General features: G+C 43.6%; 2 protein-coding genes across 3 annotated transcripts; one reads left to right on the forward strand and one right to left on the reverse strand.

Moving 5' to 3' along the window:
- Positions 1-3,540: 3,540 nt before the first annotated feature.
- On the forward strand, positions 3,541-41,329 carry LOC106586627 (vang-like protein 1). 2 transcript variants are annotated; one of them, XM_014174115.2, is made up of 10 exons: positions 3,541-3,677; positions 16,783-16,812; positions 16,892-17,032; positions 19,062-19,233; positions 28,144-28,578; positions 28,709-28,884; positions 33,202-33,335; positions 36,308-36,473; positions 38,246-38,480; positions 38,846-41,329. In XM_014174115.2, the coding sequence occupies exons 3-10, from the start codon at positions 16,971-16,973 to the stop codon at positions 39,104-39,106; spliced, it is 1,641 nt and encodes a 546-aa protein (XP_014029590.1). In that variant the 5' UTR covers positions 3,541-3,677; positions 16,783-16,812; positions 16,892-16,970; the 3' UTR covers positions 39,107-41,329. The 2 variants fall into 2 exon arrangements, with proteins under 2 accessions (XP_014029590.1, XP_014029589.1); XM_014174114.2 differs by having other exon boundaries at positions 16,783-17,032.
- Positions 40,412-52,540, reverse strand: LOC106586628 (calsequestrin-2). The gene is made up of 11 exons (XM_014174116.1): positions 51,986-52,540; positions 47,443-47,527; positions 47,185-47,285; positions 46,981-47,092; positions 46,172-46,245; positions 45,196-45,326; positions 45,041-45,086; positions 44,834-44,888; positions 43,007-43,107; positions 42,829-42,903; positions 40,412-42,697 (listed from the first exon to the last, which is right to left on the reverse strand). The coding sequence occupies exons 1-11, from the start codon at positions 52,226-52,228 to the stop codon at positions 42,434-42,436; spliced, it is 1,287 nt and encodes a 428-aa protein (XP_014029591.1). The 5' UTR covers positions 52,229-52,540; the 3' UTR covers positions 40,412-42,433.
- Between the last annotated feature and the right edge of the window lie 19,549 nt (positions 52,541-72,089).

Below are 72,089 nucleotides of genomic sequence, written 5' to 3' on the forward strand. Positions count from 1 at the left end.
AGAAATAATAATTACAATAATTGTAGGCTATAGGCCTAACAATAATTATATAGCCTACCGTTAATTATTTGAATATTGGAAAGCCCATTGATAAATAATTCGACCTAAAAGCATCATGAAAAACATAAAATATTTATAAACAAACAAGATTTTTGACATGGAAATTCACGTCAGTTTTGTGAATGCAGAAGAAGCATGTTGTAGTTCTAATTCGTAAGACAACAAAAACAATTGAAACAGACTGCTACTTTGTTCCAGGTAATTCATTACAACTAAACAATACAAATATATATAGGCTATAGGCTACATCTAGTAAAGCCGGATAGCTAGAGAGCTTGCATTAACTAAATGCCAGAAGAGAATCAAATGGAATATCACATAGCCTACATATATGAAAGGGAAGTGAAATGGGACAGCTTATCAGTTCCACAACTGAATGCATTCAACTGAAATGTGTTTACCGCATTTAGCCCAACCTCTCTGAATCAGAGTCAAGTAATACATTGTTTCCTATATGAAGTCCTTTTCATCTAGAGTCAAACAATAGCATTTATTTACATTTTCCACAGACCACAAAATGTTAATTACACATATCATAAAGGGATTCTATCCTTTCTTCTTTTTATTTTCTTTTCATTCCATTTCACATTCTTGTCATTTATCCATTGTAACCAATATCTGTTTGTGCTCTCTCTCTCTCTCTCTCTCTGTCTCTCTACATCTCTCTGTCTGTCTCTCTCTCGCTCTCTCTCTCTGTCTCTCTATGTCTCTCTGTCTGTCTCTCTCTCTCTGTCTCTGTCTCTGTCTCTGTCTCTGTCTCTCTGTCTGTCTGTCTGTCTGTCTGTCTGTCTGTCTGTCTGTCTGTCTGTCTGTCTGTCTGTCTGTCTGTCTGTCTGTCTGTCTGTCTGTCTGTCTGTCTGTCTGTCTGTCTGTCTCTCTCTCTCTCTCTCTCTCTCTCTCTCTCTCTCTCTCTCTCTCTCTCTCTCTGGCAAATTTATACCAAAAAATGTACGGAAATATCACATTTACATCAGAATTCAGACCCTTTACTCAGTACTTTGTTGAAGCACCTTTGACGCTACAAGCTTGGCACACCTGTATTGGGGAGTTTCTCCCATTTTTCTCTGCAGATCTTCTCCAACTCTGCCAGGTTGGATGGAGAGCGTTGCTGCACAGCTATTTCCAGGTCTTTCCAGAGATGTTCGATCAGGTTCAAGTCCGTGCAATGGCTGGGCCACTCAAGGACATTCAGAGACTTGTCCCAAAGCCACTACTGCGTTTCTTGGCAGTGTGCTTGGAGTCGTTGTCCTGTTGGAAGGTGAACCTTTGCCCCACTCTCAGATCCTGAGTGCTCTGGAGCAGGTTTTCATCAAGGATCTCTCTGTACTTTGCTCTGTTCATCTTTCCCTCAATACTGACTAGTCTCCCACAGCATGATGCTTCAACCACCATGCTTCATCGTAGGGATGGTGCCAGGTTTCCTCCAGATGTGACGCTTGGCATTCAGGCCAAAAAGTTAAATCTTGGTTTCATTAGACCAGAGAATCGTGCCTTTTGGCAAACTCCAAGCAGGCTGTCATGTGCCTTTTACTAAGGAGTGGCTTCCGTCTGGCCACTCTACCATAAAGGCCTACCATAAAGGCCATCTCCACAGAGGAACTGGAGCTCTGTCAGAGTGACCGTCAGGTTCTTGGTCACTTTCCTGATCAAGGCCCTTCTTCCCTAATTGCTCAGGAAGAGTCTTGGTGATTTCAAACTTCTTCCATTTAAGAATAATGGAGGCCACTGTTATTGAGGACCTTCAATGCTGCAGAAATGTTTTTGTACCCTTCCCCAGATCTCTGCCTCAACACAATCCTGTCTTGGCTTGGTTTTTGCTTTGACAAGCACTGTCAACTGTGGGACCTTATATAGACAGGTGTGTGCCTTTCCAAATCATGTCCAATGAATTGAATTTACCACAGGTGGACTCCAATCAAGTTGTAGAAACATCTCAAGGATGATCAATGGAAACAGGATGCACCTAGCTCAATTTCGAGTCCCATAACAAAGGGTCTGAATACTTATGTAAATAAGATATTTACATTTTTTATGTTTAATACATTTGCAAAAATGTCTAAAAACCCGTTTTCATTTTGTCATTATGGGGTATGTGTGTAGATTGATAAGGGAAAAAAGTAATTGTATCAATTTTAGAAAAAGACTAATGTAACAAAATGTGGAAAAAGTCAAAGGGAATACTTTCCGAATGCACTGTATAAGGAGCCCATCTCTCCCCCTCTATCCTTGCCCCTCCCCCATCACTGGTCATTTTTGTGAGAACCCTGACAGCTGGACGTCTGACATGTTTATCTTTCTAACAATGGAATTGCGGAGACTATCAATGGCCGTCAGTCACAATTGAAAAGTTTTAATTTCTTCCCTTATTCAAGATGTTTATTACTAATATTGATTTATTTAAAGCAAGGGATGATAGAGAGAGATAGAGAGAGAGAATAATTGCAAAATGGTGAGTTTTGTGGTGCAAGGCTGCCCTCTGTTGGTCTATAGAACGACATGTTCAGCCAGCACCAGCAGGTCAATGATCAAATGCAATTGTATTGGTCATATACACGTATTTAGCAGATGTTATTGTGGATGTATCGAAATGCATGTGTTTCTAGCTCCAACAGTGCATTAATATCTAACAAGTAATATCTAACAATTTCACAACAATACACACAATACACACACATCTAAAGTAAAGGAATGGAATTAAGAATATATAAATACTTGGACGAGCAATGTCGGAGCAGCATAGACTAAGAGACAGTAGAATAGAATTCAATAGAATACAGTATATAAATATGAGATGAGTAATGCAAAATATGTAAACATTATTAAAGTGACCAGTGTTCCCTGTACTTGACCTCGCCTTCTGGATGATAGCGGGGTGAACAGGCCGTGGCTCGGGTGGTTGTTGTCCTTGATGATCAGCAGCTCTTTACATGTGAGTGCATTTTTTAAAGAAGGGAACATACACAAACAAACTGACTAAGGAGAGTCTGGCAAATGCCCAATGCAAATCTCTAGCCACAACTACCCCTTCAATATTGACAGATCTGAGAGAATTGTTAAGGTGAAAGCAGGCTGCGGCAGATGTTATGTGGGTGCTGTCATCATATAATGCATTCAGTCCTTCACATCTGCTAAGCCCGTAAGGACTTTGTCTAATTAGATGAAGTGGTTAATGACAGAAATGGAACAACGCTTATGTGGTTCCTAATTTATTGTATAGCAAAGTATAGCCAAGGCTACAGTGTCATGGATTAAGGTTGTCACAGCTGCCTGCCTTTGACCCGTTCACTGTGTGTGTGTGTTCCTATGTTACTGCGCTCATAATTCTACATACTTTCGGAAAGACTACATTTCATCACTTAACGAATTGCTAATAAAGTAATTAATATATTCTACATTTGGGTGATGATGATAACTGCCTACACAGCGATGCCCCCTAGCGTATACCTATCATCGCCCCAATCTCCCCCAGAATCCCTTCACTGTCTGTCCACAACTGTACTACTCCCATGGAGGAGCAGCAGCACCGTCTGTGGATCAGTTAGTTTTGCAGCCTAGGTGTATAGCAGGCTGTATTTCACGCCCAAACGCAGGTGAAGGAATGTCGCCACCGTGAAAAGGTGAGTTATGTGCGCATTGTAAATATATTGTAGTCAATTTATCTGTGATACATATCGTAATTCAGCCCGATTCGGTGGCTCAACAACTGGAGCTCGAAGCAGGAGACCAGGATCAGAGTGAAGTTCAGTGCTGCCGCGAATCGATTGACGGTCCGTCGGCGTCGCATTACATTGACTTAGTTGATTATTCTCACGGCTATATGTTTTGATGTTTATCATATTTGTTGCAATACAACTGCATAACGTTTTAAATGAGACTATTCAGCTGGCATCTCGTTCATGATCCACTAGAAAACAGATAGGCTACAGTCATAGCCGCGGGAAGTATGGGTGCTGAGCGTCCTCTGAAAAATCTGAATAAAAAACTAAACAATAATAGGAATATAATTTATGTTGCAATGTTGTTTTTCTTCACAAAAGTAGTGCACTGGGCCTTTACTAGTCCTGTATTAGCACAGGGTTCACAGAGTGACCGGTGCACGTTTGGGTTTTTGCCATCGCACAACACAGTTGATTCAAATAACCAACTCATCGTCAAGCTTTGATCATTTGAATCAGCTGTTTAGTTAGTGCCTTGGGGAGGGGACGAACCCCTGTATTAGCAGACAGATATAGCCCACTGTAGCGCAGCAGGCTACATCATAAAAAGGCTGCATGTGGTCTCTAATTTCTGCTTCACCAAATTTTGCGTAGGCAAAAATAGTTGGGTAGGTGCACAGCGGACAGCAGTGGTCCGGAGCACACCGAGCTTCACTCGGCCATTTCTCACAATGGTGCTCGTTTAGTAAAGTTAAATCAAAGCTGAATCAATGTTTTGGAAGATCATATCATTATTAATTAGTATTCTACATAACCAAATATAATAGCATAGCATAACGTTACTGTTACACCAAAAACACCACCTTTATTTATTATGAGATTTTAGGAGACTTAGCTGAATAGTCAAAAAGAATACCCCAAACATCTTCCCACGGCTATGGCTACAGTGCGTTAGCCATCCGGTGTAATAGCCGTTTTATAGCTTTCTTAGGTCTTTAACCGGGGTCACTATATCTCAAAGATCGGCTCCTTAGTTTGAACTCGTAGATGGATCGATCAGATGCGATGTTCACTGGGCTAGGTTCACTGTTATTAAGCACCATTCTAGTACGTTACCTCAGTGCACACCTGGAATTGCCTGCTATAGAGCCTTTGAATGCAGGATATGGGTGTTTTGTAGGCGCCTGTCAGCTGCCAAGCACTCTCCTATGGATATATCAGTGGAACCACTACAGTGGTTCTCAACAAGGGGTACTAGGACCCCTGGGGGTACTTGGTCTATCCACTCGTGAGACCATAGACCTACTAGTAAAATGCACATGAGGGGGTACTTCAGGTGTACTCCGGGCAGAGCAAAATTCAGTTGGTGGTACAGTAACCAAAACATGTTGGGAATAACTGGTTTTCTACCCCTATGTGCTGTTTTAGGAGGCAGGTGGCATACAGTTGAAGTCGGGAGTTTACATACACTTAGGTGGAGACATTAAAACTCGTTTTTCAACCACTCCACACATTTCTTGTTAACAAACTCCAGTTTGGCAAGTCGGTTAGGACATTTACTTTCTCCATGACACAAGTAATTTTTCCAACAATTATTTACAGACAGATTTTCACTGAAAATTAATTTACTGTATTCCGGTGGGTCAGAAGTTTACATACACTAAGTTGACTGTGCCTTTAAACAGCTTGGAAAATTCCAGCAAATGATGTCATGGCTTTAGAAGCTTCTGATAGGCTAATTGTTCTCATTTGAGTCAATCGTAGGTGTACCTGTGGATGTATTTCAAGGCCTACCTTCAAACTCAGTGCCTCTTTGCTTGACATCATGGGAAAATCAAAAGAAATCAGCCAAGACATCAGGAAAAAAATTGTAGACCTCCACAAGTCTGGTTCATCCTTGGGAGCAATTTCCAAACGCCTGAAGGTACCACGTTCATCTGTACAAACAATAGAATACAAGTATAAACACCATGGGACCACGCAGCCGTCATACCGCTCAGGAAGGAGACGCGTTCTGTCTCCTAGAGATGAACGTACTTTGGTGCGAAAAGTGCAAATCAATCCCAGAACAACAGCAAAGGACCTTGTGAAGATGCTGGTGGAAACGGGTACAAAAGTATCTATATCCACAGTAAAACGAGTCCTATATCGACATAAACTGAAAGGCCGCTCATTAACGAAGAAGCTACTGATCCAAAACCGCCATAAATAAGCCAGACTATGGTTTGCAACTGCACATGGGGACAAAGATCATACTTTTTGGAGAAATGTCCTCTGGTCTGATGAAACAAAAATGTAACTGTTTGGCCATAATGACCATCGTTATGTTTGGAGGAAAAAGGGGGATGCTTGCAAGCTGAAGAACACCATCCCAACCGTGAAGCACGGGGGTGGCAGCATCATGTTGTGGGGGTGCTTTGCTGCAGGAGGGACTGGTGCACTTCATAAAATAGATGGCATCATGAGGAGGAAAATATGTGGATATATTGAAGCAACATCTCAAGACATCAGTCAGGAAGTTTAAAGCTTGGTCGCAAATGGGTCTTCCAAATGGACAATGACCCCAAGCATACTACCAAAGTTGTGGCAAAATGGCTTAAGGACAAATGGGTCAAGGTATTGGAGTGGCCATCACATAGCCCTGACCTTAATCCCATAGAAAATTAGTGGGCAGAACTGAAAGTGTGTGCGAGCAAGGAGGCCTACAAACCTGACTCGGTTACACCAGCTCTGTCAGGAGGAATGGGCCAAAATTCACCCAACTTTTTGTGGGAAGCTTGTGGAAGGCTACCCGATACGTTTGACCCAAGTTAAACAATTTAAAGGCAATGCTACCAAATACAAATTGAGTGTATGTAAACTTCTGACCCACTGGCAATGTGATGAGAGAATGATTTATTTCAGCTTTTATTTCTTTCTACTATTATTCTGACATTTCACATTCTTAAAATGAAGTGGCGATCCTACCTGACCTAAAACAGGGAATTTTTACTAAGATTAAATGTCAGGAATTGTGAAACTGAGTTTAAATGTATTCGGCTAAGGTGCATGTAAACTTACGACTTCAACTGTATGTCTGCGCAACAGTAATACCCATTATAGTAGGCACATACCAAGCCTTTTACCCTGTTAGTGCTCAAGCCTTCTTCCTTCTCTCTCCTGCCGGCATATCCTGAATCATGATCACTGTACTTGGGCTACTATTTCATTCACATGAATGGGTTTGGAACCAGGGAGGTTGGATTGCATACCAGTGACTGTCAGCTCGCTTCTCTTTTTTTTCCTTTTTTTTTTTCTTTTACTCAAGTGTGAGTGTTTGTGACCATTGAACTCTCTCTTTTCTTGTGTGTGGTAGAACCCTGTGTGTTTTTTTTCTCCCACTAGCTGATCTTGGATGATGATATCTTATGTGAATGTTTGTTTGTACTTGAACACACATACACCCCCCCCCCCCCCTTAAAAATAACCCTTTTGTGCACTAACACTCATACTTGACTCTTTTCCTCCCTTACTAGCTCTGACTTTTCTACTTTATTGAGGAAACTTACTATGGCTGAGATATGTGGTAGTCCCACCTTCAGAAAGTATTCATACCCATAGACTTATTCCACATTTTGTTGTTACAGCCTGAACTCAAAATTGATTAAATTTAGCTCAATTTGGAGTGTCATAGCAAATGGTGTAAATACTTACAGTACCAGTCAAAGTTTTCTACATTGCAGAATAATAGTGAATACATCAAAAGTATGAAATAACACATATGGAATCATGTAGTAAGCAAAAAAGGGTTAAACAGATCAAATATGTTTTTGATTCTTCAAAGTAGCCACCCTTTGGCTTGATGACAGCTTTGCACACTCTTGGCATTCTCTCAAACAGCTTCCCCTGGAATGCTTTTCCAACAGTCTTGAAGGAGTTCCCACATATGCTGAGCTCTTGGCTGCTTTTCTGTCACTCTGTGGTCCAACTCATCCCAAACCATCTCAATTGGGTTGAGGCCAGGTCATCTGATGCAGCACTCCATCACTCTCCTTGGTCAAATCGCCCTTACACAGCCTGGAGTTGTGTTTTGGGTCATTGTCCTGTTGAAAAACAAATGATAGTCCTACTAAACGCAAACCAGATGGGATGGTGTATCACTACAGAATGCTGTGGTAGCCATGCTGGTTTGGTGTGCCTTGAATTCTAAATAAATCACTAACAATGTCACCAGCGAAGCACCATCACACCACCACCTCCGTGCTTCACAGTGGGAACCACACATGCGGAGATCATCCGTTCACCTACTCTGCATCTCACAAAGATACGGCGGTTGGAACCAAAAATCTCAGATTTGGACTCATCAGACCAAAGGACAGATTTCTGTTACTTGAACTCTGAAGCATTTATTTTGTCTGCAATCTGAGTTGCAGTTAAGTCTAATGAACTTACTCTGCAGCAGAGGTAACTCTGGGTCTTCCTTTCCTGTGGAGGTCCTCATGAGAGCCAGTTTCATCATAGCGCTTGATGGTTTTTGCGACTGCGCTTGAAGAAACTGAAAGTTCTTGACATTTTCCAGATTGACTGAACTTCATGTCTTAAAGTAATGATGGACTGTCATTTCTCTTTGCTTGTTTGAGCTGTTCTTGCCATAATATGGACTTATGTCTTTTATCAAAAAGGGCTATCTTCTGTATACCACCCCTACCTTGTCACAACACAACTGATTGTTTCAAACGCATTAAGAAGGAAAGAAATTCCACAAATTAACTTTTAACAAGGCACACCTGTTAATTGAAATGCATTCCAGGTGACTCTCATGAAGCTGGTTGAGAGAATACCAAGAGTGTGCAAAGCTGTCAAGGCCAAGGGTGGCTACTTTGATGAATCTAAAATCTATTTTCATTTGTTTAACACATTCTTGCTTACATGATTCCATATGTGTTATTTCATAGTGTTGATGTCTTCCCTATTATTCTGCAATGTAGAAAATAGTAAAAATAAAGAAAAATCCTGAAATGAGTAGGTGTGTCCCAACTTTTGACTGGTCTGTGTGTAATTGAGATTTCTGTATTTTATTTGAAATACATTTGCAAAAAAGATCTAAACATGTTTTCACTTTCGTTATGGGGTATTGTGTGTAGATGGGTGAGAAAATACATCTATTTAATCCGTTTTGAATTCAGGCTGATACACAGAAAAATGTGGAATAAGTCAAGGGATATGAGAACTTTCTAAATGCACTGCTGTCTTAAAGGGATAATCCACCCCAAACCACAAATTCTTCTGATTAACAGTTAAATAGCACTATGTGAAAAATGTTGAACAAATGTTTCCTTTTGCCGTTATAACAAGGTTGGTACAAACATGTGAAAATCGTTTATGGAAAACTGTTGCAGCTCAAGTCTAATTATTATTTCATTTTTTTTAAACCATGCAATGCCCTCCCTCTCTGGGCTGGCTGGCTGGCTGGCTAGCTAGGTAGAAAACAAAGCTATACACAATAATACCAAAGTCAATATCAGTATGTGAAGTAGCTAGCTGTAAAATTGCCTTAACAAACTGAATCAATTTGGGAGTCTTTCTCACCGAGTTCAACTTGCAGTCCGTCTCTGCCCAGAGCAAGAGCAGGGAAACATTGCTTTCCCACAGAGATACTTTTGAGGAGATGGGGAAACTCCATTAGAATCGTATTAACGCCCATTGTGTACGTTGCCCATAAGTCATGCATTCTGGGACAAGGAGAGCTCTCCAATGAATGAATGGGAGTCAATTGTACAATGTTGCAAATATTTTCCAAGATGGGAGATAATGTTGTATAGCTTTGGAATTGTGACAATACGTACGTTCAAGGAAAATAAACAGGCTTCTCAAGTCTTCCTTTGAGAAGGGATTGTGTGACGCTTAGCATCCGCGTGATGCAGCATGACAACGTGAACAGTCAGTTGGGTCCGGTGTTTCTCCAATCATTGTCCAATGGGATTCCTTTCTCCTCCTCTCTGTTTCCCACAGACACAGGGCACATTTCAACATGGTACTTGAAGCAGAAACGGAGTTCAATAATTTGGTACACTGTTTAGATTGAGCACATCTAAGCGAAATATATAATTTTAGAAAAAAAGCAGGAGGAAGGGAAGTGCTGCTAAGGTACACAGTAGTAGATTTTGGTTGACAGAAGGTGCTCTTTGGTAAAAGGGGTAAATTGGTCATCAAAAAGAAAGAAATCTACCTTTCTGATGCTTCGAGCCTTGAGTTGTATTTTTAAATACATATCTACAGTATTTCACTTTTGAATGTGTATAGTATTGCTTACTTGGTGTTGTCCAATGAATTCTGTAACCACTCCCTCTTCAAATCAGGATTTATTGGAAAAAGCTGTTCAAAAGAGGACATTGTATTATCATATCTTTGTATTATCATATCTGTATGACGAAGGCCATACAGCTGAAACCCGTCTGAGTTTTAAACTTTATTTCCATTGAACATGACATACAAATAAAGGCATTTTAATGAATTATATGAGGAGTGCCTTGGTCAATGCAAATAGTCTGGGTAGCAATTTGATTATGTGTTCAGGAGTCTTATGGCTTAGGGGTAGAAGCTCTTTAGAAGCCTCTTGGACCTAGACATGGTGCACTGGTACCGCTTGCCGTGCAGTAGCAGATAGAACAGTCTATGACTAGGGTGGCTGGAGTCTTTGACAATTTTTAGGGCCTTCCTCTGACACCGCCTAGTATAGAGGTCCTGGATGGCAGGAAGCTTGGCACCAGTGATGTACTGGGCTGTTCAGTTGCCATAACAGGACGACCTTGCGGTCGGAGGCCGAGCAGTTGCCCAGTGATGCAACCTGTCAGGATGCTCTCGATGGTGCAGATATAGAACCTTTTTGAGGATCTGAGGACCCATGCCAAATCTTTTCAGTCTCCTGAGGGGAATAGGTTTTGTCGTGCCCTCTTCACAACTGTCTTGTGTGCTTGGCCCATGATAGTTTGTTGGTGATGTCAACACTAAGGAACTTGAAGCTCTCAACCTGATCCACTGCAGCCCCGTCGATGATAATGGGGGCATGCTCGGTCCTCTCTTTCCTGTAGTCCACAATCATCTCCTTTGTTTTTTTAAAACCTTTATTTAACTAGGTAAGTCAGTTAAGAACAAATTCTTATTTTCAATGATGGCCTAGGAACAGTGGGTTAACTGCCTTGTTCAGGGGCAGAACGACAGATTTTTACCATGTCAACTCAGGGATTCGATCTTGCAACCTTTCGGTTACTAGTCCAATGCTCTAACCCCTAGGCTACCTGCCGCCCTGTCCTGATCACGTTGAAGGAGAGGTTGTTGTCCTGGCACCACACTGCCAGGTCTCTGACCTCCTCCCTATGGGCTGTCTTGTCGTTGTCGGTGATCAGGCCTACCACTATTGTGTCATCAGCAAACTTAATGATGGTGTTGGAGTCGTGCCTGGCCATGCAGTCATGGGTGAACAGGGAGTACAGGAGGGGACTGAGCACGCACCCCTGAGGGGCCCCTGTGTTGAGGATCAGCGTGGCAGATGTGTTGTTACCTACCCTTACCACCTGGGGGCGGCCCGTCAGAAAGTCCAGAATCCAGTTGCGAGGGAGGTGTTTAGTCCCAGGGCCCTTAGCTTATTGATGAGCTTCGAGGGCACTATGATGTTGAACGCCAAGCTGTAGTCAATGAACAGCATTCTCACATAGGTGTTCCTTTTGTTCAGGTGGGAAAGGGCAGTGTGGAGTGCAATAGAGATTGCATCATCTGTGGATCTGTTGGGGCGGTATCCAAATTCGAGTGGGTCAAGTGTTTCTAGGATAGTGATGTTGATGTGAGCCATGACCAGCCTTTCAAAGCACTTCATGGCTAGATACGTGTGTGCCATGGGTCGGTAGTCATTTAGACAGGTTATCTTAGTGTTCTTGGGCACAGGCACTATGGTGGTCTGCTTAAAACATGTTGGTATTACAGACTCGGACAGGGAGAGGTTGAAATATCAGTGAAGACATTTGCCAGTTGGTCACAGTACACGTCCTGGTTATCCTTGTGAATGTTGACCTCTTTAAAGGTCTTACTCACATCAGCTGCGTTGGGCATGATCACACAGTCTTCCAGAACAGCTGGTGCTCTCATGCATGTTTCAGTGTTATTTCCCTCAAAGCAAGCTTTGAAGTAGTTTAGTTTGTCTGGTACGCTCATGTCACTGGGCTACTCTCGGCTGTGCTTCCCTTTTGTAGTCTGTAATGGTTTGCAAGCCCCGCCACATCCAACGAGGGTCAGAGAGTAGTACGATTCGATCTTAGTCCTGTATTGACGCTTTGCCTGTTTGATGGTTCGTCAGAGGGCATAGCGGGATTTCTTATAAGCATCCGGGATAGAGTCCCGCTCCTTGAAAGCGGCAGCTCTAGCCTAAAGGCTCAGTGCGGTTAAGTTGAATGCTCTGGATAAGATGACTAAAGTGTAATGATTTATGAGTCATCATGCATTATGGGATCTTAACCAGATCATTGAATGGCTCAATACTTATTGTAGGAACACAAACACACACCATACACATGTCACATATTACCATTTACAGTCTCAGCTGTACAGCCTCTATCTAAGCTGTATATGTGTAAACGCTTGTGTTCTGCCCTGATTGGATTTATTTGACTCCTGCTGTTAATTAACCCACACTGTCAGACATGTCTGGCTTTACCAGGCAGTGTTCACAACACAAGCTGCAGGGTCACCTCATAAATAATGTGAACTCTTACGGGTTCCCCATACCGCCCAAAGGCCCCCCTGTGTGTGTGTGTGCATACATGCGATGTGTGTGGGTGCGCTTCAGTATTGTGTTAATCAACAGCTGTTCTAGGGTTATCTCTTGTCAATGGACAGATTGCTCTCTTTATAAAGCACTGCTGAGGTTCTGTCACCATTTTATTTAATTTCCAACAGACTTAAACAGACTTACTTGGCACATTTTATCTACAGTATTTGTGTGTGTGTGCATTCAGTTTGTGTTCCTGTATCTGGCTCATCTTTGTCTGTCTGTGTTATTTGTTGTTAATAACTGTGTCTTTATGTTTACGTCGTCTTTCATCACATACGCTGTTTGTCGCCCATGTGAATACAGTACATATCTTTGTGTTTGGTGGTGAGTAGGCATATGTGTGTTAAACTGCTAAACAAACATACCATAACACATGCTAAATCCCTGGCATAGCATGGCATTTTGCGACCATTAGGGCATTCTGAAGGAGAGGAGGGGGGGCTAATAGGGTGGGTGAGGGAGGGCACAGTGTGGATGCCATGGTAACCAGGGATCCCTGCAGGCTAGGTTAATCTGTGCCACACAGGATGTTGGCAGGCTGCATACAACTGAATGTGTTGGCCTTGCTGATCACACAACGCCCTTCCCCTCTGCCCTGTTTATGGTCCAAATGACTCTACAGCTGGGTCAAAGGAGTACAAAGAGACATACAGTATACACACACATGTTTTAGGCGACACAGGCACACACACACACATACACACACACACACACACACACATGTTTTAGGCGACACAGGCACACACACACACATACACACACACACACACACACATGTTTTAGGCGACACATACACACACACACACACACACATGTTTTAGGCGACACAGGCACACACACACACACATGTTTTAGGCGACACAGGCGCACACACACACACATGTTTTAGGCGACACAGGCACACACACACACACATGTTTTAGGCGACACAGGCACACACACACACATGTTTTAGGCGACACAGGCACACACACACACACATGTTTTAGGCGACACAGGCACACACACACACATACACACACACACACACACATGTTTTAGGCGACACAGGCACACACACACACATGTTTTAGGCGACACAGGCACACACACACACATGTTTTAGGCGACACAGGCACACACACACACATGTTTTAGGCGACACAGGCACACACACACACATGTTTTAGGCGACACAGGCACACACACACACATGTTTTAGGCGACACAGGCACACACACACACACACACATGTTTTAGGCGACACAGGCACACACACACACATGTTTTAGGCGACACAGGCACACACACACACACATGTTTTAGGCGACACAGGCACACACACACACACACATGTTTTAGGCGACACATACACACACACACACACACACATGTTTTAGGCGACAAATACACACACACACACACACATGTTTTAGGCGACACAGGCACACACACACACACATGTTTTAGGCGACACATACACACACACACACACACATGTTTTAGGCGACACATACACACACACACACACACATGTTTTAGGCGACACATACACACACACACACACACATGTTTTAGGCGACACATACACACACACACACATGTTTTAGGCGACACAGGCACACACACACACACATGTTTTAGGCGACACAGGCACACACACACACAGCACATCATTCTTTGGCTGTGTAACTGATGGCATGAGATGAGAGTGATCTGTAGGGAAAAGTTTATACTGAGTGGCCTAACTGACCTTTCATACTGTCTGTCTCTCTCATGACTGTAATTCTTCCATCGACTTCTCTTTAAGACAAAGTAATGTTATTAGTATGGAAGTATGCATCTCTGAGGATGCTATAATAAGCATGCCTATACTTCTGGCTTGACTGGCTCCCTGACCTGAATCTCAGTTCACATCCTAGATAAACAGCCTAATGAGTGTTTATGTAACATTAGTTTCACTTTCTGATCTCATGACTCTCTCCCCATTCCACTAAACCACAACGGCATACAGAAATGTCATTATAGAGAATATATTTATCCATATATGGTGTATTTCACACATATATGTACTTCCAGTGTATGCCCTACATACATTTTAAGACGCGTTACTGAATTCTAAGGATGCGTATAAAGGCAGACAGCTGTCACAGTCATTGCTATTTCAGTAGGCTGTCTTGATGTTCAGTGTTTAACACGTTGGTTTGTAACTGATAGTTTGTCTTGCTTGTAGGCTATGGTTTTCCACATGACCCGGTTGGCTCTTTATGTTGACTCTCGGATGACTGGCTGACTTTTCTAAGGGAGATTGCTGCCCCACATACCACTGTGTGCACACACACACGTGGAGACATCAGCCCTCCAGGGGTTAAAGCCTTGTATTTGGTGTGTGTGTGTGTGTGTGTGTGTGTGTGTGTGTGTGTGTGTGTGTGTGTGTGTGTGTGTGTGTGTGTGTGTGTGTGTGTGTGTGTGTGTGTGTGTGTGTGTGTGTGTGTGTGTGTGTGTGTGTGTGTGTGTGTGTGTGTGTGTGTGTGTGTGTGTGTGTGTGACAGAGAGAGAAAGGGAACTATGTGAGAGTGATGGATATGAGAAGGGAGTGCTCAGGTACTCTAAGCCTATGATTCACTCACAGTTCCAACGTGCCTTCTTCTGCTCTCTCACTCTCTCTCTCATTATTATTATTATTATTATTATTATTATTATTATTGCAATCCACAGGGAGCCTTATGCTTCTGTTGTTACCAAGGCAACAGTAGACCCTTTAATTCTGGTTGCTCTTTCTTCCTCTCACCGGGGTTAGAATTTGATACTGAAGTAATGTTAGCCCTAGAAGGTGTTTGTCGTGTATTTTCCAGAGAATTCCTGGTTTGCTTGTGTTTTTATTTAGAAACCCTCACGTTTCTTGGGTTACAGACACAATGCAGATGCTTTCAGCTGCAGTCATTGTATCATATATCTGGAGTCCTTACATTCCTCAGCTAGCCTCATGCTAAAAACATACAGGTAACACTAAATCCTTCAATTTATTGAGCTGGACAGTGGGCTTGGCATTGCAACCCATACAGTAGTCATCATAATATAATGATCACTGTTCTACTCAATGAACCAAGAGCAGATATTCACACATATACCATAACACTGGATTTGCATGCACATTTGCTTAGTGTGGTACTTGGGTGTTTGTGTCCCATTGGTCAGGCAGATAATTTATAAGTGTAGTTATATTTGCATAATCCTGAGATGAGGGAGTGGTGATTGGCAGGGGGCCATTGGGGCAACTGGATCCAGTAACTAAATGAAGTCAGGCATGACGGGGTGTAGCGAGCCCTGTCTGGAGCATGGATCACACCAGAGTCAGGCATGACGGGGTGGAACGAGCCCTGTCTGGAGCATGGATCACACCAGAGTCAGGCATGACGGGGTGGAACGAGCCCTGTCTGGAGCATGGATCACACCAGAGTCAGGCATGATGGGGTGGAACGAGCCCTGTCTGGAGCATGGATCGCACCAGAGTCAGGCATGACGGGGTGGAGCGAGCCCTGTCTGGAGCATGGATCACACCAGAGTCAGGCATGACGGGGTGGAACGAGCCCTGTCTGGAGCATGGATCACACCAGAGTCAGGCATGACGGGGTGGAGCGAGCCCTGTCTGGAGCATGGATCACACTAGAGCTGGGGGTTGGAGGGTTACAGTATGTGGCTGGCTGGCTGCTGCCTCCAGTTTTGGGGGGTGAGAATAAGGGGCAATGTATTTTTGTCGGGGTTGATACGTTTTTCGTAAGGGAAAATCAAGTCTGAAATTACAAACTTCAGAAGCCTTTTTTAAACCTTGTGAAAGTTATCCTGCAACAGGGTGATCAAATGAAGATCCTATATATGTATGTGTGTGTGTGTGAGACTGTGTGTTTCATCACAGGGGATCAAGCTGTCTGGTCTATGATGTGAGGATCTGATGTACCTTCCTTGATGATGGGATTGGGCTTCAGATCATCTCTGTCACCCTTTACCGTAATCCTCAGATCACCTACTGTAGCTTTTAGAATAATGAAATGGAGAATAATTCACTTAATGTTCTGTCTCCCTGGCAGTCTATCACTGTAACACAGTCGCCTCTAAGTCCCAACCGGTATGGGCTGGCACATAACTCTTTAGTTTGCCTTGCTTTTAGCTTTACCTGCGGTGTACTCTGTGAATAGGCCTCTGGTAGCAAGCGCAGAACTGATCTGTATATTTAATTGATAACAGACCTGTCTGTCTCTCTTTCTGTCTCTCTGTTTCTCACAGGTCAATATGTCTACTAAAGGACATCTACAGGTTTGTCAACGTAGATCCCTGATGTTTTCATTCTGCTGCCAGTCTGTTTAGTTAGTTAACCCATCTCTTCCTGGATCAGACCACCATCACCCTGCTGCACGACACCCTGAGACCCCCCTCAGACACCTGGCCAATCGCTGGCTCTGAACAGAGTTGCCATGGACACTGAGTCTATCCAGTCTGGCTACTCCAGCCACTCCAACAGATCCAACAGACATGGGTAAGACATGATTTCGCCACTCACACTCTATTACACACACACACACACACACACACACTCCCCATCAGGGAGAGGCTTATGTCTCAATCTGCTGCAGAGCAACTGACTAGCTAAATGTCGGTTGTTGGAAAACAAATAACAGGAATTTTTCTGCCATTGTAATCCTTGGGCAGGTCGCCTAAGCGGTTATTTTAGGGTCGCCTAAGTCAAAACAGTGTAAAAAAAATACATATATGTGTAGTACACTGAACAAACATATAAACACAACATGTAAAGTGTAGGTCCCATGTTTCATGAGCTGAAATATGCCAAAATAATCTATCCACCTGTCAGGTGTGGCATATCAAGAAGCTGATTAAACAGCATGATCATTACATTTTTATGAACATTTTAACATCTTGACCATGTTCTGTTATAATATCCACCCTGCACAGCCAGAAGAGGACTGGCCACCCCTCATAGCCTGGTTCCTCTCTAGGTTTCTTCCTAGGTTTTTGGCCTTTCTAGGGAGTTTTTCCTAGGGAGTTTTTCCTAGCCACCGTGCTTCTTTCACATGCTTTGCTTGCTGTTTGGGGTTTTAGGCTGGGTTTCTGTACAGCACTTTGAGATATCAGCTGATGTACGAAGGGCTATATAAATAAATTTGATTTGATTTGATTTGACATAGGTGCACCTTGTGCTGGGGACAATAAAAGGCCACTTTAAAATGTGCAGTTTTGTCACACAATGCCACAGATGTCTCAAGTTTAGTTTAGAGGGAGCATGCAATTGGCATGCTGACTGCAGGAATGTCCACCAGAGCTGTTGCTAGAGAATCCAATGTTCATTTCTATCGTCATTTTAAAGAATTTGGCAATACGTCCAACCGGCCTCACAAACGCAGACCACGTTCTTCACGTGTGGGGTGGGGGAGAGGGGGGGTGTTGAGGAGTATTTCGGTCTCTAATAAAGCCCTTATGTGGGGTAAAACCCCAGTGGGTGGGCATGCCTGCCAAGTGGGTGGTCCTATGCCCACCCATGGCTGCACCCCTGCCCAGTCATGTGAAATCCATAGATTAGGGCCTAATTTATTTATTTAAATTGACTAATTTCATTATATGAACTGTAACTTAGTAAAATCTTTGAAATTGTTGCACGTTGTGCAAAGCTGTCAAGGCAAAGGGTGGCTACTTTGAAGAATCAAAAAAGATATATATTTTGATTTGTTTAACACTTTTTTTGGTTGCTATATGACTCCATATGTGTTATTTCATAGTTTTAATGTCTTCACTAATATTCTACAATGTATAAAATAGTAAAAATAAAGAAAAACCCTTGAATGAGTAGGTGTGTCCAAACTTTTGACTGGTACTGTGCATGCATGTATCCATACATATTCATTTTCAGGATGGAAAAAATGCTTTAAGTGTAAACTTAAACGACTAAATCCAAATTCTAAAGTATGTAGAAAAGATAATGGAACTATATCATCTTTGAGAAGTAGCTAACAATCACGAAAATAAAAGCTAGACAGTCAGGGAGAATAAAAAATTCACAAAACTATGAATTTAGCATGATTTATTATGTTTGAGCAAAAAAGCACAGCATTATCTATGGCAAATTGCAAGAAACTAGCTTCAAACAAATGTTTTCTCTCAGCTCCATGCCATAATATTGTATGTAGAATCTCAGGAAATGTGCTTTAAAGCTGCAAACTTCTCTCTCAACTGCATGGAAAAATGCGTAGAATTGCAGGAAATTGACTTCTAAAATGTAGCCGTGCCGATGGCCAATCGTGATCATTGCCACTCCCACCAACTAAGCCCCTTTTTGATCCCAAAGGAAACCCTGAAATAAAGGCGGGAGAGAGGTTCAGCTAGTGGATTATTGTCCTCACAGCCTTCAACCTATTTCTCTGATTCACTCTGACTTGTTCTGTAAATGAGAGAGGGAGTGTGAGAGACTAAGAGGAATTCAGCTTTCTTCTCTTTCATCCCAACCCTCATCCGCTTGTCAGTTTCCGTATTCTTAGTGTGTGTGTTCTCTGTAGGGAGCAGAGTCGGCGTGAGCATCGTAAGCTTAGCAGTAAGGACAGTAGCCGGTCGGAGAGGTCTGTCATCAACACCCCCGACGGGCCCACTCAGGCCTCCCCCACCCACAACAACGAGCCCCTGCTGAAAGAGCCCACCTCCGTGACTGGAGACGAGGCTCCGAGCCTCCAGGTAAGCTCCAACACACCATGGTTGAGAGATTCAGAAAGCCCTGCACAGCTACAGTATACTGTACAAAACAGAACCTGCTTACAGTAACCCTGTACACAAGCAATCATCAGCCAACCAATCTCATTCTCTCAGAGTCAAACAGAACCTTTACAGGGACCCAGCTGGCAGTATGTCACATTATGCAGGACTGAGGCTTTTGGAAGTAGTGGAAGGCGATGGGAATGTCTTTGCTCTTTTGTCCTTTTGTCCCCTGTGACACATACACATGCTGTACACATTTCAGAAAACCTGTAGCCATACCAGTGAGGTTCCAGTGAATGGCATTGCTCTTTTTTCTAGTATTCCCATGTGACACACGCACACAGATGTCAGAATGACCTTCAATCATCCCAGTGAGGCTCCTTTGTGTGTTGGGTTAGTAGATTACTGTATGTGTCTGAGCAAAGCCTGTTAGTCAGTCCGTGTTAGTGTGTGGTGTTGTGCTTTGTTATAGTGTGTAACGGGACTAACCAGGGCTCTGAATAATCTATATTCACCCTCTGCCAGAAGAGAGGGCTGACAAGCAGGTATCAAACACCACCCACCTCTCCCTTTCTCTCTGTCTCTTTCTCTCTCTCTCTCTCAAATTCAAATTGTTCAGGGTGAATTTATATTTGTGTTTCTGACAAATGAATTTTTTTTTTTTTTTAAATCATGATTTTTGTTTGATTTTTTACTGCCAGGGCCCAATTATGGAAAAATTGCTCTAGAATATTAAGGTTCTGTTGAAGACCTTCTTTGGTTGGTGATATAAGTACCAAGTCATCAGCATATAGCAGGTATTTCACCTCTGTGCCAAATAGTGTGAGTCTTTGTGCTGCAGAATGGTCCAACATGTCTGCTAATTCATTTATATAAATGATGAAAAGGTTTGGACTCAAACTGCAGTCTTGTCTCTGACCTCAACGTTGTGAAAATAATGTTCTTTGGTTTTAGATTTTTATTGCACACTTGTTTTCTGTGTACATACATTTTATTAAGTTATACACCTTACCAGCAAGCCCACTTTGGAGAATTTTGTAGAATAGCCCTTCGTGCCAAATAGAGTCGAATGCTTTTTTAAAGTCAATAAAGCAAGCAAAGATTTTGCCCTCTTTTTTTGGGGGGGGTGGATGTGTTTATTAACGTGTGTGTGTGTGTGTGTGTGTGTGTGTGTGTGTGTGTGTGTGTGTGTGTGTGTGTGTGTGTGTGTGTGTGTGTGTGTGTGTGTGTGTGTGTGTGTGTATGGTGAGTACTGCGATGGTTGGGGAGAAAGAAGTAAATGTCAAATTGGCTGTCTCTGTCTGCCTGTCGGTCTCGCTGTCTCTCTGTCTGCCTGTCTGTCTCTGCCTGTCGGTCTCTCTGTGTCTGTCTGCCTGTGTCTCTGTCTGTCTGTCTGTCTGTCTGTCTGTCTGTCTGTCTGTCTGTCTGTCTGTCTGTCTGTCGGTCTCTCTCTCTGTCTGCCTGTCTCTCTCTCTCTCTCTCTCTCTGTCTGTCTGCCTGTCGGTCTCTCTCTCTGTCTGTCTGCCTGTCGGTCTCTCTCTCTGTCTGTCTGCCTGTCGGTCTCTCTCTCTCTCTGTCTGCCTGTCGGTCTCTCTCTCTCTCTCTGTCTGCCTGTCGGTCTCTCTCTCTCTCTCTGTCTGCCTGTCGGTGTCTCTCTCTCTCTCTCTGTCTGCCTGTCGGTGTCTCTCTCTCTCTCTCTGTCTGCCTGTCGGTGTCTCTCTCTCTCTCTCTGTCTGCCTGTCGGTCTCTCTCTCTCTCTGTCGGTCTCTCTCTCTGTCTGTCTGCCTGTCGGTCTGTCTGTCTGCCTGTCGGTCTGTCTGTCTGTCTGCCTGTCGGTCTGTCTGTCTGTCTGCCTGTCGGTCTCTCTCTCTGTCTGCCTGTCAGTCTCTCTCTCTCTCTCTCTCTCTCTGTCTGCCTGTCGGTCTCTCTCTCTCTGTCTCTGTCTGCCTGTCAGTCTCTGTCTGCCTGCCTGTCAGTCTCTCTCTCTCTCTCTCTCTCTCTCTCGCTCTGTCTGCCTGTCTGTCTCTCGCTCTGTCTGCCTGTTGGTCTCTCTCTCTCTCTGTCGGTCTCTCTCTCTCTCTCTCTCTCTCTCTCTCTCTCTCTCTCTCTCTGTCTGCCTGTCTGTCTCTCGCTCTCTCTGTCGGTCTCTCACTCTCTCTCTCTCTCTCTCTCTCTCTCGCTCTGTCTGCCTGTCTGTCTCTCGCTCTGTCTGCCTGTCGGTCTCTCTCTCTCTCTGTCGGTCTCTCTCTCTCTCTGTCGGTCTCTCTCTCTCTCTCTCTGTCGGTCTCTCTCTCTCTCTGTCGGTCTCTCTCTCTCTCTGTCTGCCTGTCGGGCTCTCTCTCTCGCTCTCTCTCTGTCTGTTTCGCTCTCTCTCTCTCTCTGTCTGTCTGCCTGTCGGTCTCTCTCTCTCTCTCTCTCTCTGCCTGTCGGTCTCTTTCTCTCTCTGTCTGTCTGCCTGCCTGTCGGTCTCTCTCTCTCTCTCTCTGTCTGCCTGCCTGCCGGTCGGTCTCTCTCTCTCTCTCTCTCTCTCTCTCTCTCTCTCTCTCTGCCTGTCAGTCTCTCTTTCTCTGTCTGCCTGTCTCTCCCTCTCTCTGTCGGTCTCTGTGTCTCTGTCTGTGTGTGCTCTCTCTGTGTGTGTCTCTCTCTCTGTCTGTGTCGGTCTGTCTGTCTTTCTCTCTCTGTATGCGTCTCTCTGTCTGTGTCTTTGTCGGTCTGTCTTTCTGTCTGTCTGTCTTTCTCTCTCTGTATGTGTTTCTGTGTCTCTGTCTGTCTCTCTCTGTATGTGTCTCTGTCTGTCTGTGTCTCTGTCTGTCTGTGTCTCTGTCTGTGTCTCTGTCTGTGTGTCTCTGTCTCTCTGTGTCTCTGTCTGTCTCTGTCGGTCTGTCTGTGTCTGTCTGTCGGTCTGTCTGTGTCTCTGTCTGTCGGTCTGTCTGTGTCTCTGTCTGTCTGTGTCTCTGTCTGTCGGTATGTCTGTGTCTCTGTCTGTCGGTATGTCTGTGTCTCTGTCTGTCGGTATGTCGGTATGTCTGTCTGTGTCTCTGTCTGTGTGTCTCTCTCTGTGTGTCTCTCTCTTTCTGTGTGTCTGTCTGTGTCTCTTTCTGTCTCTCTGTTTGTCTGTGTCTTTGTCTCTCTGTCTCTGTGTGTCTGTGTCTGTCTCTGTGTGTCTGTGTCTGTCTCTGTGTGTCTGTGTCTGTCTCTGTCTGTGTGTCTCTGTCTGTGTGTCTCTGTCTGTGTGTCTCTGTCTGTGTCTCTCTCTTTGTCTGTCTGTGTCTCTGTCTGTGTGTCTCTCTCTGTCTGTCTGTGTGTCTCTCTCTGTCTGTCTGTGTGTCTCTGTCTGTCTGTGTCTCTCTCTCTGTCTGTCTGTGTCTCTCTCTCTCTGTCTGTCTGTGTCTCTCTCTCTCTGTCTGTCTGTGTCTCTCTCTGTCTGTCTGTCTGTGTCTCTCTCTCTGTCTGTCTGTCTGTGTCTCTCTCTCTGTCTGTCTGTGTCTCTCTCTCTGCCTGTCTGTGTCTCTGTCTGTGTCTGTCTGTGTCTCTGTCTGTGTCTCTCTCTGTCTGTCTGTGTCTCTGTCTGTGTCTCTCTCTCTGTCTGTCTGTGTCTCTGTCTGTGTGTCTCTCTCTCTCTCTGTGTGTCTGTGTCTCTGTCTCTCTCTCTCTGTCTGTCTGTGTCTCTGTCTCTCTCTCTCTCTGTCTGTCTGTGTCTCTCTGTCTGTCTGTGTCTCTCTCTCTGTCTGTCTGTGTCTCTGTCTGTGTCTCTTTCTCTGTCTGTCTGTGTCTCTGTCTCTCTGTCTCTCGCGCTCTCTCTGTCTCTCGCGCTCTCTCGGTCAGTCTCTCGCTCTCTCTCGCTCTCTGTCTGTCTGTGTCTCTCTCTCTGTCTGTCTGTGTCTCTGTCTGTGTCTCTCTCTCTGTCTGTCTGTGTCTCTGTCTGTGTCTCTCTCTCTGTCTGTCTGTGTCTCTGTCTGTGTCTCTCTCTCTATCTGTCTGTGTCTCTGTCTGTGTCTCTCTCTCTGTCTGTCTGTGTCTCTGTCTGTGTCTCTCTCTCTGTCTGTCTGTCTGTGTCTCTGTCTGTGTGTCTCTCTCTCTGTCTCTGTGTGTCTGTGTCTCTGTCTCTCTCTCTCTCTCTCTCTCTGTGTGTCTGTGTCTCTGTCTCTCTCTCTCTCTCTGTGTGTCTGTGTCTCTGTCTCTCTCTCTCTCTCTGTCTGTCTGTGTCTCTGTCTCTCTCTCTCTCTCTGTCTGTCTGTGTCTCTCTGTCTGTCTGTGTCTCTCTCTCTGTCTCTGTGTGTCTGTGTCTCTGTCTCTCTCTCTCTCTCTCTCTCTCTGTCTGTCTGTGTCTCTGTCTCTCTGTCTCTCGCGCTCTCTCGGTCAGTCTCTCGCTCTCTCTCGCGCTCTCTCGGTCAGTCTCTCGCTCTCTCTCGCTCTCAGTCTGTCTGTGTCTCTCTCTCTGTCTGTCTGTGTCTCTGTCTGTGTCTCTCTCTCTGTCTGTCTGTGTCTCTGTCTGTGTCTCTCTCTCTGTCTGTCTGTGTCTCTGTCTGTGTGTCTCTGTCTCTCTCTCTGTCTGTGTGTCTCTCTCTCTCTCTCTCTCTCTGTCTGTCTGTGTCTCTGTCTGTGTCTCTCTCTCTGTCTGTCTGTGTGTCTCTGTCTGTGTGTCTCTGTCACTGTGTGTCTCTGTCTCTCTCTCTCTCTCTGTCAGTGTCTCTCTCTCTCTGTCTGTCTGTGTCTTTCTGTCTCTCTGTCTCTCGCGCTCTCTCGGTCTGTCTCTGTCTCTCTCGGTCAGTCTCTCGCTCTCGGTCAGTCTCTCGCTCTCTCTCGCTCTTGGTCAGTCTCTCGCTCTCGCTCTCGGTCAGTCTCTCGCTCTCGGTCAGTCTCTCGCTCTCGCTCTCGGTCAGTCTCTCATTCTCGCTCGCTCTCGGTCAGTCTCTCACTCTCGCTCGCTCTCGGTCAGTCTCTCACTCTCGCTCGCTCTCGGTCAGTGTCTCGCTCTCGCTCGCTCTCAGTCAGTCTCTCGCTCTCGGTCAGTCTCTCGCTCGCTCTCGGTCAGTGTCTCGCTCTCGCTCGCTCTCGGTCAGTCTCTCGCTCTCGGTCAGTCTCTCGCTCGCTCTCGGTCAGTCTCTCGCTCTCGGTCAGTCTCTCGCTCTCGCTCGCTCTCGGTCAGTCTCTCGCTCTCGGTCAGTCTCTCGCTCTCGCTCGCTCTCGGTCAGTCTCTCGCTCTCTCTCTCTCGCTCTCGGTCAGTCTCTCGCTCTCGGTCAGTCTCTCTCTCTCGCTCTCGGTCACTCTCGCTCTCGGTCAGTCTCTCGCTCTCGGTCAGTCTCTCGCTCTCGGTCAGTCTCTCGCTCTCTCTCTCGCTCTCGGTCAGTCTCTCGCTCTCGGTCAGTCTCTCGCTCTCTCTCTCGCTCTCGGTCAGTCTCTCTCTCGCTCTCGGTCAGTCTCTCGCTCTCTCTCTCGCTCTCGGTCAGTCTCTCTCTCGCTCTCGGTCAGTCTCTCGCTCTCGGTCAGTCTCTCGCTCTCTCTCTCGCTCTCGGTCAGTCTCTCTCTCGCTCTCGGTCAGTCTCTCGCTCTCGGTCAGTCTCTCGCTCTCGCTCGCTCTCGGTCAGTCTCTCGCTTTCGCTCGCTCTCGGTCAGTCTCTCGCTCTCGGTCAGTCTCTCGCTCTCTCTCTCGCTCTCGGTCAGTCTCTCTCTCGCTCTCGGTCAGTCTCTCGCTCTCTCTCTCGCTCTCGGTCAGTCTCTCTCTCGCTCTCGGTCAGTCTCTCGCTCTCGGTCAGTCTCTCGCTCTCTCTCTCGCTCTCGGTCAGTCTCTCTCTCGCTCTCGGTCAGTCTCTCGCTCTCGGTCAGTCTCTCGCTCTCTCTCTCGCTCTCGGTCAGTCTCTCTCTCGCTCTCGGTCAGTCTCTCGCTCTCGGTCAGTCTCTCGCTCTCGCTCGCTCTCGGTCAGTCTCTCGCTCTCGCTCGCTCTCGGTCAGTCTCTCGCTTTCGCTCGCTCTCGGTCAGTCTCTGTCTCTGCTGTATTCCTTCTCTGTGGAGTCTATTCATAGATGCCAAGGGAAGCCAGGCTTCCCAAAAAAATTGACTACAGAATTAGGCACGGCATTAAGGTCCTGTCATGCCAAATTGTGTCCCCCTGCCAAAAAGTGTGTCCCTGTGTCACAATGGGATTCACTAACCTATTAGCATCGTGGATATACAAAAGTATCTATATCCACAGTAAAAGGAGTCCTATATCGACATAACCGGAAAGGCCGCTCAGCAAGGAAGAAGCCACTGCTCCAAACCCACCTTAAAAAAGCCAGACTACGGGTTTGCAACTGCACATGGGGACATTGATCGTACTTTTGGAGAAATGTCCTCTGGTCTGATGAAACAAAAATAGAACTGTTTGGCCATAATGACCATTGTTATGTTTGGAGGAAAAAGCGGTAGGCTTGCAAGCCGAAAAACACCATCCCAACCGTGAAGCACGGGGGTGGCAGCATCATGTTGTGGGGGTGCTTTGCTGCAGGAGGGACTGGTGCACTTCACAAAATAGATGGCATCATGAGGCAGGAAAATTATGTGGATATATTGAAGCAACATCTCAAGACATCAGTCAGGAAGTTAAAGCTTGGTCACAAATGGGTCTTCCAAATGGACAATGACCCCAAGCATACTTCCAAAGTTGTGGCAAAATGGCTTAAGGACAACAAAGTCAAGGTATTGTGGCCATCACAAAGCCCTGACCTCCACCCCATAGAATTTTTGTGGACAGAACTGAAAAAGTGTGTGCGAGCGAGGAGGCCTACAAATCTTACTCCGTTACACCAGCTCTGTCAGGAGGAATGGGCCAGAATTCAGGCTACCCTAAACGTTTCACCCAAGTTAAACAATTTAAAGGCAATGCTACCAAATACTAATTGAGTGTATGTAAACTTCTGACCCACTGGGAATGTGATGAAATAAATAAAAGCTGAAATAAATCATTCTCTACTATTATTCTGACATTTCACATTCTTAAAATAAAGTGGTGATCCTAACTGACCTAAGACAGGGAAAGTTTACCAGGATTAAATGTCAGGAATTGTGAAAAACTGAGTTTAAATGTATTTGGCTAAGGTGTATGTAAACTTCCGACTTCAACTGTATATTATGTGTGTGTGTGTGTGTGTGTGTACCTAATGTAGGTAATAGGATATAATAATGAATAATGTTGAACTAACATACCATCAAGGGAGACTTTAAAATCTACAACAATGAACACCTTTTGAAACAGCTGTGAATACCAAGCTGGCAATATTTAATAATTTAAATATATAAACTTTTGATATTTTGGTGGTACAGGTGTGATTAATTTATTTTCACAGATTTTTTTGTACACTTACATGGCAATCATATACTGAATCATGGTGTGTGGAATAGAGAGGAGGTGGGTGCTATGTGGGTGGGATGTTCTGCCTGCCAGCCAGTCTCGGAAGGGGGGCGTGAAGGAGACTGAAGCCCAGGCACTGAAGCTCTCTTTCTTCTGAGTGTTTGCAGGGCCGTCGATGTGTCTGCTTGGGGGGGGATATACACGACTGTGATTATAATCGAAGAGAATTCTCTTGGTAGATAATGTGGTCGGCATTTGATTGTAAGGAATTCTAGGTCAGGTGAACAAAGGGACTTGAGTTCCTGTATGTTGTTATGATCTCACCACGACTCGTTAATCATAAGGCATACATCTCCGCCCTTCTTCTTACCAGAGAGATGTTTGTTTCTGTCAGCGCGATGCGTGAAGAAACCAGGTGGCTGTACCGACTCTGAAAACGTATCCCGAGTGAGCCATGTTTCTGTGAAACAGAGAATGTTACAATCTCTGATGTCTCTCTGGAAGGCAACCCTTGCTCGAATTTCGTCTACCTTGTTGTCAAGAAACTGGTCTTTAGCGAGTAGCATACTCGGGAGCGGTGGGCGATGTGCAGCTTTATAACCCCCCATAGAGGGTTATAAAGCTGCTTTTACTCAGCAATCACAATGAAAATTTCTCTCTCCCCCCCATTTCTCTCCCTCTCTCTCCCAGTGTAATTTCCTAATGGCATGTCAGGTGGTGTCTCCGTCTGGCAAGGGGTGAAGTTTTAGGGGTGTCGTGTGGGTTAGTGTTTGCTAATTAAATGTGTGCATGCTTGTGTGTGTGCTAACACAAGAAGAGGGGCTGCGGTATTCAAATCCACACACACACTCTGTTCCCAGCTCCTTACCTGACAGACATTGAGAGAACAAAGCTCTATGCAGCAGGCACAGAAAGAGAAAGAGTGAGAAAGGGAGAAAATTAACAGAGAAATATATAGCTGAATAATTGACAGAGAAATGCTCTCTTCAGCAGACAGGTATTTTAATCAGTGTCTCACTGTGTTCTTTCCTCCTCGGGCACATTTATTATAAACTGCATCCTGAGCTGGGAGACGAGATTTGACTCTAATTTGCAATGATAGGCCTGAATAACATCAGCCGTGTGCGTGTCATCCTACCTGGTCATTATGAGCAGTCTGACTGTGTACTGTCAAAGGCATCCTATGTGGATCAGTGGGGAGCTGAAAGCCTGTCACAGTAACACAGAACTCCAGGAAACTAAAGGCCTCTTTTAATAGAATGATGGATGGGATGTTTGCAATAAACCTCAAAGGATTTAGTCAGAGACTGGAATCACACCAGAATTTCTACCAGTGTGTGTTTGTCACTTTGGCTTGTCTCTCACATACCATCCCTCCACAGAGTATTTCTGTCCTTTTCTATCTTATCTATCAGTCAGAGATGATCAACCATATGCTACATTTTAATATCTTTTCATCTCTTCTCTCCTCTCTCTCTTCTTTCTTTCTTTCTTTCTTTCTTTCTTTCTTTCTTTCTTTCTTTCTTTCTTTCTTTCTTTCTTCCCCCCCTCTCTCAGGATGATAACTGGGGGGAGACCACCACCACGGCGGTGACCGGCACCTCAGAGCTCAGTCTATCCCAGGAGGAGGTGGTTGGTCTGTGGAAGGTACCGGACGACGGCCAAAGGCAGGGCTGTCGGCTCTACACTCCCCTGGTTCTGGGCTTCTGTGTGGGGCTACTGGTCCTTGCCACCCCCCTGGCCTTCCTGGTCCTCCCGGCAGTGCTGTGGCCAGCCAGGCTGCAGGCCTGTGGCTCTGCCTGTGAGGGCCTCTTCCTCTCTGTGTCCTGTAAACTCCTCATTCTCCTGCTGGCTGTTTGGGCTATCTTCCTGCGCCAGGCCAGTGCCAGCCTGCCCAGAGTGTGTGTATATCGAGCCCTCCTGGCCACGCTCACGCTGCTGCTCACACTCTCCTACTGGCTGTTCTATGGGGTCCGCATCCTTGACTCACAGGTGTGTATGCTTCATAATTGTGTGTGTGTGTGTGTGTGTGTGTGTGTGTGTGTGTGTGTGTGTGTGTGTGTGTGTGTGTGTGTGTGTGTGTGTGTGTGTGTGTGTTGATCCTGTGTTGTGTATTCTCCAGGATGAGGACTACCAGGGTATCGTCCAGTTTGCTGTGTCTCTGGTGGACTCTCTGCTGTTTGTCCACTACCTGGCCATCGTACTACTGGAGATCAGACATCTCCAGCCCTGCTACAGCCTGTGTGTTATACGCTCCACTGATGGGGAGACAAGTTGCTACAACCTGGGACAGCTCAGGTAATACACACAACAATCTCTTGCTAAAATGTTGCTGTTGACCGTAGTGACGTCATTCTTCTACCAGCAATATGAAGATGAAGATCACTTTATTCACATTAAGGTCAGACCAAAATGTTCATTCTGCTTGAACTCAGTCTGTATACAACAAGGAGGGAACTGAATGGTGTGGCCCAGATGAATTGAGAAACCATGTTGTGTCCACTGATGCCACTAAAAAGAAGCCAGTCAGCTGATCACTCAGATAGCAGAAACGTTTACAGAAAATCAGACTATTAGAGAATTCCTTTAGAATTCCCCAACCCCAACGCACACACCCACACCCGACTGCCCTGTTGAACTGTGGGTAATTGGAGTCTCGTGTTCAGGGGGAAGCGTGGCAGTAATTTAGTTTCTAAATCACCCCGAATGCTCCAGTCCAGTCCTTTTGCTCTAGGGTGCTATTCTGGTAATTAGGTGGGCTGGGCCTGAGAAAGAGGGACTTTGATGCAGTATGATGAATTTACCTTCCAGATACTGATCTACAGTCGGATTTGGCATTTTCTTCATAACTGTTCAGGCTAGGATTTATGGCTAGTAAACTGATCGTAGATCTGTGCCTTAGGAGAACTTCAACCCAGAGCTGTCTCTCTTATCAAAAGCGTATGGTTTAAAGGCCCAGCGCAATCAAAAACATGATTTTTCTGTGTTTATGTACAGTACCAATCAAAAGTTTGGACACACCTTTTTTTTGTGACTATTTTCTGCATTGTAGAATAATAGTAAAGACATCAAAACTATGAAATAACATATATGTATATTCTGTATTTTATACAATCTATTGCATCTTGCCTATGCCGCTCTGTCATTACTCATCCATATATTCATATGTACACTACCGTTCAAAAGTTAGGGTCACTTAGAAATGTCCATGTTTTTTTTGCCCATTTAAAATAACATCAAGTTGATCAGAAATACAGTGTAGACATTTTTAATGTTGTAGATGACTATTGTAGCTGGAAACGGCTGCTTTTTAATGGAATATCTACATAGGCGTACAGAGGCCCATTATCAGCAACCATCACTCCTGTGTTCCAATGGCACGTTGTGTAAGCTCAAGTTTATCATTTTAAAAGGCTAATTGATCATTAGAAAACCCTTTTGCAATTATGTTAGCACAGCTGAAAACTGTTGTTCTGATTAAAGAAGCAATAAAACTGGCCTTATTTAGACTAGTTGAGTATCTGGAGCATCAGCATTTGTGGGTTCGATTACAGGCTCAAAATGGCAAGAAACAAAGAACTTTCTTCTGAAACTCCTTAGTCTATTCTTGTTCCGAGAAATGAAGGCTATTCCATGCGAGAAATTGCCAAGAAACTGAAGATCTCGTACAACGCTGTGTACTACTCCCTTCACAGAACAGCACAAACTGGCTCTAACCAGAATAGAAAGAGGAGTGGGAGGCCCCATTGCACAACTGAGCAAGAGGACAAGTACGTTAGAGTACCTAGTTTGAGAAACAGACGCCTCACAAGTCCTCAACTGGCAGCTTCATTAAATAGTACCCACAAAACACCAGTCTCAATGTCAACAGTGAAGAGGTGACTCAGGGATGCTGGCCTTCTAAGCAGATTTGCAAAGAAAAAGCCATATATCGGAAATATAAGCACAAGCATTTTGCTACACTCGCAATAACATCTGCTAACCATGTGTATGTGACAAATAAAATTGTATTTTTTTTTATATGGAATCATGTAGTAACTATTTTTTTTAACATATCAAAATATATTTGATGTTTGAGATTCTTCAAAGTAGCCACCATTTGCCTTGATGACAGCTTTGCACACTCTCAACCAGCTTCAGGAGGAATGCTTTTCCAATATCCAATACAAAGGTTCCCACATATGCTGAGCACTCCTTCACTCTGTGGTCCAACTCATTCCAATCCATCTCAATTGGGTTGAGGTTGGGTAATTGTGGAGGCCAGGTCATCTGATGCAGCACTCCATCACTCTCCTTGGTCAAATAGCCCTCCTTTGTCAAATAGCCCTTCACAGCCTGGAGGTGTGTTTTGGGTCATTGTCCTGTTAAAAAGCTAATTATAGTCCCACTAAGCGCAATCCCGATGGGATGGTGTATCACTGTAGAATGCTGTGGTAGCCATGCTGGTTAAGTGTGCCTTGAATTCTAAATAAATCATTGACAGTGTCACCAGCAAAGCACCATCACACCTCTTCCTCCATGCTTCACGGTGGGAACCACACATGCGGAGATCATCCGTTCACCTACTCTGCGTCTCACAAAGACACGGCGGTTGGAAACAAAAATCTTATTTGGACTCATCAGACCAAAGGACATATTTCCACCAGTCTAATGTCCATTGCTCTTGTTTCTTGGCCCAAGCAAGTCTCTTCTTCTTATTGGTGTCCTTTAGTAGTGGGTTTCTTTGCAGCAATTTGACCATGAAGGCCTGATTCACTTAGTCTCCTCTGAACAGTTGATGTTGAGATGTGTCTGTTACTTGATCTCTGTGAAGCATTTATTTGGGCTGCAATTTATGAGGCTGGTAACTCTAATGAACTTATCCTCTGCCGCATAGGTAACTCTGGGTCTTCCTTTCCTGTGGCAATCCTCATGAGAGCCAGTTTCATCATAGTACTTGATGGTTTTTATGACTACACTTGAAGAAACTTTAAACATTCTTGATATTTTCCAGATTGTCTGACCTTCATGTCTTAAAGTAATGATGGACTGTTGTTTCTCTTTGCTTCTTTGAGCTGTTCTTGCCATAATATGGACTTAGTCTTTTACCAAATAGGGCTTCTAGATACCACCCTTACCTTGTCACAGCACAATTGATTGGCTGAAATGCATTAAGAAGAAAAGAAGTTGTACAAATTAACTTTTAACAAGGCACACCTGTTAATTGAAATGCATTCCAGGTGACTCCTCATGAAGCTGGTTGAGAGAATGCCAAGAGTGTGCAAAGCTGTCATCAAGGCAAAGGATGGCTACTTTGAAGAATCTAAAATATAAAATACATTTTGATTTGTTTAACACTTTCTTGGTAACGACATGATTCCATATGTGTTATTTCATAGTATTGATATCTTCATTATTATTTTACAATGTAGAAAATAGTAAACATAAAGGTAAACCCTGGAATGAGTAGGTGTCCAAACTTTTGACTGGTACTGTATATTTCCACACTATGGAGAAAAAAAAATATCACTATTAGAATGGTATCATACATTTTTGTTGGATATTAAAAAAGCAGACGGAGTGAGCGACACCAAGGCAACTCTGCTCCAGCCAAGACTAGCTAACTTGTAGCAGCCACAACGTTATTTATCATCCCATATAACAGTGTCTGTCTTGACTGGAGGGCCCTAGAGAAGCTTTTAAGCTAAGCTAGCCAACTACAGCTAGCCAGGCTAATTGAGGCCACATGCTACGCTTCTCCCCAACCCCATTCAGATAAAACAGCCTACCTGTTGGTTGCTCATTGTAGCCTACTCCTTCTCATTTCGCTAATTTTAATTCCGTAATTTTATTCCATCTTGCATTGCATTAGTGAACTCTCACTCCACTTGCTACACATTGAGCCTCTCTGACGCTTTGATTTGCCAACATAAACAAAAAGCTACAGACGTGAAGGCTACTGGTCGGCTACCGGTTCTTTTTACGGGGGCGCACTGTACACCTTGTTTTATTAAATGAATCATTTGAAATGTCATTGTATATCCTTGTATGTAACAATGTCACATGGATATTTACATTTAATTTAGTAAAGACCTTTTCATTGTTAAAGTAGGCCTGTAATTTTTTATGCTCACAAGAATTAATACTTACACAAGTATTTGAATACTAACTTCCATTCAGATATTTCAATAACCGTGCTGATCCCTAGCAGAAAGGTTAGCTAAGTGTACGTAGACTTGACATTGGTACAGTATATGCGTGGTTCTGTCTCTCTATGCTGCCTCACCTCTAGCCTCTCTGTCTGATACTGACTGATCTCCTTTAGAAAGGCCTGAGGCTGGAGGACAGTTTAAAGCAGGGAACCCTGTATAACGTGGCCCTGGTCTGCAGTAGTCTGGTCAGGGGGAGTAGTATAGATATGAGGCATGCTGCTCAGTAAGAGCTATTTTATCAGGTGAATCAAATCAGCAGGGACAATAATGGACTTCATTCCCGACCTTATTTTATAATACATCTATCTGTTTTCTCTACCTCCGACTACTTTATGGCCTTTTTTCTTACCCTATCTCTCTCTCTCCCATCTTTCTCTCCCTCCCTCTGCCCCTCTCTCTCTCCCTCTGTCTCTGTCTGTGTCAGTATTCAGAGGGCAGCTCTGTCTCTGCTAGAGTTCTACTACAGAGACTTTCCTCTTCATAACCCCGCCCTTCTCTCCGCCTCCAAGCACCGTGCCGCCAAGCACCTGGCTGGCCTCAAGGTCTACACCGTGGATGGTTAGTATAGCTACAGATTCAGTGGTTCTTCAATGGTTACATTGGATTTGTGTCCCTGTATGTGTCGTCCACCTTCCAATCATCTCTTTTCCTCTTTGTAACTGCATCATAAAGTGAAACTCTTTCTCTTTCTCGCTCTACCTGTCTCTCCATCTGTCAGCTGTCTGTCCACCATATCTGTCAATGTATGTGCTTCGTTGTGATGGTGTCTCTCCATATACTTTCCCATGCCACCTTAAGCAACATTTAAAGCTAAACTGAGAGCTTACCTTTTGGACAATGACAGTAAGTAAAGCTGGGTAATAATCTCTTCTGTGTGTGTACTCTACTAACCTAGTGTACATTACTAACCTCACTCATCACTTCCCTTCCCTCACCCACGTTTTCTCTGCTTCTACGCATTCACACACAGATACATACCAATCTAACCACCCCTTTCATTCACCAGATATTCTACACAGACATACAGGCACCGACTGTCCCTGGAGTACTTGGGCCTTCCCAACTCAGTGCAGATTTTATGGGTTTTCTCTATGGTCTTTGTAGTGGAGTTTGGTAGAGGAGTATGCTGGTACGGTGTCCTCACAGAACCCTCCCACCCTCCCCTTGTCAAAGTATGAAATGGGAGGGAGGGCTTCAGAGGCTTTGGCATTTCTGCCTTTCAATAATTCATCACAGTAGCTTTCAGCCTTACACACACACATACACATGCGTGCGCACACACACACACACACACACAGACACACACACGCACACACACACACACACACACACACACACACAAACACACACAGTGAGGGGAAAAAGTATTTGATCCACTGCTGATTTTGTATGTTTGCCCACTGACAAGGAAATGATCAGTCTATACTTTTAATGGTAGGTTTATTTGAACAGTGAGAGACAGGATAACAACAAAACAATCCAGAAAAACGCATGTCAAAAATTGTATAAAATGATTTGCATTTTAATGAGGGAAATAAGTATTTGACCCCTCTGCAAAACATGACTTAGTACTTGGTGGCAAAACCCTTGTTGGCAATCACAGAGGTCAGACGCTTCTTGTAGTTGGCCACCAGGTTTGCACACTTCTCAGGAGGGATTTTGTCCCACTCCTCTTTGCAGATCTTCTCCAAGTCATTAAGGTTTCGAGGCTGACGTTTGGCAACTCGAACCTTCAGCTCCCTCCACAGATTTTCTATGGGATTAAGGTCTGGAGACTGGCTAGGCCACTCCAGGACCTTAATGTGCTTCTTCTTGAGCCACTCCTTTGTTGCCTTGGCCGTGTGTTTTGGGTCATTGTCATACTGGAATACCCATCCACGACCCATTTTCAATGCCCTGGCTGAGGGAAGGAGGTTCTCACCCAAGATTTGAGGGTACATGGCCCCGTCCATCGTCCCTTTGATGCGGTGAAGTTGTCCTGCCCCCTTAGCAGAAAAACACCCCCAAAGCATAATGTTTCCACCTCCATGTTTGACGGTGGAGATGGTGTTCTTGGGGTCATAGGCAGCATTCCTCCTCCTCCAAACACGGCGAGTTGAGTTGATGCCAAAGAGCTCCATTTTGGTCTCATCTGACCCCAACACTTTCACCCAGTTGTCCTCCGAATCATTCAGATGTTTATTGGCAAACTTCAGACGGGCATGTATATGTGATTTCTTGAGCAGGGGGACCTTGCGGGCACTGCAGGATTTCAGTCCTTCACGGCATAGTGTGTTACCAATTGTTTTCTTGGTGACTATGGTCCCAGCTGCCTTGAGATCATTGACAAGATCCTCCCATGTAGTTCTGGGCTGATTCCTCACCGTTCTCATGATCATTGCAACTCCACGAGGTGAGATCTTGCATGGAGCCCCAGGCCGAGGGAGATTGACAGTTCTTTTGTGTTTCTTCCATTTGCGAATAATCGCACCAACTGTTGTCACCTTCTCACCAAGCTGCTTGGCGATGGTCTTGTAGCCCATTCCAGCCTTGTGTAGGTCTACAATCTTGTCCCTGACATCCTTGGAGAGCTCTTTGGTCTTGGCCATGGTGGAGAGTTTGGAATCTGATTGATTGAGTAGGTCTACAATCTTGTCCCTGACATCCTTGGAGAGCTCTTTGGTCTTGGCCATGGTGGAGAGTTTGGAATCTGATTGATTGATTGCTTCTGTGGACAGGTGTCTTTTATACAGGTAACAAGCTGAGATTAGGAGCACTCCCTTTAAGAGTGTGCTCCTAATCTCAGCTCGTTACCTGTATAAAAGACACCTGGGAGCCAGAAATCTTTCTGATTGAGAGGGGGTCAAATACTTATTTCCCTCATTAAAATGCAAATCAATTTATAACATTTTTGACATGCGTTTTTCTGGATTTTTTTGTTGTTATTCTGTCGCTCACTGTTCAAATAAACCTACCATTAAAATGATAGACTGATCATTTCTTTGTCAGTGGGCAAACGTACGAAATCAGCAGGGGATCAAATACTTTTTTCCCTCACTGTACATACATACATACAGTACACACCTTGGTGTTAATGATTCATTGATTCATCTCTCCTGATCTGTATCTCCCGGGGTTACTGTACTGATCTCCCCTCATACCCACATATCCCTCATGAATATGGACCAGATTCCACTACTCCATATTCATATCCCCCAGGAACCATTATTTATGCTTTTACTACTTCTGGGTGAGTTATTGGTATTCACCATAGAGAGATGTGAATTATATGATCAAACTGGTATTGTCTTTTATTTGAGGAATATTTACTAGCCTGGTAGCCAGATGTTAGTTTCAACTTTGGCAAACTCTGTTGTCATTTGGCAGATGGCTAAACCAGCTGTAACTATCAGGCTGAATATTTCATCAGTCTCATCAGATTTTTAGATTTAGAATCCTCACTGAGATCTGTGTTTTCCCCGGGTTGCTGTTGATTTGCTGATTGGGCCACAGTGACCTTCCCATCATGCCTCTGTGATTCCTGTTCATAGGCCCAGGCAACCCGGCGGGGCCGGCAGAGGGGTCGGGGGGACTGAAGGTGGGGGGCAAGTCTCGGACCATGATCTCTGCAGCAGCCAGGCACAAAAACACCACTCATAACGAGCTTTACTACGAAGAGGCAGACTATGACAGACGGGTCTGCAAACGCAGAGCCAGGTGAGTGAGTGAGTGAGTGAGTGAGTGAGTGAGTGAGTGAGTGAGTGAGTGAGTGAGTGAGTGAGTGAGTGAGTGAGTGAGTGAGTGAGTGAGTGAGTGAGTGAGTGAGTGAGTGAGTGAGTGAGTGAGTGAGTGAGTGAGTGAGTGAGTGAGTGAGTGAGTGAGTGAGAGAGAACACCCTGAGTGAATAGGAAGGTGAATATTTGGGTTAAAAGGAAAGACATTTGTGAAGAAAGAAGGATGAAAGATACATAGGTACAGTGCCTTCAGAAAGTATTCATACCCCTAGACTTATTCCACATTTTGTTGTTACCTGAATTCAAAATTAATTAAATATATTTTCTCACCCATCTACACAATACCCCATAACAACAAGGTGAAAGCATGTTTTTAGGAATCTTAGCAAATGTATTGAAAATGGTCACGCCCTGACCTACTCTACCATAGAAAATAACCTCTTACTATGGTCAGGACGTGACATGAAGAGAGGCTCTCGGAAACATGTTCTGTTGGATTTTCCCCAAACAACGCTTTGTATTTAGGACATAAAGTTTTTTGCAGTTTTACTTTAGTAGTTGTTGCAAACAGGATGCATTTTTATTCTGTACAGGCTTCCTTCTTTTCACTCTGTCATTTAGGTTAGAATTGAGGAGTAACTACAATGTTGTTGATCCGTCCTCAGTTTTCTCCTATCACAGCTATTAAACTCTGTGCAGTATCTGTTTTATAGTCACCATTGGCCTCATGTTGAAATCCCTGAGTGATTTCCTTCCTCTCCGACAACTGAGTTAGGAAGGACGCCTGTATCTTTGTAGTGACTGGGTGTATTGATACACCATCCAAAGTGTAATTAATAACTTCAACATGCTCAAAGGGATATTAAATGTCTTCTTTTTTTGCTTTTTTTTTATTTTTACCCATCTACCAATAGGTGCCCTCTTTGTGAGGCATTGGAAAATCTCCCTGGTCTTTGTGGTTGAATTTTACTGCTCGACTGACAGACCTTACAGATAATTGTGTGTTGGGTACAGAGATGAGGTAGTCACTCAAAACGTATTGCACACAGTAAGTCCATGCAACTTATTATGTGATGTGACTTATTTAGGCTTTCCATAACAAATGGTTTGAATATTTGACTCAAGATATTTCAGCTTTTCATTTAATTCATTTGTTAAAGAAATTCTAAAAACATAATTCCACTTTGACATTATGGGATGTTGTCTGTTGGCCAGTGACACAAAATCTCAATTTAATCAATTATACATTTGGTCTGTAAGACAATAAAATGTGAAAAAAGTCAAGGGCTGTGTATTCTTTCTCTAGGCACTGTATGATGCTTAATGCAAGGATTTAAAATATAGATGAGGATTTACATAGATGGACTTAAGAATAGATACAGTAGGGTACATTGTCTTGTGTTTTTATAACTTGTAGGATGTAAGAACAGATGTAACAACAATGTACAGTAGTATACTGAATGTTGTGTGTACATTGCTGTAATCGATGTTTTATTGCCACACACCGGATAGGTGCAGAGAAATGCCTTGTTTTACAGGGTCAGGCCAAGTAGTACGGCGCCCCTAGAGCAAATTAGGCTAAGTGCCTTGCTCAAGGTCACATCGATAGATTTTTCACCTTGTCGGCTCAGATATTCGAACCAACGACCTTTCGGTTACTGGCCCAACGTTAGGATAGTAACTTTAGGGTGTAAGAAAAGATGAATGTACAGTATACTGAATGTTGTGTCTGTGTGTACATTACTTTAACGTTAGGCTAGTGGTGGCTGTGGAGGAGGCCTTCATGCATGTGAGGCGGATGCAGCAGGAGGAGCAGAAAGTGTCCCCCGGGGATGTGATGGATGTACGGGAGGCAGCCTCGGCCATCTTCCCCTCCATGGCCCGCGCCCTGCAGAAATACCTCCGAACCACCAGGAGGCAGCACTGCCACAGCATGGACAGCATCCAGAGACACCTGGCCTTCTGCCTCACACACAACATGAGCCCCAAGGTAAGTAAGAATGAACCCATTAGCCCTACTCTAGTGCCAAGTCAGTCCCCGTGCCCTAACACAATACTCTTTATGATGACCCCTCAGTTGAGCTTCCTAAAATAAATAAATGGATAGGGATTGATTTAGACTGGGCAAGTATGACCAGGGTTGGAGGCATGTCCACAAGCTACTTACGATTATGTCCTTACGATAGTGTGTCAGCAATTCTGAAATGTGTTGTGTCTGTCTGTCTGTCTGTCTGTCTGTCTGTGTGTGTGTGTGTGTGTGTGTGTGTGTGTGTGTGTGTGTGTGTGTGTGTGTGTGTGTGTGTGTGTGTGTGTGTGTGTGTGTGTGTGTGTGTGTGTGTGTGTGTGTGTGTTCAGGCATTCCTTGAGGCCTACCTGTCCCCTGGTCCTACGCTGCAGTACGGTCAAGAGCGCTGGATGGCTGATCGGTGGACTCTGGTCAGCGAGGCTGCGGTCACCAGCAGTCTAAAGGAGGGCATGGTCTTCTCCCTTAGGTGTCTAGACTTCAGCCTAGTGGTCAGGGTCAAGTCCATCCCCTACATTCGAATGACCGAGGAGTATGTTGACCCCAAGTCACACAAGTTTACCCTGTGTCTTCAATCTGAAACATCAGTCTAACAGACACGAAAGACTGTGGCTATTCTAGAATTACAGTATCATACAATTTTTGTATGTTTTTTTGTGTTATGTTTCTTAAACCCTTTTTTACTTTGATATGCTCTTATTGTGGTATTTTGTGTCTCTTAAATTATTTATATTACTGTTTTTTATAAAGATTGTTTTGGCTGCTTTGCAATTTATTTTATTTTATTGTATGTATTTTTTATGAACAGATGCATATGGAATATTGCAAGATGAAGTGTTAGCATAGTTAATAAACCCTATGGATCCCCAGCCTATAGCTTCTTTGCAGTGAAGATGAGAGAGATAGCGAGAGATAGGCAATATGCTCTGGTTTCTATTGTCCTGAGGCAAACTGGAACACTGAATTATGTCAAGGTTTTTTCTATGCACTGTAGATGACCCCTGCAGCATTTTTGTTCTCCCTCTCTGTGTGTGTGTGCGTGTGTGCGTGTGTGTGTGTGTGTGCGTGTGTGTGTGTGTGTGTGTGTGTGTGTGTGTGTGTGTGTGTGTGTGTGTGTGTGTGTGTGTGTGTGTGTGTGTGTGTGTGTGTGTGTGTGTACACAAACTGTATCTACACACAATCTGGCTCTACATGTACCTGTCTCTGGATCCTCCCTAGGGTTGCTATAGCAACAGTGAGTATTTTCATATCTTTCGCCCTACTAATATGAATGAAATACTACCTAATCACCAACAGTTCAGGTTCAGTTGTCTCAAACTAAAGACTGCTTGTCTTTACCGCCAATGGATTGTACATGTGTTTGTATTTATTTAAACGTGTGGGTTCTTTCCATTTAATTGATAAATGTCTTACTTGTCTGGCTGCCCACAGTTATGTTCAGCCACTGTACTACCCAGGATTCCTAGGCATATCTGTAAGAGGTTGTCAGAATCTGTTGTACTCAAACTCAAAGCGGACTATTGCTAGATACTGTCCTCTAACCATGAACTCACAGTTGAAAGAACAAACAAGCTGGGAGGGTGAGAGGGAGGGAGAGAGAGCATTTATACAGACATATTCTATACTTTTGGCATCTAATGAGGAGACATATGCAATAGATTTGTGTCTTATCTCCAGATGAAATAAGCTATTATTACATTTCTACAGAACCTATCCCTTAAAGCTAAGTGAAACAGATGCAGGCTCAAGTTTGTCCATCTTCAGATTGAAGAGAAAACAACAGATGAAACGATGGTACAATATCCTCTCTTTTATGAGAGTTTGAGAAGAGAAAACACAGAAGTAGCTGTGGTAATGTATTTTCTTCCAGACATGACTGACTGATCTGATACCACCAATCAATATCACATTTTTTTATTGGTCACATACAAATATTTCGAAGATGTTATAGCGGGTGTCGCGAAATGCTTGTCTATCTCCAAGACTGCATACACATATCTACATGTCCTGGAACTGATTCCAATAGGCCCAGGTGATACATTTCTAATATATTTTTTTTTTAACATTTGGATATTGGATACGGTATATTCCTCAGTATTGATGTGCAGACAACAGTCTCATAGTGAGGGATCTCTACATTCACAACAGAAGCTGTAGTGCCATCTAGCTACAACTAGTAGTACTACCACTGCTATGGGATTTTTATACTAATCTGTGGACAGTATTTATTTCTTTTTATATAGAATTTTTTTTATCCAAATCTTCCCTATTACATGTGCTTATTTTTCAAGACTATGATAATGAAATTGTTAGCAATTGTACAATCATTGTTGTCACTAAAAAGTTAAATGTTGAGGATTTTATAGTGTTGAAATCATGGTTGTGAATTTTGTTTGAATACCGTTCGAATTCATCCTTTATTCCTTGTTTTCTTGAGGTAATCGCAAGTCGTAAGTGTTGGATAGATCAAAGCAAGATTGCCAACCAATGCTTTCCGTCATACAACCAATTCAGATATGTGACTACTTAAAGGAAGTGTTTGAATGGGGCCTTTGTCTCCTGTTATGCATCCTTCACTACAAAGGTGCCTATGTTTTGAAACACATATGTTGTATGCTCAACTTGTTTGTGTTATTGTATGCAAGAATTTTCGTCCTATAGAGAGAGTGTGTGCGTGCGTGCGTGCGCCAGCCATCCTAAATTTCATACTGACAAATTCAGTCTTAAGTTTTTGCTTTAAGATTACAGATATGGAATTACAATAACTGTATCAAGATTCACATTTGTAAAATAAATATTTGTATGAACATTTTCAACATATTCTCATACTGTATGACTTAGTTTTGGAACGCAAGTGTGTGTGCGTGTGTGTGCTGCAGTGTATTTGTCTTGTGTACTGTACAGTATGTGAGAAGGCGGAGAGAGAGCGAGCGAGAGAGTTAGTGGTTGTAATATGAAGGTTGAGTATAGACATTGAGTTAATATCTGAAGCCCCCTTCCCCCTACTGTGCCCTGGTCCTACGGAACACTGAGAACTCTCTCCTGCCACTACACATCTCCTCTAATAGCCCACGGAAGGAGGGCGAGAACGAGCGATGAGTCAAGGAGGGAAAGAGACAGAAAGATGAAGAGAACGAAACATTGCGAGAGAATAAATGAGAGAAATTGAGACTTGAAGAATTTGCATTTAAATAGGCTTTCCTCTCCCATCTGGGTGTGTAATGCTGATATTATCTCACTTTGCAGCTGTTGCATACTCAAACACACATGAATACAGAGATGGAGAGGAGGAGGAGATGAAAGGAGAGAAAGTGTTGTGGAAATTGGAAAGTGTCAATAGTAATAACAAAGATCTAGCCCCTGGGAAAGAGAGAGACAGGTGTGTATTTGCACTGAATCCAGGAAGTAGAACCTAAACTGCAATTATCTACACACAGAGTATATAATAGAGGGCACAGAAAAGCACACAAAGATGCCAACCTTTTCAGTGACTTCAGTGAGGTTTAGTATAGTGTACAGCAGCACTTCATTGATCAAACTAAAGTTAGATTGATGTATTTGTCGTGGTTGCTAGTCATTGTTATAAATTAGTAGAATTAAGGGAAGGATGGAAAGTACTGTTTGTGGTTTTCTGAAGTATCTCTGTTGGTCAACAGATTGTTACTTCTCTCTTTCAGATAGATTTCAGTTTATCTACAGTATTTTTATCAGATTCTTGAAAAACAAAATCTGTTGATGGGGTTTTCTTCTAATGCAGAAAGGTTGATTTTGGCCAGTGATGTACACATTGTACAAAATATTTTATAAAAGCGTATAGATCTATTCCTCTCTCCCTGAACTCGTTCACTTTGATGATGGTACAGTGAAGAGACTATACAACAATGTTGTGAATTTTGGATTACAAATTTGTAGTATTTGAATTATTCATCATCATCATCATCATCGTCGTCATCATCATCGTCGTCATTATCATCTTCGTCGTCATCATCGTCGTCATCGTCGTCATCTTCGTCGTCATCATCATCGTTATCATCTTTGTCGTCATCATCTTCGTCATCATCATCGTTGTCATCGTCATCATCCTCGGTGTTGACCTTGCCAGACAGGACGTCCTCTATCCAATCCTCCAGCTCCTGGGCTGTGGGCAGATCCTGTTCGTCTATCTCCAGCCAGATGCTGTCAGCCTGTCCAGAGGGAGGGAGCGAGAAAGAGAGGTCAAAGGTCAGGGGCCAACATGTGTTCGATCTGACTTTCACAATTCCGGACAGGTTGCCAGCAATTTCTTATGCTGTACTGGAGCTGTTAGGGGACTCACATCAGTAACGTTGACCACTCCGATCTGAGGCTTGAACAGGTCCACGTGGAAGGTCTTCTCCCAGTAGGGGATCAGCTGAGGAGAGAGAGGGAGAAGACACTGTGAGACCTGAGAACTGTAGGGACTTGTAGAAGAGTTCCTTTAGCCCTGTCTGTCTGTCTCTGTATGTGTGTCTCACCAGGGGGAAGTCATCAGGGTCGATCCAGATGATGCTGAGACCAGGGTGGTGAGTATTGTCTCTGGCCACCTCCTTCAACAGCTCCAGGAACTCATAACCATCTGAACAACGCAGCAAGAAGGTTCGTCTGTGTTTTATCAATCCCTGAGAAGTTAGTTGAATTTCCTGGAAGCTATGATCCATTTCAGTGATTCTCAGGTTCAGATAAGACTGATACAATGCCTACAGAAAGTATTCACACCCCTTGACTTTTTACACATTTTGTTGTGTTACAGGCTGAATTTAAAATTGCGTTTACAATTTGTGTCAGTGATCTGCACACAATGCCCCATAATGTCAAAGTGGAATTATGTTTTATAATAAAAAATGTAAACCTGTAATGCCTTAAGTCAATAACTATTCAACCCCTTTGTCACGGCAAGCCTAAATAACTTCGAGTAAAAATGTGCTTAACAGGTCAGACAATAAGTTGCATGGACTAACTCTGTGTGCAATAATGGTATTTAATACATACAATTATCTGTAAGGTCCATCAGTCGAGCAGTGAATTTCAAGCACAGATTCAACTACAAAGACCAGGGAGCTTTTTCAATGCCTCACAAAGAAGGGCACCTATTGGTAGATGGGTAAAAAAAAAGCAGACAATGAATATCCCTTTGAGGATGGTGAAGTTATTAATTACACTTTGGATGGTGTATCAATACACCCAGTCACTACAAAGATACAGACGTCCTTTCTAACTCATTTGAGAGGAAGGAAACCGCTCAGGGATTTCACAATGAGGCCAATGGTGATTTTAAACCAGTTACAGAGTTAAATGGCTGTGATAGGAGAAAGGTGAGGATGGCTTGACAACATTGTACTGACACTAAATGACAGTGAAGAGAAGGAAGCCTGTACAGAATAAAACTATTCCAAAACATGCATCCTGTTTCCAATAAAGCGCTAAAGTATACTGCAAAAATGTTTGCAAAGAAATTAACTTTATGTCCTGAATACAAAGCGTTCTGTTTGGGGCACATCCAACACAACACATCACTGAGTACCACTCTTCATATTTTCAAGCATGGTGGTGGCTGCATCATGTTATGGGTATGCTTCTCATCAGCAAGGACTAGGGAGTTTTTTTTATTAAAAAAAAGCTAAGAGCTAGGCACTGGCAAAATCCTAGAGGTAAACCTGGTTCAGTCTGCTTTCCAACAGACACTGGGAGACAAATCCACCTTTCAGCAGGACAATAACCTACAACACAAGTCAAAAATATACACTGGAGTTACTTACGAAGAGTGGCTAGTTACAGTTTTGACTTAAATATATGGTAAGAGTTGAAAATGGCTGTCTAGCAATGATCAACAACCAACTTGACAGAACTAGAAGGCCAATATTGTACAATCCAGGTTTGCAAAGCTCTTAGCTCGATTTACCCAGAAAGACTCAGAGCTGTAATCGCTGCCAAAGGTGATTCTAAGATGTATTGACTGAGGGGGGTTGAATACTTGTCTAATCAAAATATATTCCATTAATAAAACATATATTTTTCTAAAATGTTCTTTAACTTTGACATTACAGAGTATTTTGTAGTGACTGTTGACAAAAAATGACAAATCAATTTTAATCCTGCTAATCCCACTTTTGAACACAACAAAATATGGAAAAGTCAAGGGGTGTGAATACGTTCTGAAGCAATGTGTATGAGGTTGCTCTTTTAAAAGCTATGTCACGTTCATCTCCTCGGGAACCTGTACTGCAGAGCTAAGTGTATTTATACTAGTGTTCGCCTTGCTCAATACTAAAATTGGGTAATGATATTGATATAATGGCTTTTACCAGGGTCCTCCTCCTCTGCGAAGGCCACTACATGGATCCCCTCCAAATCGTCCTCCTGAGAATAACAGAAACAACATCATGAGAAGCTGTCCCAGGATTAAGGCAAGTAAAGCAAGATTGCATATCAAACACTTCTATGTATGTTACATTGAGTAATTCTCTATTCAGAGGCTTTGAACTGAACTGAAAAATAATACAACTTCTCACCCAGGTCTCAAACATGTCCTCAGCACGCAGTTTTCTCAGTGTTGGTCTGAAAACAAAGACAAACAATCTTACACAACCCTATCTGTTTGGTGTCACTAATCACACTGATCAGAGTGAAATAACTGTTCTGACAGCCATACTGATCCCTTTCTTACCTCCTGTGTTCAGTGACGAAGGCCACGATCTCCTCCTCAGAGTTGGGCCTGTCAGGGACAGTGACAGGCTCCTCCATGAAGGGCTCGTAGAAATCCACCTCGTTCATCTTCAGGGTCAGCTCCTTGGCCACCTTAAACCACACAAACACCTTGAATCAGGACCCCATGTGCTGACCTGACAGGACCCGTACTCACAGACCAATCAGGACCCCATGCCCTGCCCTGACAGGACCCCTACTCACAGATCAATCAGGATCCCCATGCCCTGACAGGACCCCTACTCACAGACCAATCAGGACCCCATGCCCTGCCCTGACAGGACCCCTACTCACAGACCAATCAGGACCCCATGCCCTGACAGGACCCCTACTCACAGACCAATCAGGACCCCCTGCCCTGACAGGACCCCTACTCATAGACCAGTCAGGACCCCCTGCCCTGACAGGACCCCTACTCACAGACCAATCAGGACCCCCTGCCCTGACAGGACCCCTACTCACAGACCAATCAGGACCCCATGCCCTGCCCTGACAGGATTCCAACTCACAGACCAATCAGGACCCCCTGCCCTGACAGGACCCCTACTCACAGACCAATCAGGACCCCCTGCCCTGACAGGACTCCTACTCACAGACCAATCAGGACCCCATGCCCTGCCCTGACAGGACCCCTACTAACAGACCAATCAGGACCCCATGCCCTGACAGGACTCCTACTCACAGACCAATCAGGACCCCCTGCCCTGACAGGACCCCTACTCAAAGACCAATCAGGACCCCCTGCCCTGACAGGACTCCTACTCACAGACCAATCAGGACCCCCTGCCCTGACAGGACTCCTACTCACAGACCAATCAGGACCCCCTGCCCTGACAGGACTCCTACTCACAGACCAATCAGGACCCCCTGCCCTGACAGGACTCCTACTCACAGACCAAGGAAACAGAATTTCAAGGTATGGATGTCAGTATACTCACAGATTTCTCAAAGGTAGCGAAGAATCTGATGTAGGGCTGGAACTGCTCTGCAGCCTCCTTGAATTCATGGTAGTCTGGAGGAGACCAGAGGTTTATGAAGAAGAGAAAGGAGAGCATTTGGTGGAGTGAGGGATGGAAGAGAGTACCCTTAACTTATTTTTAAGTTGCTGTACTACTGTGTAACCACCTGCTGCACCATTTCTTATCCATTATGAAGAGATGTAGACCTTCAGCATTAAAGTCTAATTCCCCGATTGGTTCTGTCAATTAGCATAGCCGTTACCGAGCATCTGTTAGCTTGTGTGTGCTAGCTGGGCTATCATTAGCCTTTAAGGAGATGCCGTTGACACATACAGGCACTGAAATAACTGAACCCTGTTGACCCCTAGTTCTAGGCTCCCACAGTTGGTCAGGGGCGAGACAGCCGTCATTGTGCTCATCATGAGTGTGGTGCTGCGTCTTAGGATAAATGGGAAAACATTTCGGCTTCACAGCCGTCTGTGAAGGGAGGGTAAAATTGGTCATGAAGCTCATGTAGCTCCGTTGGTAGAGCATGGCACTTGCAGCACCAGGGTTGTGGGTTTGATTCCCATGGCGAACCAGTATGAAAAAAAGTATTAAACTGTCTGCACTCACTACTGCAAGTCGCCCTTGATAAGAGCATCTGCTAAATGACTGAAATGTAATCCGTGGTGGTGGGGAGTTTAAAAATGCTCTGGTCATTATCAAGGCCAGGGGATCATCCAATAGCAGTCCAACCCGTGCCATCACACATAAACATAGACAGACTGGCAAAAACACTCACTCACATTCTGATTCGTCGTTCTTGAAGTAGCCAATAAGACGGATGTCTTCCTCCATCCTGTCGAAGGCCCTCAGCTCCAGAGTATTTCCTATCACCTCCACGGGCTCCTCCAACAGCTAGAGAGAGAAGAGAGAGATTGTTGTACAGGGAAAGGGACACAACAGCAAGCTGATCCTAGATCTGTGCCTATTATCAATGAGGCACTCACGTCTAGTAGGAACTCCACCAGGGTGTCTGCAGAGAGCAGGCCATCAAACTCAATCACATGGTCTCCCTTGAACACGTACACACTTCCCTCTTCCACCAGGCCTGGGTCATAGTTTAGGGTTCAGGGGGTCAAATACAGACCATTATTTACAGCCATTCACTGAAGGCTGTACAAAAGCCTTTTGGTGCTTCATAGTCATGCAGTATCATACTATTTGGCAACTATAGTGCAGGTTGATGTGTTAATATGTTTTCTTACCCAGCTTCTTGGCAACCTTGACGTCTTCGTGGGAGTCAACCATTCCAAACCCAATCTCCTTTTCCTCCATAACCTGGGCAGCCAGCTGGAGATGACAAAAGACAATTACTTCAACATCATCATAACACTAAAATTGGAACAGTGTCAAATAGTGTCAAATAGATCTTACATCTGCCCTTACTGGTACAGATGTAAGATCTTCATTTGATCACTCTGTTGTTGCTGAGAAATTTCCTATACAGCAGGCAATGCAAACTTGTAGTGTATTATAATATTAAAAAGGCTTCTAAAGTGTGTTATTTCCACTTTAAAATGTCAGACTTGATTTTCCCTAACAAAAAAAATGTATCAACCCCTACCAAAAATGTCCATTAAATATAATCCACATAATAATTCACATTTTCTGTTGCCACATGATTATTTCTCTGCTGTAGCAAACTGGTTCAAATTAAGATTCTACGTCTGTATGTGCTCACAAACTGTGATCCAGTTTGAAGCATTGACAAAACATTGAAGCTTTTTTAAACTTTAATCAATCATATCTAGGAAAGAACCCTAGAGAGAGAGAGTCACTGCTGACCTATAATTTACATCAAATCAAATTGTATTGGCCGCATACACATATTTGCACACACACACACATACACAGTCACGTCCACAATCTGCGACTGTAAGTTGGCACTGGGACAGACAGGACTGAGATGAGACTTAATTGGGGTGACGTTATTGAGTAGATAACGGTCCAGAGAACAGAAAAGCCCGAAGGCGACACACACACAGAGAGAGACAGTTCTAGAATGACTAAAAGTGCACAGCTCTACATGTAGTGTACATGCAAGCCAGAATGCTGCTGCCGTTGTGGTCTCAATTAGCTGAGGCTCTGTCAGTCAAGGCCTTGAGCTCTGACAGGTCCCAGGTCAAACTGGGGCTCCTAAGAATACCTGACTGACAGAAATATCAGGAGGGGAACACTGATTTGTCTGTCTTTATCCAGATAATACGGTGACAGCTGATCATTTAGGGCTTTGAACATCATGTTTGAAAAAAAATGATATAGAGGCAGGGAATATGCATTAGTTATAGACAAGAAGAAGGGATTGTGTGTGTTTTTTGCAGCTCAGCAACTGTACTATGCTGTACAGTGTCCATCTTTCAACTTCTAGCAAGCTAAAACCAATGAACACAGACAGAAAACTACAACTTAGAGTACATGCAACATGAAACAAGTAGCCTTTGTCCAAGCATGAGATACATTATGTCAATGATACATTGACAGAGTGATGAAGAAAGATCAGATAGGCTGTGGACTCTTCAAACAAATCTCACTCTGTAAGCTCCTTATAAAATAATGCAACATGGATGTAATCTCCAGACCTGGGTTCTAATATATGTGTACTTGATTATTTGTTATGTAGATCTTTTCCATGTATTTCAGTATGTTGAAATAATGTGTCCCGAATCAACTACTTATATTGGAAGTTTGTAAAAGTATTTCCAAAAACATTATTTTCAAATTGCAAACAGACCTGGTTCAAATGCATGGGAGTATTTTAATAGTTGTTATAAATACTGTGTATTTAAGTAATTTCAAATACTTGCCAATATTCAACTATTTATGTTTTCAGCAACAACATATCTAAATACTTACTTCCAAATGTATTTGAAAGTAATTTAAATACCCTCAATACTTTTTGAACCGAGATATGGTAATCTTATACAGATATCTTTTAGTGAAGCAAAATAATAAGTACAGTTAATTATGATTACCCTGGACCCTAACCATAGTGCAGTATTTTGGGGTATTTTATTAGGATCCCCATTAGCTTTTGCGATAGCAGCAGCTACTCTTCCTGGGGTCCACACAAAACATGAAACATTAAATAATACAGAACATTAATGGACAACAACATCTCAAGGTCAGAACTGCATAAATGTAAAGCGTCACATATAGCCTACATATCAATACATACAGACAAAATATCTAGGTCAAATAAGGGAGAGGCGTTGTGCGGTGAGATATTGGTTTAGCTGTTTGCTTTTTGAACATGTTTGATGTACATTTGAGCGATCTGAGATGGGAGTTCCATGCAATCATGGCTCTATATAATACTGTATGTTTTCTTGAATTTGTTCTGGATTTGGGGTCTGTGAAAAGACCCCTGATGGCATGTCTGTGGGGTAAGTGTGTGTGTCAATGCTGTCTGTAAATTGACTATGCTGTGTGTAAGTTTACTATGCAAACATAGTCAACTTACCCATCTGTGGTGAGTTAAATATCTGGGGCTATTATCAGGAGTGGGAGACTGGTCTCAGATTACCTGCTGCACATCACACTCTAACACAAGCCATGAGGAGCACAGGACAGCTAGGGAGAAGAGCTTAGGCTAAAGCCGCCCACTGTAGCCCACTGTCACAGCTCAGATATCACACTGTTGCAGTAGGATACTACACTGACACTTTACTTGAAGTAGCTTCTTATGATGTGCTGATTACATTAGAAACATATTCATAGCACATTAGACTGTAGATGCAGTCATAGGGCATTATGAAATGCTATAATCAATTAGCTAACCCTATAGCTTCAATAACATTTTAATTGATATAGTATATTAAATTTCAAAGCAAAACAGGGAGAGAGACTGACACGGGAATAACCTTCACATGTATAGCTCAATAACATACAGTGCATGAGTGCCGGTCCTATTTCTGCCTGTGGCAGAGAGCTGGGGTGAATGACATACATTACAACGGGAGTGATGTGGAGAATGAATTAACAGAAATAGCCTTAACTGACAGAATTGGGCAGCTTCTCTCTCTCTCTCTCACACACACACACACACACACACACAGACAGACAGACAGACAGACAGACAGACAGACAGACAGACAGACAGACAGACAGACAGACAGACAGACAGACAGACAGACAGACAGACAGACAGACAGACAGACAGACAGACAGACAGACAGACAGACAGACAGACAGACAGACAGACAGACAGACAGACAGACAGACAGACAGACAGACAGACAGACAGACAGACAGACAGACAGACAGACAGAGACCTTGAGAGCAACATACAAAACATTAAAAACACCATCCCACAGGGATGTCCTTTGGGTGCTGGACCATTGTTGATACACACGGGAAACTGTTGAGGATGAAAGACCCAGCAGCGTTGCCGTTTCTTACACAAACCAGTGCAACTGGCACATACTACCATACCGCGTTCAAAGGCACGCAATGCTTTTGTCTTGCCCATTCACCCTCTGAATGGCACACATACACAATCCATGTCTTGATTGTCTCAAGGCTTAAAAATTATTCTAAAACTTGTCTCCTCCCCTTAATCTACACTGATTGAAGTGGATTTAACAATTTACATTAATAAGGGATCATAGCTTTCACCTGGTCAGTCTTTGTCATGGAAAGAGAGTTTTCATAATGTTTTGTATACTCACATTAAAGGAAATCTCCCCTCAAAAACTATATTTTGGTATTTATTTAATTAGTCCACTGTTAATACAGTCCTAAAATGTTTTGGATGTCAGTGGTCAAGTTTTCAAGATGTTGGAATTTCAAGAAGCAAATGCCGCATTCAACTAATTAGAAAGTCAGAAATGTCAGAGTTCTGACAAGCCTGTGAACGCAGCAATAGTTTCACATGCCACATCACCAGGATGATGCAAACAAAAAAAACATCATTATGATGACGTGGCAAGTGTCACTTTGCTTCTTGAAAGTCCAAAATCTTGAAAACTTGACTGTTGACATGCAAAACATTTTGGCACTGTGAATAAAAAAATACCAAAAGATTGTTTTTTAGTGTATTTTTCCTTTAACTAATCAAAAGAGAACCATTGTGCTCTCCCAGAAGTTTGGCTGGTGCGTAAAACCCGCAAATTCAGACAAATAAAGAGGTGTAAAGGGTTCGCACTCCAAAATATGCTGCATATTGCTTAATTCATTATTCAATGTTAAATTTGTTTTACTGCATCAGGGATAGCGTACACAGACGTTTCGGAATTACAGCCTTCTTCAGTGTGTAGGTCTGTAATTGAACACAGCATTTGTAAACAACAACAAACGAGCAGCAGGTGATGTTTTTCATTCACAGTGACATGTAATGAAGTACGCTTTATGCAACATATTTTGGAGTGTGAACCCATTACACCTCTTTATTTTTCCTTTAACCACAGTCAGCAAACCCCTCAGTAAGTTGTGAGCTACGTGCCCATTGGAACACTGTAATGTCTTGGTACTGTAAATGATTTATGGAGTAATACTGTAGGTCTAGCTGACCCGGTGACCCCAGACTGTTAAATCACCTCAGTCCAGCCCAGGTGTTCCCCCTCCCTAGTGACTCTCCCCTTTCTCCTCCACCCACCATCTCTTTCTCCTCCTCATCTATTTCACCTCCTCCTCATCTCTTTCTCCTCCTCCTCCTCCTCATATTTTTATCCTCTCCCACATCCTCTCCCACCATCTCCCTTTTTCTCCCCTCCTCCTCCTCTTCCTCTTCCTCATTCTCATCAAGCTTACCTCCAGCACCATCTCGGTCATCTGGTGTTGTTTCTGCAGCTCCTTGCCGTCAGGGATGGGTTTGTGGTACAGCAGACAGAGAATGCTGTACTTCTTCATGGCCTTCTTGTAGTTCTTGTCATTGATGTCGATGACCCTGTCATTCCCGTCATAGCGAGGGAACTCCAGGCCCTTCTCGGTCTGGACGAAGGGCGCCAGGGACAGGGACAGGCACGGGATCAGGAGCAGCCACAGGGAACGCATGGTCTGAGTTAGGAACGACCAGGCACCCAGAGAATCACAGAGTAACCTTCACTAGTTACGGCCTCCACAAGAGCGCTTAGGCTTAGGAAAGAAAACAAACTCCAAAATGTTAAAATAATTTTTAAAACAACAATAGAAAGACAGGTGGAGAATAACAGGTTGCCCTTCAATTATAGTATAACTATCCTTGAGTTTCGTTCCAAGCCGCCCTCTAACGCATAGCGCTTGTTCAGGAACCAGCAACCCTCTCTCTCCCCGTTTCGCTCCCTCTCTCCTGTCGAGACAAAGGGAAAGAACAGCCCTGACAGGCCTGGAGCGCGCTGGGGGGCTGGATACCGTACATAGCAGCACCCCTCTCCCCCTGCCCACCACACACAGGCCCATTTTTAGGAGACCAGTTGTTTAGGTGCTAAAAATAAATAGGTAAGACTGCGAAAGAGAGAGAAAGGACGACAGGAGATAGTGGGTTTTTACACTGGGCCTCAGCTCTCTGCTCACACTCTCACACCATGATGTCTCTATTTGGCATGTTGGGAGGAATGAGAGAGCGATGTGCTGAGGAGATTTGGGGGTGATAGTAATCTGGGGTCTACATGTATATAGTTCTAACTGTCATAGTGTAGATTGGGTTAGTTACCATGAGCATAAAAAGAGCCTCCTGAGCAGTGCCCAGGGGTGTAAACTGGGTATTCCCAACAGGTTAGAATTATGCTAACATTGTCCCACACCACAAGATCTAGAGTAAGTTAATAGATGCTAATGTAGTGACAGGTTAATGGACAGCACTAACAGGTTGCCTGATGGCAATATCATTGAGATAGCTTTATAGTAGTTACTTTAAAGTAACTGCCCAGTGAAAATCTCACTTTTCAAAGTTCATTATTCTGTTAACTCATATTCAAATAATGTTGTTGACTCGTCCTATACTCGTATTTGTAGCCAAAGCATAAATTGGAGAAAAAAACATAAAACATTTTTAAAAACACCTCAAACTTGTATCACAAACAGACTGTTTAAAAAATGCTTGCTATTTTCTCATAAAACATGTCATCTCCCTGAGGGGGATGAGCTGGCCACTCCAGAGGAGGATGACTTTGGAAATCAGCAGTCTGCTTGCATGAATATTTTTAATGACCAGTATGCGCCCACACCATTCTGTTGTTGGGGTACACCCATACCATTCTGTTGTTGGGGTACACCCATACCATTCTGTTGTTGGGGTACACCCACACCATTCTGTTGTTGGGGTACACCCATACCATTCTGTTGTTGGGGTACACCCATACCATTCTGTTGTTGGGGTACACCCATACCATTCTGTTGTTGGGGTACACCCATACCATTCTGTTGTTGGGGTACACCCACACCATTCTGTTGTTGGGGTACACCCATACCATTCTGTTGTTGGGGTACACCCATACCATTCTGTTGTTGGGGTACACCCACACCATTCGAAGATACAGGCATTTTGCTACACCCACAATAACATCTGCTAAATATGTGTATGTGACCAATACAACTTGATATGATTTACAAACAGACCTAATTACAATTTTTCTCTAAGGAAAACTATTTCACTCATATTGTAAGTAATTGTAGGTCATATTTTATAGAAATCTGGAAACACTGGTCAGTGACTTTAAAACTATTTGCTATTGCTGTGTGTGTTGGTGCAGTTGTCAGAGCATACTGGGGTAAAGGGAGGTGTTGGCTGAGGGGTTACAGAGCATACTGGGGTAGCAGTCATCATCATGAATCAAGTTGACAATCTACTGGCAAATTATTTTCAATCCTTGTCATATGAAGACAAATGATCGATAAAACGTATCGGTGCTCATCGGACATTAGACATAAACGTTACACAACAAGTTGGAAATCGCAAATTCAACAATGAGTGGTTTGGAAGGAATCAGTGGCTAACAGCAAGCGTTGCAAAGCAATCACTAGCCTGCTATTCAGTGGAGCGGGTGTGTGGTCCAAGTCTGAGTTTAAGGATCTCTTTTCCAAGATAACAAGGATAAACATTCACATGCAACACCATGGGCCAGAAAAGGTTTAATACATTGGCCATGCTGTCAAATAAAATAAGTTTTGAATGGTCATCCTACTCAGAATTCCAAGTCAGGAACTCGGGCCTCTTTCTAGAGCTCCGACCTGAAGATCACTGACTTCACGATTCAACCTTGTTTTTTTCAGAGTTGTCAACCTTGTTGTCCAGTTGTCTTGAAAGCAGCATAAATCCAGAGAATTCCAGACTTTGATGACAAAGTTTAATGACAAAATTTGCCCACTAGATGAACTGCCGCGCCACCGTCCTGTTCAGGTGAGCACAGCACAATAAGGTGAGTCCAAAAATGTATTGTATGCTGCTGCATAAGTCATGTGCTAGCTGCGTCACTACAGATCCTGATTCGATCCCAGCAGCCGGCCGCAACCGGGAGACCCATATGGCGGCGCACAATTGGCCCAACGTCGTCTTGGTTAGGGGAGGGTTCGGCCGGCCGGGTTGTCCTTGTCCCATCGTGCTCTAGCGACTCCTGTGGCGGGCCGGGTGCAATGCACGCTGACACTGTCGCCAGGTGTACGGTGTTTCCTCCAACACATCGGTGCGGCTGGCTTCCGGGTTAAGCGAACATTGTGTCAAGAAGCAGTGCAGCTTGGCGGGGTCGTGTTTCGGAGGATGCACAGCTCTCGACCTTCGCCTCTCCCGAGTCCGGATGAGACTTGCAGCAATGGGACAAGACTGTAACTATCAATTGGGGAGAAAAAGGGGTAATATATAAATACAAAATATATAACAAAATACAAAATAATTAAAACAAATGATGTAATAGGCCAGGGAGATATGTATACTGTAGCTAAGAAAGTAACACTAAGTGTATGTTATGTAGTAAGCTGTTAGTAGCCCATGTGCCTCACCCTAATAATTTAGTCCCTTTCCACCTCATGACTTAGCCTATTGTTCTGACTTGGTGGTGCACATAACCTGTTTTAGAGAATTGTCATCATCAGTGCTTAAATCAGTAAATTGGGAGGTCCCCCTAGCACATAGTGAGCACGGGGGGGGCTCTGAGGTACCGGAACACATTTAGAAAAAACAACGTAGCAGCCAAGTAGCCTACTCTCTATGGTGGTGAAACGGACAGCACTCTCAAGGTGCTTATTAATTCAAAGCATTTTAGACGTCACTGCAGTATGACCACATACTTGAGTATAGCTGCGGGGTTTACACAAGTCCGAATTTCTTTTCGCCTATTTTATAGACATCAATGTACAGCGACAATTTTAGACGACATTGCAGAACACCTGCCAAATGCACACATACTCAGCAGTGGGGCTTACAATACCTGCATTTCATATAATTTTCAAGACATCAATGTAGCAGTAGAACAAATATCACAATATGGGAATATAACTTCCAATAAAAGAAATCTATGTAGGCTACAGCAGAACACACATATGAGAATATATAGGCCTCCTGCCGATGTGATAATATGAAGATCATATTCACATTACAAACTTGTTCTGTAAAGGAAAAAATAGTTCCTACCTTAGTTTTCAAAAACTCCCACAATGACTCTTCCCATGTCAAGTTCATTTAACTCCTGAGAGTCAACTTCTTGCTCAAAGCCATGAGTGGGCATGTGGCTGTGATGTTTAGCCTCCTTCTAAGGCTGTTCTGAAAACCCTGGCTGTAGTGTCAAAAAATAAATAATCTGTGTTAACCTGGGTGTCCTCTTTAGTCTTGTCTACAATGCTTGCTGCCACCAAATGTGCCTTGGTTCAGGCATGTTCAAAAACCTGAGGGCTCTTTGTTGTAGTTTTTTTTTACATCTGATGCATAGGATGTTAGTTTAATCCCTCTAGTCATATATAGACCGGAGCTCCCTACCTTGTTGCATGTTGTACAGCCCAACTTTTAATTCTGCATGAAAAGCCATACGTTTGCTTGTTCTTGAACTGAAAATTGCACCTCCTCCGAGCACTTTGTTGATGTATGCACTGCTCCCCTCCACCACAGCTCCCCGTCTCCCTCTCCCGCTGAGTCTGACTCTCTAGTTGGCCTACTTGCTAGTGGAAGTGTCATTGATGATGCTGAATTGGCGGGATTAGCATCACCATCAGGAACAGTTTGCCCCCCACTCCTTTCCTCTGGCACTGACAGTTCTCTGGCTCGTTCTGGGTTCGATTCACCATCTTTCTTTGGATTTTTGGACTTGATTGCCTTTTCTTATCAATATTTTATTTGTCTTTCCCACGATACAAATTCAGTAGGGAGACGACTAGACTAGGCCATGTGACCTGATTACGTAGGGACCTTTTCACTAGCTGATCACCACTACCAAGACCTGTGTCAAGATCAGTTACTTACCCCATTGGCCCTCGCCATAACCTCTATGTACAAATAAGAGAGCAGGTCTGGAATCAGTGTGGCAGGATAGGATGATTACATAGAAGGATCACCACGCTTTTGCATGATGGTCTTTCTGGGGGTGCAGGAGAAATAACGAGGGGGCAACGTGATTTAATGCTGATCGCTTTTATTAGAATGTCTACTGTACGAGAGGTACCGGATCTGGGCAAATAGGTGCCAGAACAAACAAAGTCAAATCTGAGAGGTGCCGGATCCTGTTACGTCCAGATCCAGCTCAAATTAAACACTTGTCATCATTGAATATTGGAAGAGCCTTCATTGTCTTCTTATTCCCCCTTTATTTATCCTACGGTTCTGACTAGGTGTACAGGAAGAATACATTAAGAACGGCCCATGTTCTGAAATCTGTTGATGTACATCTCAAAAGTGCTGAACAAATAGTTATGTTGACTACGTCCGTTTTTAGCTCATTCATTAATCACTTAATCTAAATTACGGATTGCCTCTTATCCACTCATTGTTCCCGTATGCCATAGTTTGTACATCTCAATTGTAGAAACCACATTTGTTTAAGCAAGTCAGCCATATCAGCTATGTTTTTAAAAAAGGCCGTACATGAGGCTGAGTGAACTGTTTCGCTGCCAGACAAGGCTCCGCTGATAGCCAGGTGTAGAGGTGGTAAGGATTCACTCCATGGTGCTGAAAAGAAAGCTCTGCTGTTGGGACAGCTTTATGTAGGCCCTAACAGTTTGTCACCATTATAGTGCTATTAATGTATTGTTTAGTGTTGTGTTTTGTAGTGGCTTTGCTGGCATGCATCTAAAAAAGTTTTGGGGAGTTTGTCGCACCAAGATTTACATGCTAAAATCGCCACTGAGACAGATAGGAAGGGAGGCAGACAGGTGGAGAAGAGAGATGAGTGTGATTGAAAGAAACAGATTTTTCATCAAGATATTATTTTCTTGTTTTTATTAGTTGGCTTTAGGCCTATGTATTTTACTTAGTTGATGATGGAAGTTATAGGCCTATTGGCTATTTCTGAGTTCTATGCTCTCACTGTTCACTAACATAGTACCTCATTTTGTTAATCTGTTTCTTTTGTCCCACCACCTATATGCGGAGACCTAAACTGGCTTAACTGGTGCATCCAGAGATGCAACCTCTCTCATCGTCACTTAATGCCTAGGTTTACCTCCACTGTACCCACATCCTACCATACCCTTGTCTATACATTGTGCCCTGAGTCTATTCTACCACGCGCAGAAATCTGCTCCTTTTATTCTCTGTTCCCAACGCACTAGATGACCAGTTCTTATAGCCTTTAGCCGTACCCTTATCCTACTTCTCCTCTGTTCCTGATGTAGAAGTTAACCCAGGCCCTGTAGCCCCCAGTACTACACCTATTCCCCAGGCGCTCTCATTTGTTGACTTCTGTAACCGTAAAAGCCTTGGTTTCATGCATATTAACATCAGAAGCTTCCTCCCTAAGTTTGTTTTATTCATTGCTTTAGCACACTCCGCCAACCCTGATGTCCGAGCCGTGTCTGAATCCTGGCTTAGGAAGGCCAACAAAAATTCAGAAATGTCCATCCCCAACTACAAAATTTTTCATCAAGATAGAACTGCCAAAGGGGCCGGAGTTGCAATCTACTGCAGAGATAGCCTGCAGAGTTCTGTCATACTATCCAGGTCTGTGCCCAAACGGTTCGAGCTTCCACTTTTAAAAATCCACCTTTCCAGAAAGAAGTCTCTTACCGTTGCCGCTTGTTATAGACCCCCTTCAAACCCCAGCTGTGCCCTGGACACCATATGTGAATTGACTGCCCCCCCATCTATCTTCAGAGTTCGTTCTGTTAAGTGACCTAAACTGGGATATGCTTAACAGCCCGGCCATCCTAAAATCTAAGATAGATGCCCTCAATCTCACACAAATTATCAAGGAACCTACCAGGTACAACCCTTAATCCGTAAACATTGGCACCCTCATAGATATCATCCTGACCAACTTGCCCTCTAAATAGACCTCTGCTGTCTTCAACCAGGATCTCAGCGATCACTGCCTCATTGCCTGCATCCGTAATGGGTCCGCGGTCAAACGACCACCCCTCATCATGTCAAACGCTCTCTAAAACACTTCAGCAAGCAGGCCTTTCTAATCGGCCAGGCCCGGGTATCCTGGAAGGACATTGACCTCATCCCGTCAGTAGAGGATGCCTGGTTGCTCTTTAAAAGTGCTTTCCTCACCATCTTAAATATGCATGCACAATTCAAACAATGTAGAATAAGTACAGATATAGCCCTTGGTTCACTCCAGACTTGACTGCCCTTGACCAGCACAAAAACATCTTGTGGCGTACTGCATTAGCATCGAATAGCCCCCACGATATGCAACTTTTCAGGGAAGTCGGGAACCAATATACACAGTCAGTTAGGAAAGCTAAGGCTAGCTTTTTCAAACAAAAATGTGCATCCTGTAGCACTAACTCCAAAAAGTTTTGGGACACTAAAGTCCATGGAGAATAAGAGCACCTCCTTCCAGCTGCCCTCTGCACTGAGGCTAGGAAACACTGTCACCACCGATAAATCTACGATAATCGAGAATTTCACTAAGCATTTTTCTACGGCTGGCCATGCTTTCCACATGGCTACCCCTATCCCGGCCAACAGCCCTGCACCCCCCTGCAGTAACTTGCCCAAGCCCCCCCCCAGCTTCTCCTTCACCCAAATCCAGATAGCTGATGTTCTGAAAGAGCTGCACAATCTGGACCCCTACAAATCAGCTGGGCTAGACAATCTGGACCCTCTCTTTCTAAAATTATCCACCAAAATTGTTGCAAAAAATTGTTGCAATCCCTATTACTAGCCTGTTCAACATCTCTTTTGTATCGTCTGAGATCCCTAAAGATTGAAAAGCTGCTGCAGCCTTCCCCCTCTTCAAAGGGGGAGACACTCTAGACCCAAGCTGTTACCTATATCCATCCTGCCCTGCCTTTCTAAAGTCTTCAAAAGCCAAGTTAACAAACAGATCACCGACCATTTCGAATCCCACCGCACCTTCTCCACTATGGAATCTGGTTTCCGAGCTGGCATGGGTGCACCTCAGCCACGCTCAAGGTCCTAAACGATATCATAACCACCATCGATAAAAGACAGTACTGTGCAGCCATCTTCATCGACCTGGTCAAGGCTTTTGACTCAATCACCGCATTCTTATCGGCTGACTCAATAGCCTTGGTTTCTCAAATGACTGCCTTGCCTGGTTCACCAACTTCTTCTCAGATAGAGTTCAGTGTGTCAAATCGGAGGGCCTGTTGTCTGGACCTCTGGCAGTCTCTATGGGGGAGCTACAGGGTTCAATTCTCGGGCCGACTCTTTTCTCTGCATATATCAATGATGTCGCTCTTGCTTCTGGTGATTCTCTGATCCATCTCTACACAGACGACACCATTCTGTATACAGTGAAGGAAAAAAGTATTTCATCCCCTGCTGATTTGTTCGTTTGCCCACTGACAAAGAAATTATCAGTCTATAATTTTAATGGTAGGTTAATTTGAACAGTGAGAGACAGAATAACAACAAACAAATCCAGAAAAACGCATGTAAAAAATGTTATAAATTGATTTGCATTTTAATGAGGGAAATAAGTATTTGACCCCCTCTGCAAAACATGACTTAGTACTTCGTGGCAAAACCCTTGTTGGCAATCACAGAGGTCAGACGTTTCTTGTAGTTGGCCACCAGGTTTGCACACATCTCAGGAGGGATTTTGTCCCACTCCTCTTTGCAGATCTTCTCCAAGTCATTAAGGTTTCGAGGCTGACGTTTGGCAACTCGAACCTTCAGCTCCCTCCACAGATTTTCTATTGGATTAAGGTCTGGAGACTGGCTAGGCCACTCCAGGACCTTAATGTGCTTCTTCTTGAGCCACTCCTTTGTTGCCTTGGCCGTGTGTTTTGGGTCATTGTCATGCTGGAATACCCATCCACGATCCATTTTCAATGCCCTGGCTGAGGGAAGGAGGTTCTCACCCAAGATTTGAGGGTACATGACCCCATCCGTCGTTCCTTTGATGCGGTGAAGTTGTCCTGTCCCCTTAGTAGAAAAACACCCCCAAAGCATAATGTTTCCACCTCCATGTTTGACGGTGGGGATGGTGTTCTTGGGGTCATAGGCAGCATTGCTCCTCTTCCAAACACGGCGAAGTTGAGTTGATGCCAAAGAGCTCCATTTTGGTCTCATCTGACCACAACACTTTCACCCAGTTGTCCGCTGAATCATTCAGATGTTCATTGGCAAACTTCAGACGGGCATGTATATGTGCTTTCTTGAGGAGGGGGACCTTGTGGGCGCTGCAGGATTTCAGTCCTTCACGGCGTAGTGTGTTACCAATTGTTTTCTTGGTGACTATGGTCCCAGCTGCCTTGAGATCATTGACAAAATCCTCCCGTGTAGTTCTGTGCTGATTCCTCACCGTTCTCATGATCATTGCAACTCCACGAGGTGAGATCTTGCATGGAGCCCCAGGCCGAGGGAGATTGACAGTTCTTTTGTGTTTCTTCCATTTGCAAATAATCGCACCAACTGTTGTCACCTTCTCACCAAGCTGCTTGGCGATGGTCTTGTAGCCCATTCCAGCCTTGTGTAGGTCTCAATCTTGTCCCTGACATCCTTGGAGAGCTCTTTGGTCTTGGCCATGGTGGAGAGTTTGGAATCTGATTGATTGATTGCTTCTCTGGACAGGTGTCTTTTATACAGGTAACAAGCTGAGATTAGGAGCACTCCCTTTAAGAGTGTGCTCCTAATCTCAGCTCGTTACCTGTATAAAAGACACCTGGGAGCCAGAAATCTTTCTGATTGAGAGGGGGTCAAATATTTATTTCCCTCATTAAAATGCAAATAATTTTATAACATTTTTGACATGCGTTTTTCTGGATTTTTTGTTGTTGTTATTCTGTCTCTCACTGTTCAAATAAACCTACCATTAAAATGATAGACTGATCATATCTTTGTCAGTAGGCAAACGTACGAAATCAGCAGGGGATCAAATACTTTTTTCCCTCACTGTACATCTGGCCCTTCTTTGGACACTGTGTTAAAAAAACTCCAAATCAGCTTCAATCCCATACAATACTCCTTCCGCAGCCTCCAACTGCTTTTAAATGCTAGTAAAATGAAATGCATGCTCTTCAACTGATTGCTGCCCGCACCTGCCCGACTAGCATCACTACTCTAGACGGTTCTGACTTGGAATATGTGGACAACTACAAATACCTAGGTGTCTGGTTAGACTGTAAACTCTCTTTCCAGACTCACATTAAGCATCTTCAGTCCAAAATGTAATCTAGTATCAGCTTCTTATTTCGCAACAAAGCCTCCTTCACTCATGCTGCCAAACATAACCTTGTAAAACTGACTATCCTACCGATCCTTGACTTCGGCGATGTCATTTACAAAATAGCCTCCAACACTCTACTCAGCAAATTGGATGTAGTCTATCACAGTGCCATCCGTTTTGTCACCAAAGCCCCATATACTACCCACAACTGTGACCTGTATGCTCTCATTGGCTGGCCCTCGCTACATATTTGTTGTCAAACCCACTGGCTCCAGGTCATCTATAAGTCTTTGCTAGGTAAAGCCCCGCCTTATTTCAGCTCACTGGTCACCATAGCAACACTCACCCGTAGCACACGCTCCAGCAGGTATATTTCACTGGTCATCCCCAAAGCTAACACCTGCTTTGGCCGCCTTTCCTTCCAGTTCTCTGCTGCTAATGACTGGAAAGAATTGCAAAAATCACTAAAGCTGGAGACTTATATCTCCCTCACTAACTTTCTGCATCAGCTGAAGAGCAGCGTACCGATCACTGCACCTGTACACAGCCCATCTGTAAATAGCCCACCCAACTACCTCATCCCCATATTGTTATTTATTTATTTATTTTGCTCTTTTGCACCCAAGTATCTCTACTTGCACATCATCATCTGCACATCTATCACTCCAGTGTTAACCTCTTATGGCTAGGGGGCAGTATTTTCACGGCTGGATAAAATACGTACCCGATTTAATCTGGTTACTAATCCTACCCAGTAACTAGAATATGCATATACGTATTATATATGGATAGAAAACACCCTAAAGTTTCTAAAACTGTTTGAATGGTGTCTGTGAGTATAACAGAACTCAAATGGCAGGTCAAAACCTGAGAGATTCCTTTACAGGAAGTGGCCTGTCTGACCATTTCTGGAACTTCTTTGCCATCTCTATCTTTTACTAAGGATCTCTGCTCTAACGTGACACTTCCTACGTCGTCCATAGGCGCTCAGAGCCCGGAAAAAACCTGAATGTCGTCATCCCAGCCCCAGGCTGAAACACATTATCGCCTTTCTCAAGTGGCCGATAAAGGGACTGTGGGCTTAGGCGCGTGACCTGACCGCCCCCGTCTTTGTGATTTTTTTCCTCTGTTTGCCGAAAAGGAGATTCCCGGTCGGAATATTATCGCTTTTCTACGAGAAAAATGGCATAAAAATTGATTTTTAAACAGCGGTTGACATGCTTCGAAGTACGGTAATGGAATATTTAGAATTTTTTTGTCACGAATTGCGCCATGCGCGCGACTCTTCTTTACCATTTCGGATAGTGTCTGGAACGCACGAACAAAACGCCGCTATTCGGATACAACGATGGATTATTTTGGACCAAACCAACATTTGTTATTGAAGTAGCAGTCCTGGGAGTGCATTCTGACGAAGACAACAAAGGTAATGAAACTTTTGTAATAGTAAATCGGAGTTTGATCAGGGCTAAACTTGGTCGGTGTCTAAATTGCTAGCCGTGATGGCTGGGCTATCTACTGAGAATATTGCAAAATGTGCTTTCACCGAAAAGCTATTTTAAAATCGGACATATCGAGTGCATAGAGGAGTTCTGTATCTATAATTCTTAAAATAATTGTTATGTTTTTTGTGAACGTTTATCGTGAGTAATTTAGTAAATTCACCGGATGTTTGCGGGGGGTATGCTAGTTCTGAACGTCACATGCTAATGTAAAAAGCTGGTTTTTGATATAAATATGAACTTGATCGAACAAAACATGCATGCATTGTATAACATAATGTCCTAGGGTTGTCATCTGATGAAGATCATCAAAGGTTAGTGCTGCATTTAGCTGTGGTTTTGTTTTTTGTGACATTATATGCTAGCTTGAAAAATGGGTGTCTGATTATTTCTGGCTTGGTACTCTGCTGACATAATCTAATGTTTTGCTTTCGCTGTAAAGCCTTTTTGAAATCGGACAGTGTGGTTAGATAAAGGAGAGTCTTGTCTTTAAAATGCTGTGAAATAGTCATATGTTTGAAAAATTGAAGTTTTTGTATTTTTGAGGAATTTGTAATTCACGCCACGCCCATCATTGGATATTGGAGCAGGTGTTCCGCTAGCGGAACGTCTAGATGTAAGAGGTTAATGCTAAATTGTAATTATTTCACCTCTATGGCCTATTTATTCACATAAATCAAATGTATTTATAAAGCCCTTCTTACATCATCTGATGTCACAAAGTGCTGTACAGAAACCCAGCCTAAAACCCCAAACAGCAAGCAATGCAGGTGTAGAAGCACGGTGGCTAGGAAAAACTCCCTAGAAAGGCCAAAACCTATTAAGAAATCTAGAGAGGAACCAGGCTATGAGGGGTGGCCAGTCCTCTTCTGGCTGTGCCGGGTGGAGATTATAACAGAACATGGCCAAGATGTTCAAATGTTCATAAATGACCAGCAGGGTCAAATAATACAGTTTTTCTCAATTGCTAAAACACTAAAACCCATTGGCTGAACAAAGTTCTCAGTTGCCTGGACTCATTTAGCTAATTATGCAGTCTGCTGTTAATACCTTAAACCATTTCACATGGTAAAACACAATTTGCAGATCTCACTTAGACTTTTCAGCAAAACTCTAAACACATTCTCATTCTCAAAACACATTCTGCACTCTAATGCACATGTCATCCTCACTGGTAAACAAGTGGCAACAATCAAATACAAATAGAGAACACATGTCATTGATTGAACACAACCACTCAAAATTGATTTAACCTGTTTCAAATGATGCGACACAACCAATATAAGCCAGTTCAGAGAGCAAACACGTTGTTGAAGTTGGGAAGGAGAAAGTCTGAGAATGGATAGAAGAAACAATGTGAGAGGACGAGGACGAGTGCGTATGCGAGGTGGGCGATGAGGAGGAAGAGGAGGGCAAGAAAGAGGAAGAGGAGGACGAAGAGGAAGAGGAAGACAGAGTGGAAATATCTGATGAAATTCGAGCAACAGTTATAGACCATGTTCTTGTCCATGGACTGACAATGAGGGAAGCTGGACTTAGAGTGCAACTCAATTTGAGCCGATTTTCTGTGTCCACCATAGTAAGGACATTCAGAGAAGAGAACAGGTACAGTATACTACTGTATTTTTGTAATTGCAAATTTACTGTACTACACTATATGCAGCTGTTTCAATAGACATTTGTAAAGTTAATCACTGTATGTATTGTACTGCATGAATATGTTTTGTAACTGCACAACTACTTTTTGTAGAATTGCAAGGCTGCCACATGCAGGTGGAAGGACAGCTATATTCACTCGGGAGCAAGAGGCCGTTATAGTTGGCATGGTCCTTCAAGATAATGCAATACGACTCAGAGAAATTCAGGAACGAGTGATACAAGACAACACACACTTCCAGGGAATCGACAGTGTGAGTATTTCCACAATTGACCGTGTCCTCCATCGTAACAGGATGCGAATGAAACAAGTATACAGAGTACCTTTTGAGCCCAACTCACCAAGGATGAAAGAACTGCGAGCTCAGTATGTGCAAGTAAGTGTACATTCAGAAACATTTACTGTAATCCAGATTGTCTACAGTACTAACACATACTATGTGAATGACATTACTCTTCAGTACATACAATGTATGTGAATCAGAAGTGCATACAGTATGCCTAATTGTACTCTACAGTATAGCACTGTCTCTGTACGACTTACAAAATCCTACATACAGTATATTGTATTTCTACACAGACAATATTTGACTTGGAATCCTTGGACAGACCCCATGAGTTCATCTTTGTCGATGAAGCAGGCTTCAGTCTAACAAAGAGGAGAAGGAGAGGCCGAAACATGATTGGACAGCGGGCCATTGTTGAAGTCCCTGGTCAACGAGGTGACAATGTCACAATCTGTGCTGCTATCAGCAACCATGGTGTTCTACATCACCATGTTACACTCGGGCCATATAACACCCAGCATCTTCTAACATTTATTGCCAATCTAAGAGATATTTTATTTGAGCAGCAGGTTCAAGAGCAGCAGGGTCAAGAGCTAAATGAGAATCCCATTCCCACCTATGTGATAGTGTGGGACAATGTCAGTTTCCACCGAGCTGCTCAGGTAAGGGAATGGTTTCACATCAATGGGCAGTTTATGAACTTGTACCTCCCTCTATACTCGCCTTTCCTGAATCCGATTGAGGAGTTTTTCTCCTCTTGGAGATGGAAAGTGTATGATAGACAACCCTACACCAGAGTAAATCTGCTGCAAGTCATGGATTTAGCCTGTGGTGATATAGGTGAGGAATCATATCAGGGCTGGATACGGCACACAAGAGGCTTCTTCCCCCGTTGCCTCAGGAGAGACAATATTGCTTGTGATGTCGACGAAGTGCTCTGGCCTGACCCAGCCCAAAGACAAGAAGAAGCACATTGATCACATGTTTACTCCTTTGATTTTTGTCCCTTTTAGTATTTGTATACTGTAGTACAGTGCATTGTAGGCTGTATACTGTACAATGGACAAATGATATGGCCCTGAACATTGTGCTTTCCATTTATTAACAGTACTGACTGCTCAATAGATTTTGACTGGTTGCAGGTTCATATCAACAAAGAACAAGAATTACAGTATCACAGAGACAAAGGACAAGTTTGTGAGATGCAGGGTACAGTAGTGTAAAAATAGGGGTACAAGGACGAGGAAGAACAAAAAACTAAATTGCAAGGAGCAAAGCAGAGTAGTAATTTCTGATCAATTTTGAGCTACTATGATAGAACATGTTTTCATTCATCAAAAGACAATGACGGAAATATATGACTTTTTTTACATTAAAAATGTACTTCTCCCTGAGAATTGTATGTTTTGAACAATGTGTTTTCTATTTTTCGGTGTATTGTTTACTGACTGCTTGAGAGTGTATATCATTTTGATCACTTTGTTTATGATTTGAGAGCAGTGTTTGATTTTGAACACAGGTAAAACTGTTTTGAGGCGAATGTTTCATTTTGCGAGATGAGTCAGAGGTTATGTAAATAGTGCTTGAAGATTAGGTTTTGTGTTTAATGTTTTCAGGAAATGGAGCAAGGTTTCAGAAATTGTGTTTTAGCAATTGAGAAAAACTGTAATAATCACAGTAGTTGTCGAGGGTGCAACAGGTCAGCACCTCAGGAGTAAATGTCAGTTGGCTTTTCATAGTTGATCATTCAGAGTATCTCTACCGCTCCTGCTGTCTCTAGAGAGTTGAAAACAGCAGGTCTGGGACAGGTAGCACGTCCGGTGAAAAGGTCAGGGTTCCATAGCTGCATTCAGAACAACTGAAACTGGAGCAGCAGCACGGCCAGGTGGACTGGGGATAGCAAGAAGTCATCAGGCCAGGTAGTCCTGAGTTATGTTCCTAGGGCTCAGGTCCTCCGAAAGAAAGAAAGAAAGAAAGAAAGAAAGAAAGAAAGAGAGAAAAAGAGAAAGAGAGAAAGAGAGAAAGAAAGAGAGAAAGAAAGAAAGAAAGAGAGAAAGAAAGAGAGAAAGAAAGAAAGAAAGAGAGAAAGAAAGAAAGAAAGAGAGAAAGAAAGAGAGAAAGAAAGAGAGAAAGAAAGAGAGAAAGAAAGAAAGAAAGAAAGAAAGAGAGAAAGAAAGAAAGAGAGAAAGAAAGAGAGAAAGAAAGAAAGAAAGAAAGAAAGAGAGAAAGAAAGAAAGAAAGAAAGAAAGAAAGAAAGAAAGAAAGAAAGAAAGAAAGAAAGAGAGAAAGAAAGAAAGAGAGAAAGAAAGAGAGAAAGAAAGAAAGAAAGAGAGAAAGAAAGAAAGAAAGAAAGAGAGAAAGAAAGAAAGAGAAAGAAAAAGAGAAAGAAAGAAAGAAAGAGAGAAAGAGAGAAAGAAAGAAAGAGAAAGAAAAAGAGAAAGAAAGAAAGAAAGAGAAAGAAAAAGAGAAAGAAAGAAAGAAGAGAGAAAGAGAGAAAGAAAGAGAGAAAGAAAGAAAGAGAAAGAAAAAGAGAAAGAAAGAAAGAAAGAGAGAAAGAAAGAAAGAAAGAGAGAAAGAAAGAGAGAATTAGAGAGAGCATACTTAAATTCACACAGGACACCGGATAAGACAGGATAAATACTCCAGATATAACAGACTGACCCTAGCCCCCCGACACATAAACTACTGCAGCATAAGTACTGGAGGCTGAGACAGGAGGGGTCGGGAGACACTGTGGCCCCATCCGACGATACCCCCGGACAGGGCCAAACAGGCAGGATATAACCCCACCCACTTTGCCAAAGCACAGCCCCCACACCACTAGAGGGATATCTTCAACCACCAACTTACCATCCTGAGACAAGGCCGAGTATAGCCCACAAAGATCTCCGCCACAGCACAACCCAAGGGGGGGCGCCTACCAGGACAGGAAGATCACATCGGTGACTCAACCCACTCAAGTGACGCACCCCTCCTAGGGACGGCATGGAAGAGCACCAGTAAGCCAGTGACTCAGCCCCTGTAATAGGGTTAGAGGCAGAGAATCCCATTGCCTTACCTCCCTAATCTTACTACATTTGCACGCTCTGTACATAGATTTTTTTATTGTGTTATTGACTGTATGTTTGTTTATCTCATGTGTAACTCTGTGTTGTTGTTTTTGTCGCACTGCTTTGCTTTATCTTGGCCAGGTCACAGTTGTAAATGAGAACTTGTTCTCAACTGGCCTACCTGGTTAAATAAAGGTGAAATAAAATGTTAAAAATGTCCAATGGATCACTGTGTATCAGTGTGTCCATATGGCAGAGGCTAGTGCTCTATCACTGTGTATCAGTGTGTCCATATTGCAGAGGCTAGTGCTCTATCACTGTGTATCAGTGTGTCCATATGGCAGAGGCTAGTGCTCTATCACTGTGTACCAGTGTGTCCATATGGCAGAGGCTAGTGCTCTATCACTGTGTATCAGTGTGTCCATATTGCAGAGGCTAGTGCTCTATCACTGTGTATCAGTGTGTCCATATGGCAGAGGCTAGTGCTCTATCACTGTGTACCAGTGTGTCCATATGGCAGAGGCTAGTGCTCTATCGCTGTGTACCAGTGTATCCATATGGCAGAGGCTAGTGCTCTATCACTGTGTATCAGTGTGTCCATATTGCAGAGCCTAGTGCTCTTGCCATAGTTTAATTTTATCTTTTAGATTTTTATCATTTTACTTCCGATTTTTTGAAACAAAAACGTTATTATTGAAATTAAACTGTTCCGGAGATCGGTAAAAATGGTAGGACAAATTGTAAGCTTCCCCAAACTTGAAACTTATAAGCTGCCTATGGTTTTTACTATTACACCCATTTAAAAAATGTGTGCAAGCGCGTGCACAAATAGGTCCTGTGAAAAAATGGGCCCACCTATGGAAATCAAGTGCCTGTCCAACTGATTCGTTCTGGCACCTGGTCTGTTGGGTTCAGACCAGTTTTTGCGGTAGCTGGTGGGAGTTGGACAAAAAGCCAGCTGGTGTGGCTTGAGCTGCGGGAGCGGCATCAATAAATCAGTCCCACTCAGACCTCTACACTGAGGCGTTTCTGTCAAGGTTTGTTTTTAGCCTGACAGAGGAAGTAACCTGATATCTCTGCTCTCTCAATGTCACTGGGGCTGAAATGGATCAGCCTGCGTTTACAGTACATTGTATTGCTCAGAGTCTCAGTGTAACGCCCTGGCCATAGAGGGGTTTTTGTTCTTTATTTTGGTTAGGCCAGGGTGTTACATTGGGTGGGCGTTCTATGTTCATTTTTCTATGTTTTTGTATTTCTTTGTTTTGGGCCGTGTGTGTGGCTCCCAATCAGGCACAGCTGTAGTTCGTTGTTGCTGATTGGGAGTCACACATAAGTAGCCTGGTTTTCCTTTGGGTTTTTGTGGGTGATTGTTTTCTGTTTAGTGTGTTCCTGACAGAACTGTTGCTAGTCGTTTTTTTGGTTTCTTTTGTATAGTGTTCGTTGATCATTAAATCCTTTCATGATGAACACATCCTCCGCTGCACCTTGGTCTCATTTGAACGACGGCCGTTACACTCAGTTGAAGTAGTAACCTGCTAGCAAGCCGTGCTTGGTGATTAGGCATACTATTGCTAAGGTTTATACTGGCAAAAAAGAAAGGTTGTGTGTTTGTTGGGTTCACTTGCAGAGATTGTCACAGAGCCAACTCCAGACTTTACCATCCATGCTGTCTGTATAAAGAGGAGAATTGCAACTTGTCTTCATACAATAGGAGTTGCTCTCTCTCTCCCTCTCACACACACACACACACACACACACACACACACACACACACACACACACACACACACACACACACACACAGTCTCATGAGAGCAGTCAGAGCAGGAAAAGTGTCATAGGGTAGCAGCTGCACATCTATTTTCATCTCTCTCTCACTCTCTCACCTTCAGTTTTTCTTTTTTAGGCCTTACAACCCACTAAGGTCGATGTCCGAGGAAATGCAATTAGCATAATACAAAAATCCCCATGAAAATCTGTCAGTTTAAGCTAGAGATATTTGGGGTTTTTTGCATTGGGAGCATCTCTCGAACACATCCCGAAAATCGGTCCTCTCAAGAAATTGTATGTAGCATCCGAACGGTTTGGCCTAAAAACTATTATGACCCCTCTATGGAAAGATGAGACTCTCACGAACACGGTGTTGTTCTCCATTTTGCTCTACGACTGAAGTCGATACAGCCAATCTGCCAACTTCTGTCTGTAGCATCCAATCAGTTTGGGCTATACACTAATATGACCCCCCTGTACATGTCGGTTGTTTGCTGTAGGAAGCCCACAGGCCTCAAAAGACTCATCTGAAGGTCCCCCGTGATCAGTCGAAAAAGTTAATGGAAGTACACTGCATTCAGAAAGTATTCAGACCCCTTAACTTTTTCCACATTTTGTTACGTTACAGCCTTATTCTAAAATTTATTAAATTACATGTTTTCCTCATCAATCTACACAAAATACCCCATAACGACAAAACAAAAACTGTTTTTTAGAGATTTTAGCCAATTTATAAAATTAAAAAAACGAAATACCTTATTTACAGAAGTATTCAGACCCTTTGCTATGAGACTCGAAATATAACTCAGGTGCATCCTGTTTCCATTGATCATCTATGAGATATTTCTACAACTTGATTGGAGTCCAACTGTTGTAAAGTCAATTGATTGGATATGATTTGGAAGGCTGTCGATATAAGGTCCCACAGTTGACAGTGTTTGACAGAGCAAAAACCATGCCGTGAGGTCAAAGGAATTGTCCTTAGAGCTCCGAGACAGGATTGTGCCGAGGCACAGATCTAGGGAAGGGTACCACAATATTTCTTCAGCATTGAAGGTCCCCACAGTGGCCTCCATCATTATTAAATGGAAGAAGTTTGGAACCATCAAGACTCTTTCTAGGGCTGGCCACCTGGCCAAACTGAGCAATCAGGGGGGAGAAGGGCCTTGGTCAGGAAGGTGACTCTGACAGAGATCCAGAGATCCTCTGTGGAGATGAGAGAACCTTCCCGAAGGACAACCATCTCTGCAGCACTGCACCAATCAGGACTTTATGGTAGAGTGGCCAGGTGGTAGCCACTCCTCAGTAAAAGGCACATGACAGCCCACTTGGAGTTTGCCAAAAGGCACCTAAAGGACTCTCAGACCAAGAGAAACAAGATTATCTGGTCTGATGAAACCAACATTGAACTCTTTGGCCTGACTGCCAAGTGTCACGTCTGGAGGAAACCTGGCACAATTTATACAGTGAAGCATGGTGGTGGCAGCATCGTGCTGTGGGGATGTTTTTCAGTGGCAGGGACTGGGAGACAGGATTGAGGGAAAGATGAACAGAGCAAAGTACAGAGTGATCCTTCATGAAAACCTTGTCCAGAGCGCTCAGGACCGCAGACTGGAGTGAAGATTCACCTTCCAACAGGACAACGACCCTAAGCACACAGCCAAGACAACACAGGAGTAGCTTTGGGACAAGTCTATGAGTGCACTTGAGTGGCCCAGCCAGAGCTTGAACCGGACTTGAACCCAATCGAACATCTGGAGAAACCTGAAAATAGCTGTGCAGTGATGCTCCCCATCCAACCTGACAGAGCTTGAGAGGATCTGCAGAGAATAATGGGAGAAACTCCCCAAATACAGGTGTGCCAACCTTGTAGCGTCATACCCAAG

Source organism: Salmo salar, chromosome ssa25 (assembly GCF_905237065.1).
Source record: "Salmo salar chromosome ssa25, Ssal_v3.1, whole genome shotgun sequence".
In the NCBI taxonomy this organism is placed as follows: Eukaryota; Metazoa; Chordata; class Actinopteri; order Salmoniformes; family Salmonidae; genus Salmo; species Salmo salar.

Coding starts and splice junctions, on each gene's coding strand:
- LOC106586628 (XM_014174116.1), bottom strand. CDS start 52,228: ATGCGTTCCCTGTGGCTGCTCCTGATCCCGTGCCTGTCCCTGTCCCTG. Junction 47,286..47,442: donor CAAGGTTGCCAAGAAGCTGG/GTAAGAAAACAT, acceptor ACTATGACCCAG/GCCTGGTGGAAGAGGGAAGT. Junction 42,904..43,006: donor ACCCTGATGACTTCCCCCTG/GTGAGACACACA, acceptor CTCTCTCCTCAG/CTGATCCCCTACTGGGAGAA.
- LOC106586627 (XM_014174114.2), top strand. CDS start 16,971: ATGGACACTGAGTCTATCCAGTCTGGCTACTCCAGCCACTCCAACAGA. Junction 17,033..19,061: donor AACAGATCCAACAGACATGG/GTAAGACATGAT, acceptor TGTTCTCTGTAG/GGAGCAGAGTCGGCGTGAGC. Junction 36,474..38,245: donor GTCTGCAAACGCAGAGCCAG/GTGAGTGAGTGA, acceptor CTTTAACGTTAG/GCTAGTGGTGGCTGTGGAGG.